The sequence below is a fragment of the Mauremys mutica genome, chromosome 1, assembly GCF_020497125.1.
Source record: "Mauremys mutica isolate MM-2020 ecotype Southern chromosome 1, ASM2049712v1, whole genome shotgun sequence".
Classification (NCBI taxonomy): Eukaryota; Metazoa; Chordata; order Testudines; family Geoemydidae; genus Mauremys; species Mauremys mutica.
In genome coordinates this window covers 309,719,742-309,791,830 of record NC_059072.1, presented here as the reverse complement: position 1 = coordinate 309,791,830, position 72,089 = coordinate 309,719,742, and the positions used below count along the sequence as shown (strand labels likewise).

Below are 72,089 nucleotides of genomic sequence, written 5' to 3'. Positions count from 1 at the left end.
CTGAATAAAGGGAAATTCAAGCCTTAACTTGCCATCTGTTGCTCTAGGAGACAGCAGAACTAATTTCTCTGTTCTTATAGGAATGTTGCTGTACAGGATTGTTTGCAAGGAAGAGAAAAATCTACCACTTTAGGACTGATTCACATCCTTCCCCTTTGCTGTATATATTATTCCTCTTTCTTCTAGTTACCAGGAACAGACCCCACAAGCTCCTTTAACAGTACAAGGTGATGACAAGCCTACCCCATAACCACAACAGGCTGCTAGATCATCCTGAAACTGGATGCAGTCCACAAGGCTCCAGTGGTAGCTGAAGCCAGAACACCATGCCAAAAACTCTATAGAGGTCTCAGAACCTATAGATGTCAACCAAGCTGTCCGAATGCCAGAGGCAGTTAATTCACAAGGTCTATGAATGTGAATTCTACCTCTTCTTTTTCTTTCCATATCCTCCCAGCCAAGCAAATAAGCAACATCACAGTCCACAATTGCTGAATTAGCACCTCCAAAGAAGGACCAGAAAGTGCAAGCATGACTGAGGGGGAAGTTGAAACTGTAATGGGAACTCTCACCCATGAGCAAGGTATGACTTCACTCCATAGCTAGGATTTTTCAGCTCCCCCATGCTTCATAACGTTGGGATCTACCTGCTCCAGGGGCAGTGACACTTGCAGCTATCTTATTTGTTAATTGAGCAATTAAATTTCTTTCCCTGTTGGCTACCTTCAAACAATAACGTGAGGACTGGAGGTTAAAGATGCCATCTTAAAGAACCCAGCATCCAGCCCCTCAAGGAAACGTCCATTCAACAAAATGTAAATTTCATCAGGTTGAATCTGCTCTTGTATTATTGCAAATTAAAAACAGAACTAGGAAGGGCAAAGCACACTCAGCATTGTGGAAAACTAAGTGCATTTGCATGTATAAATGAGTTTTTTTAAGTTGTTCAAGGATTGAAAATGTATGAGCAGAGTTCCTTTCCACATGCTTTGTTAGCATAATAAACCCTCAGTTGGAAGAAGCTCATCCCAAGTATCTGAGAGCCACAGGAGTGAAGTCCCCAACCAGGCCACCATTTTGTAATTTACTCAACAAGTTTTGTCAACAGGATTAGAACCTGGGACTTTCAGATCCAAAAAGCACCGATCTTTATCACTTGAGCTAACAAGTAATCCCTGCTACTGTAAAAACAGGCTGTAATAGTTATTAGGCTCAGCCATTAGAGGGAAACATAATAATACTATTTAGCCAGTAGTTGCATGAGCTAGAAATGTGGGAGGAGAGGACATCTGCACCTGGCAGCCAGTGTAGTGATATGTCTGCTTGCTGTAATATTAGCCAGCCACTGAATATTTGTGCATCCTATGAAGTTCAAGATAAGGAAAGGTCCCTGGTAAAGAGAGGAGATAAAGCTGAAATTGAAGCTGTGTGGAAGCCTGTTTGCATCTGTAGTAGTAGATTTTTGGATTCCACACATCATGACAGAAGATGCTTACACCTTACAAGCTCAGGGCTTACAGTGTTTGTGGGCCACTCTCAGTTGCATCAGTGTCAGAACAGAATTTGGCCTCATTTCTTTAGTGAAATTAGAAGTTTAAAGAGTTGTCCCTTGAAGGAGGAAAAAATTAAGATGGAGGCTGTAAAGTCACATACTCACCACTTGTAGCAGGCTCTGATGTTGCAAGGGGTCCTCATCCCAAGCACCTCTGCTTCTCACCAAGTCTTCCATGGCACAACTCTCCAGATAACTCACAAAATTCAGTCCCCTCCTAGGGTAACAAAAGATCCAAATGAAAGTCCAAATCAGATGCCCCAATTAATAGTTCTTATACCCCTCTTGGGTTTCAATGAAGCCCTCTGCTTCTTGGCCGCTTATCCTGGCCCCTGCAAAGCTTGTCTTATCTTGCTTCTTCCCCAGCAGGATTCCCCTACCTACTGCCTCCCTTCACCAGAGACTCTGGCAGCTTCCCTTAGGGATTTTCCTGATCTACATCTCAGGGCTCCCCCACAGGAGCCTACTTTTCTCCCCATGGGTTTTCCTTCCTGCAGAAGAGTCCTACCTTCTCTACAGTCTCTCCTGCCACTGAGATCAGCTCTGTTTAAACAGTCCTCCACAGCTGGGGTCAGTCACTCTACCTCCATCACACCCAGCTGGGACCACTAATTGCCCCATGTGGCTAGATCATGAACAACACTGAGGGTAACTACTAGGTCATGGAACCAGCTTACCTTAAAGGGTCAGCCAGCCTGTAAAAGAGGAGAAAACACAATATATTAAGTAAAAGTGCCTTCAATGGCTAAATATTTATGGGGAATATGCAAAGACTGAAAAGCAATTATTCTTTTCTATTGATTGTATAAGTATCTGTTCACGTTTTTCTTCAGAAGCCTTGAAAGCAAGGTGGTTTGTTTGTTCACACCACATTGTCTGTTTCAACACTGAGCTTTTTGTTAAATTCTCTCCTCATTTACTAGCAACACACTGACGATGTCTGCATGACACAGTAGCAGACACACCAGTGGTCATTCTACACTAGTGACAATGCTAGTGAAACAATGGAAGAATAAGAAAATCTCCATGTGGACAAGGCCAATTGTGTCTCATCTGCAAACCTCTGATCGATATAATATTCTAAGTGCAACTAAGAATTAAAACTAATAACAAGGCAACATTATTTGTCTTTGGCAATGTCCTCTCTTCCCTTCCCTCCTACTTTGTGATACATCCACTTGTCTTTAATAAGATAGTAAATGGTTTTGGTGGTTTTTTAAAAGGGTGCTCCCACCCAAAGGATCATGTCTTCCTGTGCGTTTCTACAGGCCAAACACAACTGAGGCTCCCAATTCTCACTACGAGGCCCTATCTCAACATTAATAAAATATTTATTATCCCTTTGTCTTGTGTACTTGAATCCCCCTTTCATGCATATGCATAAAAATTATAATCAGGAATAAAATAAAGAATAAAAATAGTACAACCAACCACATATATGCAGTGAGCAAATTCTTTATCTTGTTGTCCCATTCCTCCTACAATTCCTCTTCCCTCATAAAGTTATGTCTTTATTTAGGCCTCAATCCTGCAAACGTTTATGAATGTGCTCTCCACTAAATACAATATGACTATTCAGGCCCAGAAAGTTAAGCACACATATAAGTGATTACAGGCTCTTTGCGGCTATTCATTTTTATTTAACTGGAAAGCACCTAGTACTATACATAATTAACAATCTATTCTGAACATCCTTGAGTCACTCACGATACTTGTCCAAACCAAGAAGCAGGTGGGAGTGAAACCCACAAGGCGTGGGAACTGGGAGTTACTGCAGGGAAGGAAATGCAGAGGGAAGAACAGAGGCAACCCACAAATACCAGGGGAGATGGAGAGAAACAGAAAAATGAGATGGCAAAGGGAAAGAAACAAAGAACAGAATCTGCTTTGCTCCTAAAAGAGAGAAGAGATTTTCCTGCCAAACAATGCTACATGTGATGTAACAAACAGCAACAAAGTTTAGTTTAGTTACTGGTATGAAATTTAATTAATAAAGAATTAAAGGATAGGACCATAATTATTGTCATTCAACATGGTTTTAAGGAGAATAGGTCTTGTCAAACAAACCTGATTGCATTCTTTGAGGAGATTACAAGTTCAGTTGATAAAGGAAACCACATAGCTGTAATATAGTTAGATTTTTCAAGGTGCTTGACTTAGTACAACATGACATTCTCCTTAAAAAAATCATTGTATAATTTCAATAAAGCCCATGGTAAATGGACTTAGACCTGTCTAAGTGACAAATCTCAAAAAGAAATCTTCAATAGGAAATCATAATCCAATGAGGCTGTTCAAGTGGGGTTCTGCAGGGATCGGTACAAGGCCCAAAGTAAATTTAAGATCAAATTTGCAGATGACAGAAACATTGGCAGACTTATAAATGCTGAGAACAGGGCAATCATACAGAACTATCTGGATCCTTTGGTAAACTGGATTCATTCAAACAAAACCCATCTTAATTAGGCTTGGAAGGATTCAATTTTTAATCAGTAAATGTTGGGAAATGTCGATTTCACCATACGCACACACACCAGCAAAAATATTTCCCTTGATAAACAATCAAAATTTACACCTATGCAAAGTAAGAAAGTGCTGCTTGAGAACTAATTCGAGTTTAATTTAAGGATTTTTTATCTGGTAGATTTTGACATGTGATGTTGACAATGTATGTTTTAATGGGTATAAAAACTTTAGCTTTTTATATCTCAACACCTACTGTCATTAAATAATTATCTGATTCTCCCATTGTCTGACCCTCCATAATTTCCCACAATGGTGACAATTTAAATGGACAAAACATAAAAAAATGCTTAAAAAACAAACAATATTACCGGTATTTGTTGAAATTATAAAAAAAAATAGAATTCTGCCAATCTTAGTCTTAATGCAGCCAAATGCAAAGTTATCCATCTAGGAACAAGGAATGGGGAACTGCACCCTGAAAGCAGGGACTCTGAAGGGGATTTAGTGGCCACAGTGGACAAATAACTGAACATGAGCTCCCATTGGGATGCTGTGGCAAGAAAGGGCCAATGTGATCCTTGGATGCATAAGCAGGGGTGTACTGCATGGGAATAGGGAAGTGATCTTACCTCTGTATTTGGCACTGGTCAGACCAATACTGGAATACCGTGTAGTGTACTGTTCTGGTGTCCACATTTAAAAAGGATGTTGAAACATTGGAGAGGGGGGCAGAAAAAAAAAGTCACAAAAATTATTTGAGAGCTGGAGACCATGCCTTATAGTGAGATCTGGTTAGCTTATCAAAAGATCAAGAGATAATTTGATTACAATGTATCAGTACTTCAAGGGGAGAAAATATGGGGTGCTAAAGGATGCTTTAATTGAGCAGAAAAAGTCATAACAAGCAATGGCTGGAAGCTGAAGTCAGAAAAATTCTTAGGCACAAATTTTCAACAGTGAGAGCGGTTAACCATTGGAACAAAATTACCAAGGGAAGTGGTTGCTTCTCCTTCTCTGAGTGTTTTCAGAGCGAGACTGGATGTCTTTCTAGAAGATATGCTTTAGCCAAACAAGTTATTGTGCTCAATCCAGGGATAACTGGGTGAAATTTGATGGCCTGTGGTTTACAGGAAGTCAAACTAGATGATCTAATCTTCTGGCCTTAAACTCTATGAATGAATCGACATCACTGACTTTGCTCTGCCAATGATAGCAGCCTTGATTACCCATTAATGCTTTCTCCCATACCATCTCCCTTTGCATGGGGAAAACTACACATCATTACCATCTAGCATTGGTTAGGCTGGTAGTGAGCAGGGCCTCTGCTTTTCTGCTCAACTCTCTTCACTTTATGGTTACTTCCATCAATCTGTGGAACTCCTTGCCAGAGGATGTTGTGAAGGCCAAGACTATAACAGGGTTAAAAAAAGAACTAGATAAACTCATGGAGGATAGGCCCCTCAATGGCTATTAGCCAGGATGGGCAGGGATGGTGTCCCTAGCCTCTGTTTGCCAGAAGCTGGGAAAGGACAGCAGGGGATGGCCCATTTAGGTTCTTATGTACTTCATCCTCCCTCCTGGCCCTGTTTGTCCATTTCCTCCACCTGTTACATCTTCTCTGGTACCCAGATTGTAAACTATAAGGAGCAGGGACTGTCATCTTTGCTATTTGAAAATAAGAGATGGTCCAGTGGTAAGGGCACTAGTCAGGGACTCAGGAGACCTCAGTTAAAATTCCCTGTTCTGTCATTATTTCCTTTGTGACCCTTGACAATTCACTTGGGCTTGGTCTAGAAAATTAAGTCAGTTTAATGACCCTTGAGCAGCAGAGTTAAACCGACCTAACCGCCATGATAGACAGTGCTAGGCCAATGGAAAAATTCTTCCAGCAACCTAATCGCCTCCTGGGGAGATGGATTACCTACCCCAATGGCAGAACCCCTCCTGTCAGCATACGTGATGCTTACACTGAAGAACTATAGTGGTGAAGCTATGCCGCTCTAGCATTTCAGGTTAGACAAGCCCTAAGTCTCTCCATGCCTCTGTTTTCCAGCTGTAAAATGGGGGTAATAGCACATCCCTACCTCCCCGGGGTGTTGTGAGGATAAATACTGAAAAGTTATTGAGGTACTCAGATATTATGGCAATGGAGGCCATATGAAGACCTAAGAGAGAGACTTTGTCTAACACAACGGCCTCTGACCCTTGACTGAAGTCATAGGCACTACGGTAATGCAAATAAATAACACTGTTGCTATGTTATTTTCTGTTGCAAATTAGAAATACAGTAGAACCTTGTTTATCCAAGCATCATTATTCAGCTCTCCATATTAACTGAGCCCCACTGCACAGGGCTGATGTTCCAAGATAGAAAGTGGATAGAAAGCTCATTTGCCCATTCTCCTGATTATCCAAATTTTTGATTATCCGATATGGCCCCAGTCCCAATTAAATCAGATAAACGAGGTTCCACTGTACTTGAAATAATATTTCTATGGCATTTTGTAAGATAGCAATATGGTAATGATAGCATGGCCACGGAATTTCTGGTTAGTTAGCATATGCTGTTTCATGTGTTTAGTTTTTCACCTTGTATTTGCCTTGTAAACTCCACTTATTTTCTTCTCCAGCACTCTGTCGCAAGCTCTCTGACCCTTTATACATTCTGACAAAAACTATTGCGAAATAACTTCTTTTGCCCTGCATTACTGGCGCACCAAAGTTGTTCATTCGTTAAACAACCCTTAATCTAGTCAGTGCATTAAACTGGTGCTTTTCAGGGCACGTCTTCACTATGGAGCTAAATTGGCACTGCTCAATGTAACGGGTCTGGTGAAGATGTGCTAAATCAACGGGAGAGCGCTCTCCAGTCTATTTCTGTACTCCACTTCCCTGAGAAGCATAAGGTACGTCAGTGGGAGAGCGTCTCCCATCGACACAGGCAGGGGCGGCTCCAGGCCCCAGCATGCCAAGCGCATGCTTGGGGCGGCATGCCGCGGGGGACGCTCTGCCGGTCGCCGGGAGGGCGGCAGGCGGCTCTGGTGGACCTCCCTCAGGCGTGCCTGCGGAGGGTCTGCTGGTCCCGCGGCTCTGGTGGAGCATCCACAGGCATGTCTGCGGGAGGTCCACGGGAGCAGTGGACCCTCCGCAGGCATGTCTGCGGGAGGTCCACCGGAGCCGCGGGACCGGCGACCGGCAGAGTGCCCCCCCCGTGTGCCTCCATGCTTGGGGCGGCGAAATGGCTAGAGCCGCCCCTGGACACACGTTGTGTAGATACCACAGTAAGTGGATCTAGCTAAATTGACTTCAGTTACATTATTCAATTGAAGCAGCATAGCTTAGACTGATTTACCACAGTAGTGTAGACCAGCCCACAGTCTGCACTGGCTTCCAATAGATCTCTGGGTGAAGCTGAAAGATTTGACCTACAAAGTTTACAATGAATGGTTCAGCCCTGGGTACCTTGGAAACTCTCTCTCTCCTCAACTGGTACTGTGGCAATTGCAATTAGCTGGACACTTGAACTAATAGCCACAGGTTTAAAGAGGGGGAAGGGTTTTTTTAGTAAGGATCCCTCAAATCTGGAATTCCCTTTCTCCCCACTTGGTCTGACACAGCCTGGGTTTGTTGACCTCTGAGCACACTGCAGGCCGAATCTATTGTACAATACTTTCCTGGAGGAAGTGCCTTCAATGGACTATGTGAGGAACAAGGAGGGGGAGTTTTATTTGTTTACTTTTTTTCCAGTAAGTCTTTTGTGTAACTTTAGCAGGTGTTTATAAAACATTCACAAGGGTCTAGAGGCACTTTTTAATAGAATCTAAATAAAATGAATGGGGAGGCAGAGCCATATTTTTTGCAGAATGAAAGTTTCATTCACAGTGGATGCCATGGATTTAATTAATTTTTCTCAAACATTTTGCAAAATGTCCGTGACTTTTAGTTTGACGCACAACTCTACATTATCAAACCTTGAAACTACTTGTTGTTTGGGTTAAAAAAATTCAGAACGGTATTTTTTTTTCCTTCTTCTGATATTTTGCACAATCACTGGAAAAACCTCAGATGTGAAACTATTGGCACAATACTGTAAAGTAGTTCCATGTAGATCTTCACATGGAGGATCATTCAGAAACATGTTCATCCTCATTCCCTTATGCCTTACTTTCTTCACCTTGAAGCAGTCATGAGGCCTGACCCTGCAAACACTTACCACACATGGAGTAACTTTACTTACACAAGTACCCATTGGGACCATATAAATAAAGTTATTCACATGCACCAGTGTATGCAGGATCAGGCCATGAGTTTATAAAGCATTAGGCTGCAGGCAGGTATCAAATAACTGGTACACCGTGACAAATGGAATATTATTCTTTAAATCTGCTAGAGTTCTCTCTCCAAGGTGTACTGTGTGCTCAGGTCAAAACTGCAGCTAGGGTCAAAATTTACTGCCCTTCACTTTTTTAAAATGAGAAGTGAGCCCTGGCAGGCAGCTGGTCTTAAATGAAAATAAGTTTTAATGGAATGCTATAATTAGCGTTTTTTTACCAAAGATCTGCCATCTCACAAGAGGCTATTACAGTGGATATTTCAGTCAACCCCATTAGAACTCCTCAACTACTCCCTCATGGTTTCTATTTGAAGGTCAGGAAGCAGTAGACTAACACACTTGTTTTGTTCCAAAATCTAGGCCATGTCTACACTTACCGGGGATTGACACTGCTGCAATAGATGCAGCAGGGGTCGCTTTTAGCCGCAGGGCCACCCAGAGGATTCAGGGGACCTGGGGCAGGGCCGGGTCTTCGGCGGCAATTCGGCGGTGGGTCCCTCTTGGAGGGTAGGACCTGCTGCCAAATTGCCGCCGAGGAATGAAGTGACAGCGGTAGAGCAGCCTAAGTGCCACCGATCGCGGCTTTGTCCCCACCCCCAGCCGCTAGCGGCGCCTGTACTCACCAGGCGGCGCTCTGAGGCTTCGGCAGCAGTTCAGTGGCAGGTCCTTCACTCACTCCGCGTCTTCGGCTGCACTGAAGGACCCGACACTGAAGACCCGGAGCGAGTGAAGGGCCTGCTGCCAAAGTGCCGCTGAAAACCCCACTTGCCCCCCGCCCCGCCCCGGGCGGCCCTGTTTAGCCGCTCTAGTGAAGACCCGTTAAATCAACTGCAGCGTGCTCTCCAGTCGACTCCAGTACTCCAGCTCTCCGAGAGGAGTAAGGTAAGTCGACAGGACGCAGCGCAGTAAATCGACCTAAGGTATGTCAACTCCAGCTGGGTAAGTTGACCTACATTACACTACTCCAGCTACATGAATAATGTAGTTGGAGCAGCATAATGTAGGTCAACTTACCCAGGTAGTGTAAACAACCTAGTTGCCAACTGGAAACAGATAAAAAATGTCAACAGGAATTTCCACTACGATAGTTTAACCTCCCTACAAAACTACCAATAGGTTCAAAGCAAAGTACCTGATATGGACCCTTCGACCGCCAAAAGCTTTGGGAGTAGTTCTGATCTGAGCATCATGGCTTGGGCCTATGTTCATAAGAGACTACCCTGGAACGCTGATCAAATGCCAGCAACCTCAGGTTTTGGAGGAAGTTCAGATTCAGATCCGTGTCATCAGTTTAGTAAGGTACTTGAGCATGTGCATGTGACTGCAGTGGGAATACTCATGTGCTTAAAATTGCACATGTGCTTAAATGCGTTGCTCAATCAGGGCCAATAGCTGAATCAGAAAGCAATGATTTGGGCCCATCTCTAATATGAACTGGGAATCAGAATACTACTTGTTTTCATATCATTGATACTAGATACTGCACATCAGAGCAGGAAGTATTAAAACCGATTGAAGGAAAACTAATATTACACCAGATAATTAGAGAGTATGCATATATAAACATCAGGATACTGCTTGGGTGTGACAACCAATTTATCATATGCAGCCCACAGCTCGACCGGCTACTGCCTGCTGCTCAGCTCAATTCAGTTGTACTCACATTCAACTGTGCATGCTTGAATGCACCATGGAGCTCCCACTGCTCCTAGCCCTGATCTAGCAATTGCAACAACAGTGTTTGGATCAAAATACTGGTGTAGGTTAGAGCATATTCGATTGATGGGCAGCAGTGATGGGTCATAATGCAGTGATTTCTCTAAGGTAGGGAGTGGACACCTACAGTTCTACTATAGGTAGCTTGAAGTACTGTACAAACATCAATATATATATCAACGCAAGGGCACTGCTGACTCATCTATGCTATTTACCATTGAATTAAGGAATTCCTAGGATTTTTTGGACTGGATATTCCCATTGGGTGATGGCAGCAATAGTGAAAAGTATATGGTAGACAACGCTCAGACATTTTACACGACAGTTGCTACTACCTGTGGGGCTGCACCTGTTGGGGATTACAGGCTTGAAAAGTCCTTCTGTAGATTCCCAGGGTACGGTTTGCACTGCAATAAGAAAACCCCACAGCACTGAGGCTCAGAGCCCAGATTAACAGACTTGGGCTGAGCAGGGCTCAGGTGGTGGGGATAAAATAACAGTGTAGATGTTCGGCCTTGGGCTGGGTTCTGAGACTCCCCCCCCCCTTGTGGGATTTCAGAGCCAGGGCTCCAGCCTGAGCCTGAACTCTACATTGCAATTTTGAGCCCTGCAACCCAAACCCCACAAACCTGAGTCAGCTGACCTGGGCCAGCCCCAGCTGTGCTGCAGGTCTTCCATTGCAGCATAGATGTGGGGCAGAAGGAACGATTGTTATCATCCAGTGTCTGACCTACTGTATAACACAGGCCACAGAACTTCCCCAAAATAATTCTTGGAGCCTATCTTTTAGAGGAAACATTCAATCTTGATTTCAAAATCGCCAGTGAGGGAGAATCCATCATGACCGCTGGTCTATTGTTCCAAATGTTATTTGCGCTGTTCAAAATTTACACCTTATTTCCAGTCTGACTTTATCTAGTTTCAGCTTTCAGCCATTGGATTATGTTACACTTTTCTCTACTAGAGTGAAGAGCCCATTATTAGATATTTGTTCACCATGTCGGCACTTATAGACTATAATGAACTCATCCTTTAACCTTATCTTTGTTAAGCGACACAGATTGAGCTCCTTCAGTCTATCACTATAAGGCAGGCATGTTTTCCAATGCTGAGGCTCTTCTCTGAATCATCTCCAATTTTTCAACATCAGTTCTGGGGTCCACGGATCAAGAAGGAAAAGAGTATTTCAGCAGTGGTTGGACCAGTGCCGAATACAGAGGGAAAATAACCTCACTACTCCTATCCTAAATTCCCCTGTTTATGCATCCAAGGATTGCATTAGTCCTTTTGGCCACAGTGTTGCACTCAGAGTTTATGCAGCAAAGAGTCCTGTGGCACCTTATAGACTAACAGACGTATTGGAGCATGAGCTTTCGTGGGTGAATACCCACTTCGTCGGAGTTTATGTTCACTGATTAAAAAATGATTTGGGGGTTGTGATGGATAAAGTCACTGCTACCTGGATAGAGCCTCCCATCCTGGCCTCCATTCTTTGTTCTCAGATGTATACATTTACATTTAGGTATATTAAAGCACATATTGTTTGGTTGCGCTCAGTTTACCAAGCGATCCAGATCGCTCCGTATCAGCGACCTGTCCTCTTCATTATTTGTCGCTCCCCCAATATTTGTGTCACCTACAGACTTTATCAGTGGTGACTTTATGTTTTCTTCCATGTCACTGATAAAGATGTTAAATAGTGTAGGGCCAAGAACAGATCCCTGTAGGGCCCCACCAGAAACACACGTGCTCAGCTGAGACAAAGCCTCCATCTCACATCATAAACCTGTGCTTCATTAAGTATCGTTATTTGTGTAAAAATAGTAAGGCTCCCAGAATTCATCCAAAAATCAGATATATTTCTGGCTCTGCAGTCAATCAGTCAGATTATGCAAAGCCCTCAGCTGCCTAATAGAAAAGTCACAGACAGGACATCACAATTTGCATTGCATTAGTTTCACCTCAAGATAAAAACAAGGCCTATGTAATAAACTGGAACAGCTCTCACATTATGCAGTTAGCAAGTGGAAAATAAGCCAATAGTGGAAAAACTCATTAAATCAAAATTACAAATTCAATAGCTTGCTAGCTGAGCAGACTGACATTATTGAAATGATGATTTTGATCATGGAGATAGAGACAGCAAAACTTTAGCAACACGACTAAACTCTTGTGCTAGCCGATAAGATGAAAATAATGAGCTAGACACAGACCACCCCAGGATTTCCGCAATTGCTCTTCTAAATCCTTCTTGACGAGCAATCTAGGATTCTAAATTCAACACTAATTCAAATTGTAAATAAGCTTCTCTTCCCTCCACAAAAAGATTGTTACTCTCAATCTAGCAGACAGTTTAATAGGAGATTAGCAGGTGTATGACAGTTTTGAAACTGTTTGATTATTATTTTCATCCGGCTCAAGGTATGCTCAAAGCTAAACCCTGTATAGATAAACGTGTGATGAAGGATAGCCTGGGGTTAGGTGCTAACCTGGAATTTGAGAGTTCAGTTTCTTGCTCTGTCACAAACTTCTTGCGTGGCTTTGGACAAGTCACCGAGGCCCAGATTTTTAAAGATAGACAGCGTTGCAAGGCTTAAGTCCCATTTTCAAAAGTGACATAGGCTCTTAGGAACCTAAGGCTATGTCTACACTAGCAACACTACAGCGGCACAGCTGCAGCTGCACTGCTGTAGCACTGCAGTGTACACACTCACTACAGCAATGTAAGGCGTCCTTCCAATGTCTCTATCAGGGTTTAGGTCATCTTAATTACGTCACACAGGGAATGAAATTTTTCACAGCCCTGAATGGAGTAGTTAAGTCCACCTAACTTTGTAGCATAGTCCTGCACAGAGTCTCACTGAAGACAACGACGCTTTGCCAATTTACACCAGCTGACCCATGGTCCTTACCCCACAGAGCTTACTAGCTGAGGCTGCAGTCCTAGTGTGTGTGTGTGTGTGTGTGGACCCATGTGCCCATATGGGTCCCATTGCAGAATAGTGGCCTACATTTCATTATGTCACCACAAATGGTAAGGGGGAGGGGGGCAGAGAAGGAGAATAATGGTTTTTATTACAATCACATGATTGCTTATCTTGTTGTTTCCATTACAAAGGGTTGTGGCAGGGGACGGAGGAGGGGGAGGCAGAAGGATTAATAGCTGATGATTTGGGAATTGATTTTGAATTGCTTCAGGGCCAGGGACTGCACTCATGTGAGCAAATATTACTCACTAGGCCAGATCCTTCGCTACTGTAAATTGGCATAGGCCCATTGAAGTCAAATGGAGCTATGCCAGTTTATACCATCTGAGGATCTGGTTCAGTGTGAATATGTGTTACAGAATCTGGTCTTAAACTGGTGTGGAAGTTATTCCATTTCCGAAGACCCTCCCAAGAGAACCATGACTAGAGGACCTCCAAAAGTGAGTTACAACAGGAATTAAAGGGAAAATTCCTGCCCAGAGAAAATCTTCCCCATCTGTTGTTTACCTTCCTACCTTTAATCCTGATTTTTGGTCTCCTGAGTATTTTGAGGCCATCTTTCTCTTTAAAGGCTCCCCAGATTCTATCTTAGGCTCATTTTTATTGCCCTCTGACGGGAGCCCAAGCTCAAATAGCCCCCAGATGTTATTCCTCAGTCCCAAATGGAATTACAGTGACAGGATCAACAGATTGCCACTGTGAGGAGCATGCAATGAAGGCAAGTAGCCGATATAGGACTTAAGGTGCAGAATTTAGCATAGGCTCCATTTTGATGAAACCAGTGAGGCTAACAGAGGTTTTTTTGGACAACTAGTCACTAAACTGAGCACTTAGTTGAACATCATTGATGTGCTCAGCATATAGAACAGGTCTGAGACATGCTTCTTAGTGGGCGACATCAAGCCATCTCACGGAAAAATGGAGCCTATGCTAAAAGGCAATATATTATATTGGTACAGTGAAATATACAATATAATCACATCACTTCATTCTCTCCAGGGACAGCATCTACACTGAAGCAGAATTTTACACCTGTCAACATAAATTTTATTCGAATCTACTGACAATAGGGTTTTCAAAAGTGGCATCTTTCAAGGAAGACAGAACTGAAGTAATAGCTATGAAGTGCAAGGAAGACAGATAGACTTATTCAAAGGCTATGTCCTCACAGCACTATTTCCACAATGAGCATAGACTGCAAATTAGCTGTGCTCTGTGGGTGGGGGAGAGAAAGATTTCTTGAGGAGACAGGCCCTGAACTAAATAGAATTTCAGATAACCTCAGAAACTCTCCGACTTTCATTTGTCAGAAGACGAAACCAAGGAGACTATTGGAACTGTTTGACTAATCTGTTGCCCATTTTGTCAATGTTCACATCAGATCATTATTCATGAATGACTTCCCGCTACTGTTTGACCTACTTGTGCTATTACGTGGTGAAGCCAAAGCTTAATTTGTTCTGGGACTTGCTGGGACTCAGCCCTGGCACCTCTTCTGTCTGTAGCATGCAAGGCATGACCTCATACACACAGCACATGTGAGGTTACACTGTGCAAACTCCTGTGGCATGACCTCATACACACAACACGTGGGAGCACATGTTTTTAGAGGACACCATCATTATTGTCAGGTTTCAGAGTATTTTATTGTTTGAGCCCTTTCACCTCGTTCTTTAAAAATTAAGCACTGGGTGAAGCCAAACCTCAATGCAACTCTTCACACAATATCGTAGGATCTTATGAGGAATTTCTTGTAGTGATTCTTAGTGCAAAAAGTCACAGGGTTGCTAACAATACTGTTAGCATCTGTGGTGGCAAACTGGTTAGGATTTAGAATCATAGAATCATAGTATATTAGGGTTGGAAAAGACCTCAGGAGGTCATCTAGTCCAATTCCCTGCTCAAAGCAAGACCAACACCAACTAAATCATCCCAGCCAGGACTTTGTCAAGCTGGGCCTTAAAAACCTCTAAGGATGGAGATTCCACCACCTCCCTACATAACCCATTCCAGTGCTTCACCACCCTCTTAGTGAAATAGTGTTTCCTAATATCCAACCAAACCTCCCCCACTGCAACTTGAGACCATTGCTTCTTGTTCTGTCATCTGCCACCACTGAAAACAGCCTAGGTCCATCCTCTTTGGAACCCCCAACCCCCTTTCAGGTAGTTGAAGGCTGCTATCAAATCCCCCCTCACTCTTCTCTTCTACAGACTAAATAACCCCAGTTCCCTTAGCCTCTCCTCGTAAGTCATGTGTCCCAGCCCCCTAATCATTTTCGTTGCCCTCCGCTGGACTCTCTCCAATTTGTCCACATCCCTTCTGTAGTGGGGGGGACCAAAACTAGACACAGTACTCCAGTATGGCCTCACCAGTGCCAAATAGAGGAGAATAATCACTTCCCTTGATCTGCTGGCAATGCTCCTACTAATACCGCCCAATATGCCGTTGGCCTTCTTGGCAACAAGGGCACACTGCTGACTCATATCCAGCTTCTCATCCACTGTAATCCCCAGGTCCTTTTCTGCAGAACTGCTGCTTAGTCAGCTTATGCTGCTTCATAAAAGAAGTCTACCATTTCCCTTTTCAAATGACCAGGGAGCGCCTTTTTAATGGTGCTCAAAGACCATGTGCAAAAGTGTTTACACAATCACAGTGGTGCAGGCAAGTTATTTTTGGTATTATTATTAGTGCCTAAAGACTCGGTTTGTTTGGTTCTATACAGATATACAGTAAAAGTCAATTAAAGAGCTTGTAACCTTGAGTGAGAACACATCAACAGGCATCAGTATAGGAAAAGTTAGGCAGGTATCCAACCATTAGTACCTGCCCCCCACTATGCAAATGAAGTTGTGATACCTATGAGCACAAACAGGTCACCTTGTTTAAAAGCTGGACTTAACAGTAGATGCAGCAAATCTATTCATCCTGGGTTTAGTTACAGAAAGCAGATAGTATGAAGTAATCTCATGTGCCGATAAGATTCACTACTTTGAAATCCAGAAAATGTTTTGATTAATGAAGTCATTTTCGTCTAATCTCAGACATGCAACTGACAAAGTTAATGGATCATAGTTCAAAAAAGTAGGTCTTGAAGTCCATCAGCCAGGTTCTGTTCTTGGTTACACCAGTCACTGGAGTTACTCCAGATTTACAAGGTGTGGCAAAATACCTGCCCCTCTGCTTGTTAGCTCAGTCCGTCCTAGCTTCAGAGGCACAGGCTAGGCACAAGGGAAAAAAAAACCCTTCTCACTCTCACAAGGCCGGGCTGATTCCTTCTCAGCCAGCCTCCTAGTTCTAGTTTCTTTCCCCCCCCCTGGGGAGAATGCCCTCCGTCCTGCAGCGAGTCTCAGAGTTCAGCTGTCCCCCCTTGCTGGCAGCTGCCCTGCTTCTCTCGTCCTCCTTCCCCCCCTGGCTTCCTTGTCAGGGAGGGTTTAAAAAGGTCTCTAGCAACTGGGGCCAGCTGAACCTGATTAGTTCCTTCCCAACCCCTGCCCCAGCTGAACCTTATTTTGCTGGCTAAGCCTTCCTGGCTAATTGTTACCCCTCTCCAGGTAGCTAATTGGCCTGAATTTGCCACATATCCCCCCCCCCTGCTCAACACTACGGGGTTGGGCCACTTGGGTCGGAAAACAATGTACCCTTGACAGGCCATCCGCATTGCCATGTTGAGACCCGGACCGGTGCCGAACCGTGAAGTGGAAGGGCTGAAGCGACAGGAACCATCTCGTCACTCGCGCGTTCTTGTCCTTGTTCTGGTGCATCCATTGCAACGGGGCATGGTCCGTGACTAGGGCAAATCTCCGTCCCAGTAAATAATAGCGGAGGCTTTCTACGGCCCACTTTACCGCCAGACATTCCTTCTCCACGATGGCGTACTTCCGTTCTCTAGGCAGGAGCTTTCTACTGAGGTAGAGGACGGGGTGTTCGTCATCTCCGACCATTTGGGAAAGCACTGCCCCCAGGCCTACTTCCGAGGCGTCCGTCTGTAGGACGAACTCCTGCCCCCAGTCTGGGGCTACTAGGACAGGGTCCGTGCAGAGGGCCGTTCGTAGATCCACAAAAGCGGCTTCGGCCGCAGCAGACCATTTCACTATGTCCGGGCCCCGAGCCCTGGTCAGGTCCGTTAAGGGGCATGCCCTGGTGGCAAAGTGGGGAATGAACCGCCTATAGTACCCCACGAGTCCCAGGAACGCTCGGACCTGCTTCTTCCGCAGTGGCCGGGGCCACTTCAATATGGCGTCTAGCTTGTTGAGCTGGGGCCTCACCACGCCCCGCCCCACTACATACCCCAGGTATTTGGCTTCAGCTAACCCGATCGAACACTTGGAGGGGTTTGCGGTCAGCCCGGCCCTTCTCAGGGTATCTAATACTGCCTCTACCTTTCCAAGATGCGTCTCCCAGTCGGGGCTATATATGATGACATCATCAAGATAGGCAGCAGCGTACTCCCTATGGGTCCGTAACAGCTTATCCATTAGCCGCTGGAAGGTAGCGGGGGCCCCATGTAATCCAAAGGGAAGAACGGTGTATTGATATAGTCCTTCCGGGGTTGCAAAGGCCGTCTTCTCCTTGTCGGTCTTCGCCAGGGGGATCTGCCAATAGCCCTTGGTAAGGTCCAGGGTAGACATGAACCGGGCCTTTCCTAATCTGTCGATCAGTTCGTCGATCCTGGGTAAGGGGTAGGCGTCAAACCGGGATACCTCGTTCAGCTTGCGGAAGTCGTTGCAGAACCTCATACTGCCGTCTGGCTTTGGCACCAGAACCACGGGACTGGACCACTGGCTATGAGACTCTTCAATAACCCCTAGGGCCAGCATCTTCCTGACCTCTTTCCGAATTTCCTCTCTTTTGGCCTCCGGGATCCGGTATGGCTTGACGTGCACCTTCACCCCGGGCTCTGTGAAGATGTGATGGTGCACTTCCGTAGTTCGACCGGGCTTCTCCGAGAACACGTCTTGGTTGCGTTCGACCAGGCTGACCGCCTCGGATCGTTGTTCTGGGGTCAGCTCCCGGGATATTCCCACCTGGTTGGGCCGATCGTCTTTAGGGGGCGGCGCCCCCAACCCCGTTACCAGGGTTTCTCTATCCTGCCAGGGTTTCAGCAGATTTATGTGATAGATCTGCTCCAGCTTCCGGCGACCTGGCTGCCGGACCTTGTAGTTAACTTCCCCTACCGCCTCAATTACCTCATAGGGTCCCTGCCATCTGGCCAGGAGCTTGCTCTCTGCCGTGGGTAGGAGCACCATCACCCGGTCCCCCACCTGGAACTTCCGGGCCTTTGCTTGACGGTTGTAGTAGGTCCATTGTGCCCCTTGGGCCTTCTCCATGTGTTCGCGTACTAGGGGGGTGACCCTGGCGATCCGGTCTCTCATTTGTAGCACATGTTCCACAATGTTTCTCCCCAGGTTTGGCTGCTCTTCCCAGTCTTCCTTAGCCAGGTCCAGTATGCCCCTGGGGTGCCGACCATATAACAGCTCGAAGGGGGAGAATCCCGTGGAGGCCTGAGGTACTTCCCGGACGGCAAACAGCACGTATGGTAGCAGGGTGTCCCAGTCTTTTCCATCGCAGCTGATCACCTTCCGCAACATGTTTTTCAACGTCTTGTTAAAGCGCTCAACGAGGCCATCGGTCTGGGGGTGGTAGACCGACGTTCGGAGGGTCCGTATGTGGAGCAGGTCGCACAAGTCCTTCATCAGCTTGGAAACAAAGGGGGTCCCTTGGTCTGTCAGGATCTCCCTAGGTATCCCTACTCTGGAGAATATCTGGACTAATTCTTTGGCTATGGACTTGGACAAGGTATTCCGCAGGGGGATGGCCTCGGGGTATCGGGTGGCATAATCCAATACTACTAGGATGTACCGATGGCCCCGGGCTGACTTTTCTAGTGGCCCCACTATGTCCATAGCTATACGCTCGAACGGGATCTCAATGATTGGTAGAGGGACCAGAGGGGCCCGCAAGCATGGTCGGGGCCCATGTAGTTGGCACTCCGGACAGGAGGAACAATACTGCCGGACGGCTGCATAAATGCCAGGCCAAAAAAACCTCTGTAGAACCCGGTCGAGGGTCTTATCCATCCCTAGATGGGCCCCGAACAGATGACTGTGGGCGAGGTCCATTACCGCCCTTTGATGCTTCCGGGGGACCAAGAGTTGTTCGATGACTCGCTCTTGGACCCGGACTACTCTATACAGCAAATCCTTTTTAATCATGTAATACGGTCCCGGTCCCTTAGCTCTTCCCTCCACCGGGACCCCGTTCACCTCGACTACTTCTTTAAAAATGTTATGGTATAGGGGATCATTGGCCTGATCCTGACCAAAAGTCCCACGTGCGGCCCCTATGGGCCCCATTTCGGAGGGGTCCTCCTCCCCCTCTCCCTCAGAGATAGCCTTCGGGGAACCCGGCCCAACAAATGGGCTGGAGTCGGCGGGCCTGGCCCCGCTGTCAGCTGCGCCCCTTCTTTCCCCCACCAATGTAGGCGTCAGGTACCGGGTCAGGATCCTCGTCCCCCTCCTTTTGTCGGCCCTCTGTTCCCTCCGAGGTTTCCTGGGCTTCCCCGGTGGGGAGAACACGTCCTGGCCAAACTCGTGGAAAGCGGGGAGAGGGTCCCCCATCTGGGCCGCCCCTGGGCCCCCAGGGTTCTCCCACCCTTCCTCCTCTTTCCCGGGGAGTAGGCCATCAAATCCCGGGAAGTCCCGTCCGATAAGGACAGGGTAAGGGAGTTTCGGAACGACTCCTACCGTCACCTCGGTGGGGTTTCCGAGCACCTCAATGCGTACAGGGACGGTCGGGTAGTAGCCGACATCCCCATGTACACAGGATACTCCCGAGCGCGGGGCCTGGGATAGTTGGCCCGGCTTGACCAGCTTCCCAGAGACCAGCGTAATTGCACTGCCTGAGTCTATTAATGCTGTGGTCCCTATCCCGTTCAGCTTAACGGGCCGAGTGTATCTATGAGGGACCATCGTGTCCCCGACCAGACTGATTAGCCCGCACGGTCCCCCTATTTCCCCTAGTTCGCACTGCATAGGCTCCCCAAGGTTAGGGCATTGGGCAGCAATGTGCCCTAGTTCACCACAGGCATAACATCGGTATCCCCCCTTGGGCAGCCCCCTATTTTTCGGGCTGCCGGGACGCATTCCCGGAGCCCTTCTTCCCCAGTCCTCCAGTCTTTCCGGGCCTGCCGGTGGTTCCTTCACCTCCTGCCTCCCCTCCATTTTCCGGCCCGGGGCTAGGGCGAACGGGGGCCTCGGCGTAGAGGCTGGCCTCTGATATTGGCGCCTCCCTCCCCCGGGGGTCTGAGATAGTTCTTGGGCTGCCAAGTGTCTCTCCACGAGAGCAACCAGATCATCATAAGAGGAGGGGTCGTTTTGGCAGACCCACCCCCGTATGTCCGGCGGCAACCCTCTCATGTATCTGTCCAATACCAGTAGTTCTAATACCTTCTCCGGACCATGGGCCTCGGGGCGGAGCCACTTCCGAGCAAGGTGTATCAGATCGAATAGCTGGGACCTCGGGGGTTTGTCCTCCCGGTACTTCCACTCGTGGAAGCGCTGGGCCCTTATGGCAGGCGTCAGGCCTGCCCTCGCCAGGATCTCCGCCTTCAGCCGAGAGTAATCCATGGCTGCTTCCGCGGGCATGTCAAAGTAGGCTTTCTGGGCCTCCCGCATAGAAATGGAGCCAGCAGACCGGCCCACTGGTCCTGTGGCCAGGCCTCCCGCCCGGCCGTCCTCTCGAACGCGAGGAGATATGCCTCTACATCGTCCTCTGGTATCATCTTCTGCAAGTAGTTGCTTGCCCGTAGCGGTCGGGTCCCCTGGGCCCCCTGCGTCATCGTGGTCAGGGCCTTCAACTGATTCACTACCTCGGTCAGGTTTGCTCGATCTTGGGCTGCCTGGCTCATCAACAGCTGGTTGGTCTCCTGTTGCACCCATACGGACTCCCGCTGGGCAGCCACCTGCACTCGGGTGGCCTCTTGTTGGGCCGCAGTGGCCTGCATCAGTGCCTTCAGCACATCCTCCATTTTAGAAGAAAAAAAAAATTTTTTTTTTTTGTGGTCTTCACCCTGCCCAGTTACGGCTTGCCATGGAGCCTCACTCACTGGGCGATCCCACCCCTGACACCATGTGTGGCAAAATACCTGCCCCTCTGCTTGTTAGCTCAGTCCGTCCTAGCTTCAGAGGCACAGGCTAGGCACAAGGGAAAAAAAAACCCTTCTCACTCTCACAAGGCCGGGCTGATTCCTTCTCAGCCAGCCTCCTAGTTCTAGTTTCTTTCCCCCCCCCTGGGGAGAATGCCCTCCGTCCTGCAGCGAGTCTCAGAGTTCAGCTGTCCCCCCTTGCTGGCAGCTGCCCTGCTTCTCTCGTCCTCCTTCCCCCCTGGCTTCCTTGTCAGGGAGGGTTTAAAAAGGTCTCTAGCAACTGGGGCCAGCTGAACCTGATTAGTTCCTTCCCAACCCCTGCCCCAGCTGAACCTTATTTTGCTGGCTAAGCCTTCCTGGCTAATTGTTACCCCTCTCCAGGTAGCTAATTGGCCTGAATTTGCCACAAAGGGTAAATGAGATCAAAATCGAGCTCCATGTGCAACTGCATACATTCATGTACAATCATTTCTATGTGAGCAAATGTATTTCTTCACAGACCTTGGCTCTCCTTTAACGTGGGCCATATGTTTAAATATAGCCATACATAAAATAGTCTCCTGGATAATCTTTTACATCATGATCTGCTATTGACTTTACTGATTGTATACCTCTGGCCATGGGCAGTTCTCTGAACTCATTTCAAGTGCTGATTTTTATTTGCACTATGGCCCACTCACATTTACACCCACCAGAATGGTGTAAAGTGGCCTTCCCATAAATGAGAATGAAGCCTTCTGCCTATAAAGGCTGAATACTTTTGCCACTGACCTCCTGTATGGACAGAGTTAAACTGTTTCCAAATTAAATTATGGCACTGAACAAATTTTGATGATTGTAGCTCATGTCCACAAAACAAGCAGTAATTGAGATTTACCTATTTACCATTGTGGATAGGGTTGCCAGGAGTCCAGTTTGCAACTGGAATGCTCAGTCAAAAAGGGACCCTGGCAGCTGACCAGGCTGCTAAAATTTCGGTTGGCGGTGCAGAGGGGCTAAGGCAGTCTCCCTGCCTCCCCAAGCTCCACACAGCTCCTGGAAGCAGACAGCGTGTCCGGCTCTTAGGTGCAGGGGTGGCCATGGCAGCTCCACATACTGATGCACCAGCTATGCAGCTCCCATTGGCCGGGAACCATGGCCAATGGGAGCTGCAGGGGCAGTGCCTGCTGGCACAGGCAGCCCAGAGAGTTCTGTGGCCCCTCTGCCTAGGAGCCGGAAATGCCGGCCGCTTCCGGGAGCGGCCTGATGTAACAGCCGCCTGGCCAGAGCATGCATCCCACACCCCCTTCCACACCCCAACCCCCTGCCCCAGCCCTGAGCCCCATCCTGCACCCAAACTCCCTCCCGGAGCCTGCACCCCACACCCCCATCCCCTGCCCCAACCCTTAGCCCCCTCCTACCCCAACCTCCTGCCTCAGCCCTGAGCCCCGTCCTGCACCCAAACTCCCTCCCGGAGCCTGCACCCCACACCCCCATCCCCTGCCCCAACCCTTAGCCCCCCTACCCCAACCTCCTGCCCCAGCCCTGAGCCCCGTCCTGCACCCAAACTCCCTCCCGGAGCCCATATCTGGCCCCCTTCCATCACCCCAACCCCCTACCCCAGCCCTGAGCCTGCTCCTGCAACCAAACTCCCTCCTGGAGCCTGCATCCCACACCCCCTCCCGCACTCCAACCCCCTGCCCCAGCCCAGAGCCCCCTCCTGCACCCCAAACCCTTCATCCACAGCCCCCAGAGCCCACACTCCAAGCCAGATTCTGCACCCCAACGCCCTGTGCCAGTCCTGAGCCACGTCCCGCACTCTGAACTTCTCGGCCCCAGCCTGGAGCCGCCTCCTACGCACCAAACTCCACATCCCCATCCCCAGCCAGAGCCCTCTCCCGCACCCTGAACCCCTCATTTCTGGGCCCACCCCAGAGCCTGCACCCCCGGCCGGCCTCACTCCCTCCCACACCCAAACCTCCTGCCCCAGCCCGGTGAAAGTGAATGAGGGTGGGGGGGGAGAGTGAGCAACAGAAAGAGGGGTGATGGCACGAGCGGGGGCAAGGCCTTGGGGGAGGGGCCAGATAGGGGGCAGGACAAGGGGGTTCAGTTTTGTGCAATTAGAAAGTTGGCAACCCTAATTGTGGGCCATGTATGCCGCTCTCTCTGTGTTATGTGGGCCACAGACACACAATATATATTCTGCCTGTATGGCCCTGAATGTGTCACATGGGCCAGAGCTGTGTGCTGATTGGGCCGCAAGTGGCCCACTTGCCATGGGTTTAGAACCACTGAGATAGAAAATAAGGCCCTGATCCAGCAAAACACTTAAGCTGTGTTTTGATCTAAGGGCAGGTCTATACTTACCTGCCGGGTCGACGCGTAGCTTTCGACTTCTCGGAGTTCGAACTATCACGTCTAATCTAGACGCGATAGTTCGAACTCCGAACGCGCTCCCGTCGACTCCGGAACTCCACCACCGCGAACGTCGGTGGCAGAGTCGACGGGGGAGCCGCGGACTTCGATCCCGCGGCGTCTGGACGGGTGAGTACTTCGAATTAAGGTAGTTTGACTTCAGCTATGCTATTCGCGCGTAGCTGAAGTCGCGTACCTTAGTTCGACCCCCCACCCTAGTGCACAAGGCCTTAGTGAGACTAACTCAGGGGCTTGCAGTTAAGATCCAGCGTCAGGGTTTTGGAGAGTTGGGGGCCAGAGACTGTTCAGCACCTTGCAGGTTCCAGATTCAGATTGTTCATAAATGAGCATTCACAACAGAACTAATCACAGTCCTGGAAATTTTGAGGAAAAGTGGGGGAAATGCTTCACTAAATTGTCACATCATTTTTCCAACTACAGAGCTAGTAGAAATTATTCAAAAGAAAAAGAAAAAACAGGAATTTTTTTTAATGGTCATGTCTTTTGCTGTAGTTCTTGACCAGCTCTAATTCATAATGCAGAAAGTACAGCCTCCTTCTCCATCACATAGTCTTTCCTATTTGTATATTATTTAATGCTCTGGTCTTGAGGCAGCAAGGGCCAAAGCAAAGGGCATGAGCCTGGAAACTAGGACCCCTGAGTTCTATGCCCAGCTCACCTGTTGACATGCTGTATGATCTTGGGCAAATCATTTAGGTCCAAATTTCAAAGCCAGGCGCTTCAATGTTTGAATGTCCAAGTTGAGACAGATACCGAGAAGCTAGGCATTGTCCACTTGACTGTAATGAGAACTGAAGGTTCTCCTCAGGTCTGAAATTCAGGCATTAGGGTAGGCGTGTCTCAAGCTGCCCAACCTAAAATTGAGGTACCCCAAGTGAATGAACACATCCGAAGAAGTGAGCTGCAGCTCACGAAAGCTCATGCTAAAATAAATTTGTTAGTCTTTAAGGTGCCACAAGTACTCCTGTTCTTTTTGCGGATACAGACTAACACGGCTGCTACTCTGAAACTTTGGAAAATGTAGACCTTTACCTGTTTGCCTCAGTTTTCCCTATCTGTAAAATGCAGAAATGAAAAAAACATCTGTGCTAAGTACATTATAATTACAGCATAGCATTAGTGTTCGTATTGGCTTCAGTGAAAGTTTTGTCTACGGGACCAGGTTCAGATTGAAATAATTAAAGATTTTTGGTCAACTAATTCAGAGAGACACCATTCAAATGATGTTCCCTCAAGGACACCCACTGATAAATATATATCCTACAATGCACAGCTGATGCAGTGCATGTGAAGGTAGATGGACAATTATCGTGCCTTCTTATATATTCATTCAGAATCCAGATGTTTAAAAATAAATAGTATTTCAAAATCAAGTGATGGTATTTACAGAAACAAACTCCAGAACAATTTGATTCAGTAAGTGCCACCCAGAGGAATCTTGAGTAAAGAGGCAAAAAATTTTATACCGTTTTATCTTTGCATAATTGTGTCTTTATTTTACACTACATGCTTTATTCTCTGCCCTTTTGACACAGCCAGCTGCCTTTTGGAGCCCTATTAAGAAGCAAACCGGCTTCAGGCTGTAACAGGCACCAGCTTCCAAAGCCCATTCTATTGATGCATCACATTGCTTGTATGTGCCTGCAAGCACATCGTAAAAGTTCCTATATTCTGTTTCCTTTTCAAACTGCTGGGGGAAAGAAGAAAAAAAAAGTGTGTGAGAAGCATAAACTATTAAACAATGTTTGTAGCTAAGTATCCTGCCCCACAATAGAGTTCAATAATTAATGACACAGTGGAATGTCTGGTTCACACTGAGTTCAGGTTCATCCTGTTATCAACTGAGCAGACAGAGGAAGTGACATCGTACACGCAGGCTCTTGTTTGAAGGCAAGGAAGTACAGCAAGAAGTTTCGGCACTAGTACTTGGGCAGGAAGTATCATTTTTAAAGGCTGGGTTGTGTTTACGTCAGTCCTCTAAACTGCCTTTTTCACTCAGCCACGAATAATGAGCTCAGTCCTGCAAGCTGCAGAGTATCCGCGACAACTGACATCAGTGGAGGGTACTCAGTATCTTGCAGGACCACCTCGTTATAAGGAATGCACATGCAGCTGTTTTCAAGGAGATCTTTTGTTTAAAAAATGACTGAGAGGGGTCTTTTCACCGTATCCTGCTAACTCTTCCCTATGCAAGTAAGTGACACACTGGATTCAACAGGCCTTCTTGAGTATGCAAAGATTACTCACACAGATTATGTAGCATCAGGCACAGGAACCTTATTTTACAGTACATGCAATTATAGAACAATGCTGTACATTGCCATCTCCGAGATATCAAAGAGCTAGATCTGCCATACCTTGGTTGACAGATTTTTCCTGCCCACATATGTACTGAAAAATTCTTTCTTGCTGTGCATATTTGCACCATATATATTATAATGTCATTATAAAATGATCATTCTTGGGCACTGGAAAACAGCAGCAAATGTCAAACACTCCTCAAAGCCCTGAAAGGGTTCCTCTTAATATCCCCCAGATACTTATTATGGTGTTTAATGATGTTTTTCCATCCACCCTTCTGAATCCCTGCCTACCATGGTCTGTTGTCTTTTTTTAGAAGTGCTCGTTATCTAATTTAGGGCCAAAGCCTGCAAACACTTACACCTGGGTAACTTTACTCACATGAATAGTCTCACTGAACTCAACACGATGGCTCAGACAAGTATGGTTACTGCATGGACTACTAACGTGATCAAAGATACTCAGATGGGCATTTACAGAATCAACCACTTATGCTGCAAGGGGCAGGGACCTTGTCTTGTTATCTACTTTTTAAAAAAGATAGTGCTCGTAGGTGTGCCGGTCGAGATGTTAATTATAATTCTAGCTGACACATGAAACAGGACATACTAGTTTGTTGATGTGCCCTGCTGAGTCTGTCTGTCTTAGGGTTTTGTATTGCACCCATCATCAGAGTAGCAAAGCACCCTTAAAATATCAACATATGAAAATTTATTTTTGTTACAAACCCAGGAATTTTTTTACAACTTTTCCCATCCTGTTTTCCCTCCTCTCAGCCTTTAGTACAGTAGTGTTACTATACCCTTAGAAATGAGCTGTGCTAAGACCTCTGGCACTGATCCTTTCAAATGGAGCTGAATTTAATAGCTTTGGTTAGACCACCGCAGGCTTTGCGCACTATTATCAATGGTTTCTAACAGCTTTGGACAAGCTGATTTCAATTAAATACTTCATAAAGTCTGGTCCTTGGGTGATGTGGATGGGAAGAAGATTAACTCCAAAAACCTCAATTGGCTGAATAGTTTGAGAAAGAGCAATCTAGGCTATATATACACACTACAGCATATGTCGGTACAAGTTATGTCGCTCAGGGGCGTGAATAAGACCCCCCACCGCACCTGAGCGATGTAAGTTACACTGACCTAAGCACCAATGTGGGACAGCACTATGTCGGTGTGGGACCTTGTCCTGCCAACATAGCTACCGCCACCCGCAGGGGCTGGAGTAATTAAGTGGACAGGAGAGCTCTCTCCTGTCGGCTTAGAGCGTCTGCGCTGCTGTACGCTCTGTAGGGTAACCAGATGTCCCGATTTTATAGAGACAGGCCTGATTTTTGGGTCTTTTTCTTATATAGGCTCCTATTACCCCCCACTCCCATCCCGATTTTTCACATTTGCTGACTGGTCACCCTAACGCTCTGTAGCGTAGCCATAGCCTAGTAATATGCCAGCTCATGGGTTCCCAGTCTAGTGGCCACAAAGAGATATCAGGGAGTCATGAACACTCCCCCATTTTATGGCTAGTAAGGAGGGTCACATGCTTACGGGAGGGGAATCCCGAAAGATTTTTCTGTTGTTACATGGGGTCTTAGTATGAAAAAAAAAAGTTTAGAACTATTATGCTAGTTCATCCTATCTAACTCCACAGAGTGAAAGTGAAGCTGCAGCTCACCCATCAACTGTAACCTTATGGAGCATGCAGTCTTCTGTATTCACAGGAATTGTAATTGCTATTAAAACTGAAGGATATTTGTGTTGTTTGAACTTAGATGTCCATCAAAAACATAATGGAAGAAGTTCTGCACTGATGTACACCACCACCCCGATGCCACCCCATGCATCTGCACTGTGTCCCTGAGGGGCGGGGGTGAATGTCAGAGCAGAATCTGGCCTAATGTTTGGTTAAGTCACTGCCTGGTATCTGTAGGAGCTTCAGTAACCAGGGATGTAGAAAAATACACAGGTAACTCATCAAACAGAGAGGTCTAAGGAAGCTCAATCTCAGAAAATTCCATAGTATGAATAAACGGGGGCATATTCCCGCCACTGTGAGAAAGTGAAAATGCAAATAATTTCTGCACATCTTGTGGCTTGACGATTCTGAAGCAGTTCTGAGATCTACTCCACTGGAGGGAATAGCAAAATAGCCTTACTTTGGATCCAGCAGCAGGTGTTTCTGAGGAAGCCAAGAAGGAGCTGTTGGTGGAAGCAACAGCCACATTTATGTTTTAGAATTTGCTGAAACTTGCGCTGCTTAATGTTTATCCAAGCTGTGCCCTTTCTGCACTACAGGTGACGGTGCAGTCAGCTAGTTGCACATCACGTTATGGGACAGAGTGGTTACCGAGTTAAAATATTGCTTTTCCCCCAACACATAGTACCAAGAGCTGGGATTTAAAATTCCTATTGTATGAACATTAACAGGAAAAGTACGCTGTCTCCTATTATGGAACTGTGTTATACAACTGGAATGCTGTCCCCGCCCAGTCTGGCTCCCTGTCCTCGGGACTTTGCCAAAAATCATTCTGTACTTCAGAGTGTGAGTGTCACAATGGGAACAGCCTCCTGAGGCACAAAGACAAGAGGCGATGAATGTGTAAAGCTGGCAGAGGGTTCTTTCTAATCTGCCAGTAACAATCAAGTGATTTTCTTAATCTTTCTGAATTCTGATACGTACTTTACGTGCAGCCTTACAACTTAGCAAACGGCAGCTGGATGCTACTGATTGTGAACAGCACCCATTGTCTTTTATAGGAGAGAGACAAGAATGCCAGCTGACTTTGCGTGCCTCTACTGCTGGGTTCGGTTTTTAAAATGATGGGCTAAAAACAAAGCCATCCAAAGTTCTCCAGCTGAGCCTAGAGTGAGCTTGATCCTCCTCTTGCTTCCGTCACTTTGCCCCAGCATAACTCCATTGATAGTGTACATTAGAGAAAATTCAGCCTCTGTAAATATCCAACAGGGTTCCTGGGTTGGTAGAGTCTCTAGAATCAGTTTCAGGGCAGCAGTAGCAAGGGGAATTTCAGGCACTACATTTTTTTCTCAGTCATACCAGTGTAAAGCCAGTGGATTTAAATGGAGTTAGTCTGGGGTTACACCCGTGTAATTGCACTGGGGGTTGTTTAACAACACAGGGATTGATTTTCTTTTCCCTGGGGGGGAAAATGCATATTTTTAAAATGTCCCTCTGCATCTCTGCATTGCCATATTGTTTTCTTTTGTCTAACAGTTTGTCAACAGTTTCCCTGTGTACAATGTGCTCTTTTTATACCTTCTCAGCCATTTCCAATTCAAAAAGGTTTTATCAAATTTACTTAGGAAATGCCTTCGGGGGTTACTTCTTCCTTTTCCTGCCCACGATGCTCCATCACATGCTCGTAACATTTGACAAGAGCTATTTAAGGTGGGGTTTTTTTTATATAAAGAGGCTTGTTTAATTACACATAGAACATTTTAAGCCATAAGGCCAAGCCCTCCTCCACACAGCGATGATCTAAGCACATCCAGGAAAGTTTTGGTGCCAAAAATCTCAAAGTCTGGAGGAAATATCTGCAGGGCAACATGGCTGCAAGCGTGTCAGAGTTCACCAGCATAGGCACTGAAGCTTAGATTTAAGCATGTGTGCTGCACAAGAAATCAACACAAACAGAGACAGCTGTTGTATGGGTTGAGTCCCAGTACAGAACCTTACTTGAATGGTCTCAAATATGACTTCTCAGACCAGGGCTTAAAAAATTCCAGTAAGATTTTGCATGGTTCATGTGTCGGACAAGGGCACATGAACAGTTTACTGCAATAAGGGTGAGGGGAAAGAGGGTGAAAATTGTCAGGAGTTTGCACAGATGAAGAATGAAAAAGATCTTTGGATGGCAGCACTGGATACAGATCAGATCCTGCACAGATATAACCTGGACATGTGACAATGGCAGATACCTTATCCAGTCAGTCAGTCAATGGATGCTTTTGAAAGCTCCTTGTCATCCTGAATCCAATGCTATTTCCAATGTACTTCCCAAAAGAATAAGTCTTTGGGGAAAAATTAGGACTGAGCTGCCTTTCTCTGCAGGCTAAAGCAAAGATCAGAATAGGATAGGCAGAGAACTAAAACAGAGGTAGAAAGCTGATCTCACCCCCGCCCCACACACACACACAAAACAGTTCTACAAAAAGAATTCTAGAGTTCACAGAAGGGCCTGTGCTCCAGTGGAATTTGTTAGAGCTAGTTCTGGCAGTTCTGAAAAAAATTAAACATATTTGTTTCATGTAACCCAAAATCAAGCATTTTGTTTCAATTTTGAGCACTGGAACTGTTTCAAAAAATAAAACTGAAAGAAGTGTCTAAAGAAAAAGTCATTTAAAATCAAAATGTTTATTTAAAAAAATATTGAACCAAAAACATTTCTAAGTTTAAAAAAAATAAATGTTGCTTTTTTATTCCCCTCAACCCCGCCCTCCCTGCCCCGAACAATTTGGCAAAACTGACATGAATTTGCTAAACACGTTGGAGTTGCAGAATCTGCATTTGTTGCTGAAAAGAAGTTTGTCAAAAAATTTTACCCAGCTCTAGAATCAATACATTTCCCCTCTCTGGTTCTCTGAACCTCATGGTGGTGACTGTTAAAGTTTACCAATTATATAACTTCTTCATGCTTTTGTGGCCCCTGTGACCTGTGTCACCAGAACATGCAATCAAACCAAATAAGACTACAACAATGAAAGAAACCTACATTAATTAATTACTGTAATAGCCACCCTGTTAGGAATGAGACATCTGATAGGAGAGGGAGAAGCAATCACAGGGCACTATCACCTACATGTATGGGCTTGTACTGTTTTAAAGCTCAGTACCTCTAATACTGCAAAGAGATTAACCCCTTCATTCTTAGGCGATACTAGAGGTTGGTGTTATCCATAGGGTTACAAAGAATTCAGAATGAAGAGGTAAAAGCAGGGATATAGGGGGTTAAAAAGATGAGCGAGAGCCATATCGGGGTTCACTGCCTAACCTCCATGTAAGCAGCTCTCCGTAACACTGGATTGTGAGGCACATGTACTATAGGGCTGTAGAACTGGCCTCACCATTACTCCTGGGGGAATTCTGTGCCACTGCCTGTGCGTAGAATTCATGTCCCCTGCAGATTTCGTTTCCCCACAGAAAAAATGACTTTCTGACAGGGAAGCAAAACGAAGCTGCAAGAACAGTCATGCACCACTCCGTAGCTGCACAGTGGGAATCCTGCACTGGCCAGCTAAACTGGGTTTAAGGCTGCTTAGTATCATTGGAACAGTGCAAAGTAGCCTAAGCAGATGCAGAGAATCTAGCCCATACTGAGAAGCGTTAAGAATTAGTAGCAATAGTACTAAACCAACAGGCCATACCTCTTCTCCAAATGTCCTTAGCTCTACAGTAAATAACATATTGCTACAAAACTCAATTTATTGCCATTTTAGGTGTCCAAAGGAATCCGTAATGTGCAGCAGGTCTCCTTCTCCTGGACGAGTTTACACTGGAGCAATGAATCTGATACTGTGGTCCTTTACATTCACTTGCTTACTTTTCCTCCTTGTCTTTGATCTCTTTCTTGGGAATAATTACACAGAGTCCTCTTCATGGTTTGTATTGTTTTCTGGACAAAAAGTGGGATAAGGATTCTAGAGAGAAAAATGGAGTCCATGCTCAGTCATTGTGAGATTGAAAGCCAAAGGTGTTAAGTTTAAAATGAAACTCGGTTTACATAAAAGTAACCCACCTAAAACAGGACTACATTGCTATCCCCAACTCAGTTTCTTCAAACCAAGCAGTGGTCTGGGGCTTCCCCACAGCAAGACACACAAATGCACCACGCTTTTGAAACTCCTGAACATGCAAGATCCTTCCCTCTCTTCCTGCAGAATTAGCACGTAGTCTGGTTTGCGAGACAGAGAGATGGAGAGCTATTCTGCATCATAGGGACTTTCACAAGCACACTTCACACTGAGGCACAGCACGCAAAAGGCCCTAGAGTCTTTCACTCTGAAAGAAGTGGAACAGTGAAGCCAAACACCTACCTGCTGTTACTGGCAGGAGGCAGAGACATGAGGCCTTCTGCCCCTGAGGGGACGCATCTCTCAGGTGCATACAACAGGCCATTGAAACTGCTGATGACTTTAGTATATTTGGGGAGTAACTCAAATTTCATCCATTACAATCAATGGTCTCCATACCAGCTCATAACAGCTCCATTTCAGAAGTCTTTTCCCAGCTGATGCAGGTGGATAGGACATTAGCTTGTGGACCTCAAGTGGCTGAACAAACACAGATTAGTTATATGCCACAATGTCCTATTTAACTGAGTGAAAGTCAGAGGGGACCTCATCCTCAAACACACAGAACACATCTTGGGAGCAAGGGGAGCGGACAGCCTGAGTCTATCATCATCCTAAGTAGAAGCTGTTTGGTGGGGAGGAGAAAGCACCTAGTCAGTGATGTGAACTGGGTGGGTGAAGGGCCTCTAAAGGTTTGGAGAAGAACCCAAACTTTCTTATGCTTATCCCCAGCAACCTGAGCTTCCCAAACTCCTCCAGGTTCACCTACCTACAACTGACACCAGAAAGCTGTCAATTGCCATCGAGAAGCACTGAGAAATTGGGAGGCCTAGACAAAAAAGCCCAGAATCATCCATCCAAAAGTGAGACTTCCAACAGACTCATCCGTCTCACCTCAGTCTCCCTTTTTCAGGGAGGCTTTTAAACTCTTTCTAGCAGGGGGTGGGTAGGTGTAGGACTGCATGCGCTGAACCCCTCAGATTCCGTCTTCATGTAAGCCAAAGGCCTCCACTTCAGGCTCTGACTTAAACAATACCCCTAGTGGTGGGCAGTTTATTATAAAAATCTTGTGCAAATCATCTAACACCAAAAAATAGCCCCTGTCACTTTTGAGCATGAAGGCCTTGTTCTCATCATCCCCCAGTGTCTTTCATCACAGTTAGGCTCCTTATACATCCTCTTCCATCTCTCTGCCAGGACAGTCACCCTGCCCTTCCTTCTGGGGAGCAGCCCCACTCTTCTCAGCAAGAACTCCCACAAACTCTGCTGGAGCACCCTTGCCCCCACAGCCCTCTCACTTTTCCTCAGGGTCCAACTCTCCAGCAAGGAGACATCAACAGGTAAACCCCTCTGCTGCTGCTGCTGCTCCTGCCTTCACCCCTCTCCAGCCCCAGCTCTCTGGCTTGGGGACACCAGCCAGCAAACGCCGCCCCCTGCCCCTTCTGCTCTCCTCCTTTAACCTTCTTCTAGGGACTACCTTCTGCCTGTGGCAGCTCTCATCTCCTGCCCTTCTCCTGACTGACTCTTTATGGCCCCCCGGTGCTGTCTCACCCTCTTAGTTGGCCCATCTGGGAGCACTTGGCCTGGAACAGGAGCGTTGAGCCCAGTTTCATTTAATGGGCACATGCATCTTCAAGCTGGTCTAGATCAGGGCCAGACTGCAGCAATTCTAAGCTTTAGCTTCACCATGGCATGGGGTACCCCATGGCCCTATTCCCTACATGGAGTGGCAGTAACAGGTTCCCTGCTCTCTTTCCAGAAAGGCAGGAGCAGGGACTAGCACCACAGGGCTCCTTCTCCTCCCAGGAGTGGTGCTCCCCTCCCCTTGGGAGCAGCATGGATCACTCCACCCCTGGAGAGGCCAGAGTAGCAGCAGGGATCCCTCCAGTGCTTATCTCAGGAGCAGAGGTTTATACATTTGAGTCAGTGGGCTAGGCACTCTTCTCCTTCCAAACTCACAGTCCTCCAGGGGGCATTTTCTGAAAACATCTACTCAATGTGCATCAGTCAAAAACAGGTAACAGAATGTTGGGAATCATTAGGAAAGTGATAGATAGAAAATATGTTATTGCCTCTATATAAATCCACAGTACACCCACAACTTGAATACTGAGTGCAGATGTGGTCGCCTCGTCTCCAAAAAGATGTATTAGAATTGGAAAGGGTTCAGAAAAGGGCAACAAAAGTTATTGGGGTATGGAACAGCTGCCATTAATAAAATTGGGTCTTTTCAGCTTGGAAAAGAGATGACTAAGGGGGGTATGACAGAAGTATATAAAATCATGGTGTGGAGAAAGTAAATAAATAAGTAAATAACACAAGAACTAAGGGTCACCAAATGAAATTAATAGGCAGCAGGTTTAAAACAAACAAAAGGAAGTATTTCTTCACACAATGCACAATCAATCTGTGGAATTCCCTGCCAGAAGATGTTGTGAAGGCCAAGACACTAACAGAGTTCAAAAAAGACCTAGATAAATTCATGGAGGATAGGTCCATCAATGGGTAGGGATGATGTCCCTAGCCTCTGTTTGCCAGAAGCTGGGAATGGGCAACAGGGGATGGATCACTTGATGATTACCTGTTCATGCCCTCTGAAGCATCTGGCATTGGCCACTGTCAGAAGACAGGATACTGGGCTAGACAGACCATTGGTCTGACCCAGTATGGCTATTCTTATGGGGTGATGTTGGCGGGACCTCCCCGAGCAGTGGATCTCAGAGTTGTCACTTCCATTGAGATGCAAGGGCAGTTCACCTCTTTCAGAGCTATTGTCTCAGACCGTCTGCAGACTAAGGCAGACCTCTGCACTGGTTACACTCGGGGCACGTTTCCAAGCTTTGCTTTCCAAACCGTGAAGACTAGAAATTTCTTTTATTATTCATTATTAATTCTTCTTATTATTGTTGTTGTTATTAAATGAAAGCTGAGGTTCTGGTGTAACCACACAACTCCCAGAGCTTGGGCTCTGGACATGAAACTATAGCTCCTATGCCTTAATCCACCCAAGGTCTAGATGATTAGGAGTTCTCAAACCTTTTCAGGCCAGAGCACATCTTCAAAAGGACATTGTCTCTCAGACACTCATTCACAAATATGCAGGTCACCTCTCCTCTTCTCCCACGTGAGCACAATGTCCCTGCAGTACGTACAGTCATCATAGATAAGTATTCAACATATCTGCAATGTCTTAATGTCAGTTGGCTGCTGAAAAGAAGAAGCACCTGCACACATGATCATTTAGCTCTCCGCAGACTACCAGAAAGTCCTCAGCAGCCCAAACTGGTTCACAGGACAGAGTCTGAGAATGGCTGCTCTAGATCACATATAGAAATTGCTAGCTTCCTTGCTATTGAGAATTGAGCTATTTGCTTGTCTTGCTGCTCATTTAGGGCCTGAATCCAAGCCCTTGGTGTCAGTGGGAGTCTTTTTATTACCTGCCATTGATGCTATACATGTTTAATTGCTGTTGAGCCACCATACTAGTTAGCACAGAAGCAGGAACATTTCTGCATATGACTCAGGAGTGTGAATTAATAAAGCCATTCAGAGAAAAGGTCAGTCATGGAGAGAATATACATGGAAAGTGCAATTTTACTCCCACCAGACTCAGGCCTTTTCATGCAAAGCCATTATTTCTAATTAGACAAAATATAATCAGTGGGTAAGAAAAAAGGGTCACTTCGAGCATTACTTGTGGTAAAAACAATGGTATAAAAGTACCAATTCCACCCCATCCATTAAAGATTATACATTGGGCCACCTCAAAGCAGGACTTGGCAGCCCAGATTTCCTTCCAATTAAATGACATCAGGGAAGCATTTGAAACAGCGTGGGCCCCTTTTCATTGTTACTTATGACTAACTGATAAACTGATATAACATTGAACTATTTATCACCGTAATACCAACCTACATACCATAACCACTGAGTCAGTATTTAACTGAATCAGTGAAACCAAACCAGTTCTACAGAAAATACTGCCCATGCTTTCCATTCTACATATTCAGAAACCTTGAATTATTATTATTTATTATTTGTATTATCGTAGCACCCGGGAGCCCCCGTCATGACCAGGACCCCATTGTGATAGGCGCTGTACAAACCCAGAACAAAAAGACATTCTCTGCCCCAAAGACGTTACCTTCTAAGTGCAAAAGAAGACACAACAGGTGGATACAGACAGAGACTGACAGGGGAGTACCAGGAAACAATGGGACAATATTGAATTGCATTGCCTCCCCCACACAGCCCTAAAATTTGTAGTATAGGGTTAAATTGGGGAAACAACCCAAAGAACTGAGCTAAGAATTTGCCTTGCTGTTCACTTCATCCCGTACTGCACAAGCTGAACTACTGTTGAACTATCGTGTGAACTAGTCAGCACAAGTCTACTCCACTATCTTTGCCACGTCTCGAGTAAAGCAGTTCACTTTTTTTCCTGGCACCGCTCTGTGAGATTTTTCATTCTTCAGTGAACATGGCCCCAGTGCTGGAAGCCATGATGAGCTGTCTCTCTGCTTGTTTTGAGGTCTGTAGTACAGACATCACTGCTACCAACTGTATTTGTAGATCACAGTTCACACAGGTTTGGGCCTACACCAAACCACAAGGGATTGGTCATGAAACTTTAGCGCTCGCTAACGGCTATTTGGATCATTCATTATTGTTTACATAGCAACACTGGTGTATACGGAACTGCATAGCTTGGTGGACATAACAGGTCCCTGCCCGAAAGAGGTTACAGGCTAACGGAGCGGTAGGTATAACACAACACAGAACAAACATATGGGTAGCATACCCAGGATGTGTCAGAATAAGTGGGCGTTTAGATGGTGCTTGAAGGTGGCCAAAGCATCTGGGCACACGTGGCTGGGGAGGCTGACTCAGGTGCATAGCATGGCATGAGAGATAGCACAAAGTCTGGAATGCTTGTAGATAACAAATGACCAAATTCTGCCCTGGCATAAGCAGGTTCAACTCGTTTTCATGTCAATGGGCGTGGCCTCTGCTGATGTCAAGGTTAAATTTGGCCTCAGAGGGAGCAGGCCAGAGACAATGACAATGAATGTAAGTGAGTAATTCTTGAAACTTGTGGGGAGAACATTCATAACTTTGGCTTCCTGTTCTGCACGTACAAAGACAGATGTTTTTGTCTAAAGGAGTGGAAATAATGTACAACTACTTACACTTCTATGGTGCCATTCATTCAGAATTCCTTTCCAGACTGTATGCAACTACAGTTCACTTGCCTACCACTGAAATGCAGCCTCTCCCCCAGGGTGCAGCCCAGCAGCCATTCTGCACCAATAATGCACACAGTAAAATGAGGGAAAATGGAGATTCCCACTTCTAACATCAGCCACTGGAGTCACTGGACACTCGAGCCCTTCCATGTGGGGCAAATAGCAAGTGTGACAGAGATGTGACCTTTTGTAACTGACTCATGTCAGGTTACTGGGGCCAGGAAATAAAATTTAGTCTCCTACCAGCACTCCTATGCATCACACCTTTATTCATCTCCCCACAGAGCAATGACTTTTAGTGAGGACAAAGCCATGCTCACATTTCTGGGGGACAGCACCGTACCCACACGCAAAATAATTAACGAGAGACGCTGTCAAGATGGTTGAAAAGATATGATTTTGAAACTCCTTAATGGTGTTACTCACTTCTGAGATCAAGACCTGTCAAACCTTTTCCACTTGCAGCCCCCAATCTATCCCCCGAGTCCCAGAATCCTTTTCACCATATACAATGTATGAGTTGGCAAATTCCACTGCCAGACCAATGCTGAAGTTAGGAAGCAGTGTGAGAACACAGTACGTTAAAAAATGTATTTTTGGCATATCTCCAGTTGGCTTGAGATGGACCAGAGTAAGATAGCCCCCAAAACATTTGATTAAATTAAACATAGTGGATTTTTTGTAATGTTTATTGATATGGCCACAAATATGTCTATCTAATTTTTGCATTTCATGCCATACAAGAGCTGTAACAATATCATTATTGCACCAATATGCTGCTGGTTGGGTAGAATCCTCCTAACACAGCATTAGGAAAAGCAGAACACAATACCCCAGGGCCTATTGCTTCTATTAAAAAATATAGTCGATGACATATTTTAATGTAATCAAAAAGGGCAAGGTTACTATTTACCCCATGTGCCCGGGCAGAGGGGACAGGAGGCATAAGGTGCATGGTGGGTCCCAGTGCAGTGGGCCAGTGAGCTCTGTGGGGCTGTAATTCCCCCTCCAGTTCATGTAGGCAGGGAGTAGACAGGCAAGGATGAGGAGTGGGCAAATCTTTGATTCTAACATCTTCAGTACCCAGCCAGCACAACTGAACCAGTGCAGAGAGGAAAGTGAGCTGCACCTGGGAAAGGACTGGTGCTCAGTACTGCCCCCTGGAGCAAGGGGGAACCAGACACCAAACTGGGGCTCTGAGTCACAAATCATTTCCCAGAGTGCTCCTGGGCAGAACAATCACACACTGCCCCTTACTGAGGGCAGATTGTATTGTTACAAGCTAGCCTAGAACTAGTCTTAATAAATCTCTATCTTGCTTAAAATGTCTAATAATATTAGATGTTGTAAAATCTTTCATTGTTTTAATAAAACCTAAATATAAGGCCTAAAGTACTTGACAGTGTTGTTTTTAACTAACATAATATTAAAAAGATGCAACAAATAAAAATGACTTACCATTGAATGTAGCCAAGATATTATTTAAACAGTATTTCTCTCTGTGAAAATAGTCTGTTTTGCACTCATAGGCCCAACAGGTAAAGCAGCAGTATTATTTTTTTACAGTTTAAGTGTTCAGAATCTGTTCCCAGCAACAGAAGCCACTTTAATATGAAATGCATCATTAGTGCGACGGGGCCCTGCTGATGGACTACACTGATAAGTCACCAAAGCAACCCTGATTGGAGATGGTGCTCGGAGAATGCACCACATTAATTTACTAGCCTAACGTTATTGCTCTGAGTTTATTTTTAACTATAATGTCCTGGCCAATGGCAATACATCTCAGAGATACACTGACTCCGCAGAATGCACAGAGCACAGAGTGAGAGCGACAACATGCTTTTGTTTTCAGCAGCCTAAGAAAAAGTTGGACATACTTAGTGTTACAGTATAAGCCTTTTTTTTTTTTTTTTGGTCTCTGATCTAAAGTGTATACCCAGTGGAACATCAATGAGCCTACCTCAAGCATAACACTTTCAGCAGCTGAATGCTTAGGAACACATTAACACTACAGTGCTAAGTGCCTAATAATACAGTAATTCTTTCCTGCAAGCAGTACTCTGATTTTCACTCCCCATAGCATCAGACATCATCCAACATGCCACCTATGGAGGTTAAGTAATCAGTATCATAGAGGGGGACTAAACGATGACAGAGAAGAAAGGGCTGTGGGAGGTGTCTTACAAGTTCCTTGACATAATTTAACAGAACACATAACAAGGCAAAGACAAGAGCTAGACAGGAAAACGGGAAGAATTAATTGCTGCTTTGTCGTGCGTGGCGCTGGGAACAGCACAACGGGCAATCATTCCTGCTGACTTCAAAACACAAAATAATGCCAATGAGGCCAGTTGGGACTAAGAGTTGATGTCTGGGCCATTTAAACAATTTTGAGAAGATGGTACAAACATGCAAATTGCCAAGCAATAGACTTGCAATTTTCCTGTCTTGCAAGGAGCTGACTTTACAGCTGACAGAAAAAAAGCGTTAAAGAGATATTGCAAGCTTCAAACAGGGGGAAAGCATTTTATTGATCAAATTAATCATCATCCATGGTGCATACAGTGTTTAGTATATGCAGAGTGCTTGAGGAAGTGTGATACTTAGGTGTTAAGACTTATATGTGGCCAAAAGACTAGCAGTACTGGGGGCCCACCTTGAGCCATTTTCAAGAGACCTGAATTTTGCAAACTATTGAGCACACCCTCCCTCTGAAAATCAGATCCCTTGAACGTATCTCAAGTTGGGCACCCAAAAACGAAGGCACTCAATGTCACAAGTCACTTTTGAAATCCCTAACCATGTAGGTGGTGAGGTCACTATGTTCCTCAGGGTATTGAAATACTGAACATTTGGCTTCATTCCGCCCTGACTGAAAGGTTTCCACAAGTGTAACCTAGGGCACAGGGCCCTCAGCAGTCTATGCCTGGGGGTTGCAATGATTTAAGACAACCGCAATTCCTGCTCTACTGAGACGATGAAGCCAGACAGACCCATTTCAAAAGTAGGGAGTGGTCATGGCCAGGATAGTTGGGACATGAGCTAATTCAGTGCTATTCTCCAGCTGCCTCAGGTGGAGATGCCAGGAAGCCGCAGCCGGCACCTCTTTAAAGCTGCCTTCACGTGATGGGGCACGGCCATGGTGCAATTTACAACCACCGTGCCAGCAGGTGTGAATCAAGCCCTTAATTGCGGGCCACTCTCCTATTCTGCAGCGTACAGTTTATTTAGCTAATGTCAAATGGAAATAGGGTGACCAGATGTCCCGATTTTATAAAGACAGTCCCGCTTTTTGGGTCTTTTTCTTATATAGGCTCCTATTACCCCCCACCCCCGTCCCGATTTTTTCAGATTTGCTGTCTGGTCACCCTAAACATAAAATCAGGTCATCACAAAATTTCACAATCAAAAAGTGGCTTCTAGGCCTGTGAATGGGCCATGCCAATGTCAAACTTGTTTGGCCAGTGCTCCATTATAAGCTGCTTTGCCTGTGCAGCATGATAGTAATTAGTGTCCATGCTTTCTCTGGCCCTGCTAAGCTCCTGAGGGTAGGGACTGTCTTTTGGCTTTGGGTTTGTATAGTCCCTTGCAAAATGGAGTCCTAGTCAATGGATAAGGTCCCTAGGCACTTCCACAATGCAAATAAATGACAGTGATGCACTATCATATGTCCTGACAGCAACCAGGAATGGAAACAGCTCACTGGGACCAAAATTGTATGGGGAAACCTGGGAACTGCAGCATTGCACACAGAGTTAGATCAATGAGATTGCTGCTGTTACACCTAACCACACTCGGCTAGACTTGCCATTTTGTCTCTAGATAGACAATAAAGCGCATGGCTTGGGCCTTCCAAAGTGGGACTTGATGAAAAATTGAGCCACCTCAGATCGAGATTTCAAAATCAGCCAACCCATGAGAATGGCAGCACTTAGGGACAAATGAGTTTATTTATTTATTGTTAAAAACACCATCAGATGATTTAGTACCGTCAATTCATGCAATAGCCACCCATGTAATCCTGTGCACTTACCTTCATTATCCTTATCGTCCGTCTCCCTTTGTCTCTATGGTTTGTCTCACTCAGATGTCGCAAATTAGACTGTAAGCAGGCCCAGGTTTACCTGTGTGTTTGCACAGTGCCGAGCGCAATGGGTTCCCTATGCTGAGTGGGGGCTACAATAAATAATAAACATATCATATTTTCTGGATAGTGGAGGGAAGAGGAGTGTTAGAAAATATCCTACTAACACTTGATAACAATCATCAGCATGTCCATAGTACTGCAGCTTCATAATGAGTGTGAAGTCACACAATACCATGGGAGACAAAGAGTCACACAACTGTATAGCTGGAATCTTTAGCAACAGGGAAGAACTTTTATTTTAAAAAAATCCTAATAAGGAATATACCGAATGCAAACATATAAGTAAACCTGGGCAATCAATTCACTATGTACAATTGGCTGGCTCAACACATGTGCTAGAGCCACTATAATATACAAAGGCAGTCCAGGATTATGACTTTCAAAAGTGTACTGTGGAAAAAAAAGGCTACATTTTGCATCGTTTATATGGCAACATTTTTAAAGTTCACTTTCCGCAAACATTTGTACAAATAAAAATTGAGAATGTTCCCAGAAAGCAAACACTAAATATGTGCATGCCCAAAGTGAATTTATTTAAGCCATTCAAAAGAATATTTGCAAAACATGTTGGCAGTATTCATCCACTTTTAATATTGTGGCTGAAGATTTATCTATACAATGACTAGATTTCCTATATATGTGTAACACCCACAGACCCCGGGCATCGGCGGGTGGGATCAAACTGAGGACCTCTGGAGCTTAGTGCATGAGCCTCTACTGAATGAGCTAAAAGCCAACTGCTTCTTGGCTAAGGCTGCACAGCAAACTCAGGCCTGGTCTACATTACGCGTTTATACCGAATTTAGCAGAGTTAAACCGATTTAACCCTGCACCCGTCCACACAACGAAGCCCTTTATATCGATATAAAGGGCTCTTAAAACTGATTTCTGTACTCCTCCCCGATGAGAGGAGTAGCGCTGAAATCGGTATTGCCATGTCGAATTAGAGTTAGTGTGGCCGCAATTTGGCGGTATTGGCCTCCGGGAGCTATCCCACAGTCCGCCATTGTGACCACTCTGGACAGCCATCTGAACTTGGATGCACTGGCCAGGTAGACAGGAAAAGCCCCGCGAACTTTTGAATTTCATTTCCTGTTTGGCCAGCGTGGAGAGCTCACCAGCACAGGTGACCACGCAGAGCTCATCAGCACAGGTAACAATGCAATCTCCTGAGAATCGAAAAAGAGCTCCAGCATGGACCGCACGGGAGGTACTGGATCTGATCGCTGTATGGGGAGAGGATTCCATGCTAACAGAACTCCGTTCCAAAAGACGAAATGAAAAAATATTTGAAAAAATTTCCAAGGCCATGATGCAGAGGGGCCACACCATGGATTCAGTCCAGTGCTGTGTGAAAGTTAAGGAGCTCAGACAAGCCTACCAGAAAACCAAAGAAGCAAACAGAAAGTCCGAGGCAGGGCCAAAAACATGCCGCTTCTACGCTGAGCTGCATGCAATTCTAGGGGAGTCCTCCACCACTACCCCACCCCTGTCCGTGGATTCCGAGGTGGGGGTGGTAATCTCAGCCATGGCTGAGGATTCTGCGGACGGGGAAGATGAGGAGGAGGAAGAGGAGGACGAGCGTGCAGAGAGCACACAGCACTCCGTTCTCCCCAACAGCCAGGAGCTTTTTCTCACCCAGATGGAATTACCCTCCCAGCCCTCCCAAGCCACTATCCCACACAATGAAGCCATGGAAGGGACTTCTGGTGAGTGTACCTTTGTAAATATAAAACATGATTTAAAAGCAAGCATTTTTTAATGATTAATTTGCCCTGAGGACTTGGGATGCATTCACGCCCAGTACAGTTACTGGAAAAGTCTGTTAACATGTCTGGGGATGGAGCGGAAATCCTCCAGGGACATCTCCATGAAGCTCTCCTGGAGGTACTCCAAAAGCCTTTGCAGAAGGTTTCTGGGCAGGGCAGTCTTATTCCGTCCTCCATGGTAGGACACTTGACCACGCCATGCATGTAGCAAGTAATCTGGTATCATTGCATGACAAAGCCTAGCTGCGTATGGTCCCGGTGTTTGCTGGCATTCAAGCAACATCCGTTCTTTATCTCACTGTGTTATCCTCAGGAGAGTAATATCATTCCTGGTAACCTGGTTGAAATTCAGGAATTTAATTAAGGGGACAGAGATGGCCATTCCTACTGGGCTGTTTGCCTGTTGCTTAAAAGAAATCCTTCCTTGCAGGTAACCAAGTAGCGGGAAGGCGGGGGGTGATTGGCGCTGAGCTTTTTCGCATTTGGCTAGCAGGGATCTTCCCTGCTACCAGCCACGCGGTGGCGGGAGGAGGGGGGTGTTTAGCAGTGATCTTCCATGATACCAGCCACACGGTGTGGGGAGGGGTAAAGCGATCATCTCAGAGAATTGGATGGGGGGGTGGTTTCTGCTGCTGCATGTTAACAGGAAAGAAGCAGCACTGAACGGGCTTTGCTTGCTATTTGGTAAAGGAGGGCGCTGGATATATGAAGGCTGCAGAAGCGGAAAGACAATGGCTTACCATGGCCGCATGCAAGCCGAATTCTGCTGCCCGGACCTGCATCTGTGAGCTCTCTAACACCAGAGCTGCAGGCACTCAATATTAAGATGCAAAATGCGACCTTGTAGTGAAATCACCTGTGCTATGTAAGGTGAATAGTGTTGTTCACCGTGAAAGAGTATAACCATTGTTCTGTAAAATATATCTTTTTAAATACTTCTCTCCCTTTTTTCCCTCCCTCATGCAGCTGCAAATTTTTCAAGCATCCCTACTCCGTCCCGAAGGCTAGCTCAGATAAGGCGGCGGAAAAAAAAGATGCGAGATGAAATGTTCTCGGAAATCATGGAAGTGACCCACAATGAAAGAGCTCATCTGAATGAGTGGAAGGACATGGTATCAAATTACAGGAAAGATGCCAGTGAACGTGAGGACAGGAGGGACGCTCGAGATGAGAGGTGGCGGCAGGAAGATCAGAGGTGTAGGCAGGAAGATCAGCGGTGGCGAGATGCAACTCTGGGGCTGCTGCGTGATCAAACTGACATGCTCCGGCATCTGCTGGAGCTTCAGGAACGCACCAGGATGTTAGAGTGCCGCTGCAGCCCCTGTATAACCACCCTCACCCCTCACCATGTTCCACATCCTCCTCACCCAGACGTGTAAGAACGCGTGGGGGGAGGCTCCGTGCACCCGCCCACTCCACCCCAGTGGACAGCCCAACCAAAAGGCTGTCATTATTTTGAAATTTTTTTAGTGGCCTTTTCCTTCCCTCCTATCCTCCTCCCAAACCCCACCCGGGCTACCTTGTCAGTTCTCTCCCTCTTTTTATAATGAATTAATAAAGAATACATGATTTTTAAATGATAGTGACTTTATTTCCTTAAGCAAGCTGTAATCAAAGGGGGAGGGTGGGTTGCTTACAGGGAAAGAGTCAATCAAGGAGGGGGGTTCATCAAGGGGAAACAAACACAGCAGTCACACCGTACCCTGGCCCGTGATGAAACTCGTTTTTAAAGCTTCTGTGATGCGCACCGCTTCCTGGTGTGCTCTTCCAATCGTCCTGGTGTCTGGCTGCGAGTAATCAGCAGCCAAGTGATTTGCCTCAGCCTCCCACCCCGCCATAAAGGTCTCCCCCTTACTCTCACAGAGATTGTGGAGAACACAGCAAGCAGCAATAACAAAGGGGACATTGGTTTGGCTGAGGTCTGAGCAAGTCAGTAATGTGCGCCAGCGCGCCTTTAAACGGCCAAATGCACATTCTACCACCGTTCTGCACTTGCTCAGCCTGTAGTTGAACAACTCCTGACTACTGTCCAGGCTGCCTGTGTATGGCTTCATGAGCCATGGCATCAAGGGGTAGGCTGGGTCCCCAAGGATAACTACGGGCATTTCAACATCCCCAACTGTTATTTTCTGGTCTGGGAAGTAATTCCCTTGCTGCAGCCGTTTAAACAGAGCAGTGTTCCTGAAGACATGAGCGTCATGAACCCTTCCCGGCCATCCCACGTGGATGTTGGTGAAACGTCTCTTGTGATCCACCAGTGCTTGCAGCACCATTGAAAAGTACCCCTTGCGGTTTACGTACCGGGTGGCCTGGTGCTCCGGTGCCAAGATAGGGATATGGGTTCCATCTATCGCCCCACCACAGTTAGGGAATCCCATTGCAGCAAAGCCATCCACTATGACCTGCACATTTCCCAGAGTCACAACCTTTTGTAGCAGCAGCTCAGTGATTGCTTTGGCTACTTGCATCACAGCAGCCCCCACAGTAGATTTTCCCACTCCAAATTGATTCCTGACTGACCGGTAACTGTCTGGCGTTGCAAGCTTCCAGAGGGTTATTGCCACTCGCTTCTCAACTGTGAGGGCTGCTCTCATCTTGGTATTCTGGCGTTTCAGGGCAGGAGAAAGCAAGTCACAAAGTTCCATGAAAGTGCCCTTACGCATGCGAAAGTTTCGCAGCCACTAGGAATCGTCCCAAACCTGCAAAACTATGCGGTCCCACCAGTTTGTGCTTGTTTCCCGGGCCCAAAATCGGCGTTCAATGGCTAGAACCTGCCCCATTACCAGCAGGATCTCCAAAGCGCAGGGGCCCATGGTTTGAGAGAATTCTGTGTCCATGTCCTCATCACTGTCATCGCCGCGCTGCTGTAGCCGCCTCCTCCTCGCCTGGTTTTGCAGGTCCTGGTTCAGCATAGACTACACGATAATGCGCGAGGTGTTTACAACGTCCATGATTGCGGTCTTGAGCTCAGCAGGGTCCATGCTTGCTGTGCTATGGTGTTTGCACAGTTCACCCAGGAAAAAAGTCACGAAACGGTTGTCTGCTGCTTTCATGGAGGGAGGGGTGAGGCTGTACCCAGAACCACCCACGACAATGTTTTTTGCCCCATCAGGCACTGGGATGTCAACCCAGAATTCCAAGGGGCGGGGGAGACTGCGGGAACTATGGGATAGCTATGGGATAGCTACCCACAGTGCAACGCTCTGGAAATCGACACCAGCCTCGGTACATGGACGCACACCGCCGAATTAATGTGCTTAGTGTGGCCGCGTGCACTCGACTTTATACAATCTGTTTTTAAAAAACGGTTTCTGTAAAATCAGTATAATCCCGTAATGTAGACATACCCTTAATCTCTCCCTCTCTCTAAGTGGTCTTAGTGCCACTAGATGGGATAGAACCACACCCAGAAAGTGTGTGGGTTACATATATACAGCTTTAATGCCATACCACTTAACATACCAGAAGGCATGATACATATTATGAAACATACAGACAAATATTTTAAATGTGTTCACTATATCATTTTTATTTATAGTGATATAAATGCAGAAAGATTTGTGACCTAAATAAACATTTTTTTCAATATATGGAAGTAGAGATAAATATATAATAGAAAGAATAAAAGGAAAGCATTGGCCAGATCTTGATAAACATAAAGGCAGATTAAAGAGGAACAAGCTATTCTGTTTCTGTCTGGTGGAAGGAAAGGAAATGTATGAAAAACTGGCTTTAGTGACTTTAGAATCATAAAAAGAACAGGAGTACTTGTGGCACATTAAAGACTAACAAATTTATTTTAGCATGAGCTTTTGTGAGCTACAGCTCACTTCTTCAGATGCATCCGAAGAAGTGAGCTGTAGCTCATGAAAGCTCATGCTAAAATAAATTTGTTAGTCTTTAAGGTGCCACAAGTACTCCTGTTCTTTTTACGGATACAGACTAACACGGCTGCTATTTAGAATCATAGATTTTAAGGTCAGAATGGACCATTATGATTATCTAGTCTGACCTCCTGCACAATGCAGGCCATAGAATCTCACCCATCCACTCCTGTATCAAACCTGTGTCTGAGCCATTGAAGTCCTCAAATCATGGTTTAAAGACTTCAAGGTGCAGATAATCTTCCAGCAAGTGGCTCGTGCCCCATGCTGCAGAGGAAGGCGAAAAACCCCCAGGGCTTCTGCCAGTGTGTCCTGGAGAAAAATTCCTTCCCGACTCCAAATATGGTGACCAGCTAAACCCTGACCATGTGGGCAAGACTCACCAGCCAGACATCCAGGAAACAATTCTCTGTAGTAACTCAGATCCTACCCCATCTAACATCCCATCACAAGCCATTGGACATATTTACTACTAGTAGTCAAAGACTAATTAATTGCCAAAATTAGGCCATCCCATTATACCATCCCCTCCATAAACTTTTTAAGCTTAGTCTTGAAGCCAGATAGGTCTTTTGCCCCTACTACTCCCCTTGGAAGGCTGTTCCAGAACTTCACTCCTCTGATGGCTAGAAACCTTCATTTAATTTCAAATCTAAACTTCCTGATAGGCAGTTTATATCCATTTGTTCTTGTGTCCGCATTGGTACTGAGCTTAAATAATTCCTCTCCCTCCCTGGTATTTATTCCTCTGATATATTTATAAAGAGCAATCAACTCTCCCCTCAGCCTTCTTTTGGTTAGACAGAACAAGCCAAGCTCTTTGAGTCTCCTTTCATATGACAGGTTTTCCATTCCTCAGATCATCCTAGTAGCCCTTCTCTGAACCTGTTCCAGTTTGAATTCATCCTTCTTAAACATGGGAGATCAGAACTGCACATAGTATTACAGATGCGGTCTCACCAGGGCCTTGTATAACAGTACTAACACCTCCTTATCTCTACTGGAAATACCTTGCCTGATGCATCACAAGACTGCATTCACTTTTTTCACCGCCATATCACATTGGCGGCTCATAGTCATCCTGTGATCAACCAATACTCCGTGGTCCTTCTCCTCCTCTGTTACTTCCAACTGATGCCTCCCCAGCTTATAACAATAGTTCTTGTTATTAATCCCTAAATGCATGACCTTGCACTTTTCACTATTAAATTTCATCCTATTACTATTATTCCAGTTTACAAGGTCATCCAGATCTTCCTGTATGATATCCCGGTCCTTCTCTGTATTGGCAATACCTCCCAGCTTTGTGCCATCCACAAACTTTATTAGCACATTCCCACTTTTTGTGCCAAGGTCAGTAATAAAAAGATTAAATAAGATTGGTCCCAAAACTGATCCCTGAGGAACTCCACTAGTAACCTCCCTCCAGCCTGACAATTCACCTTTCAATACAACCCGTTGTAGTCTCCCCTTTAACCAGTTCCTTATCCACCTTTCAATTTTCATATTGATCCCCATCTTTTCCAATTTAGCTAATAATTCCTCATGTGGAACCGTATCAAATGCCTTACTGAAATCGAGGTAAATTAGATCCACTGCATTTCCTTTGTCTAAAAAATCTGTTACCTTCTCAAAGAAGGAGACCAGGTTGGTTTGGCATGATCTACCTTTTGTAAAACCATGTTGTATTTTGTCCCAATTACCATTGACATCAATGTCCTTGACTACATTTTCCTTCAAAATTTTTTCCAAGACCTTGCATACTACAGATGTCAAAATGACAGGCCTGTGGTTGCCCGGATCACATTTTTTTCCTTTCTTAAAGATAGGAACTATGTTAGCAATTTTCCAGTCATACAGTACAACCCCTGAGTTTACAGATTCATTAACAATTCTTGCTAATGGGCTTGCAATTTCATGTGCCAGTTCCTTTAATATTCTTGGATGAAGATTATCTGGGCCTCCTGATTTCGTCCCATTAAGCTATTTGAGTTTGGCTTCTACCTCAGATGTGGTAATATCTACCTCCATAGTCTCATTCCAATTTGTCATCCTACCATTATCCCTAAGCTCCTCATTAGCCTCATTAAAGACTGAGGCAAAGTATTTGTTTAGATATTGGGCCATGCCTACAGCATCCTTAACCTCCTCTCCAGCCTCAGTGTTTAGTGGTCCCACTTCTTCTTTCTTTGTTTTCTTCTTATTTATATGGCTATAGAACCTTGGTTTTAATTCCCTTTGCAAGGTCCTACTCTACATGGCTTTTAGCCTTTCTCACTTCATCCCTACATGTTCTGACCTCAATAAGGTAGCTTTCCTTGCTGATCACTCCCATCTTCCATTCCTTGTAGGCTTTCTGCTTTTTCTTAATCACCTCTCTGAGATGCTTGCTCATCCAGCTTGGTCTACAACTCCTGCCTATGAATTTTTCCCCCTTTCTTGGGATGCGGGCTTCTGATAGTTTCTGCAACTTTGACTTGAAGTAATTCCAGGCTTCCTCCACCTTTAGATCCCCAAGTTCTTCAGTCCAATCCACTTCCCTAACTAATTTCCTTAATTGTTTAAAGTTAGCCCTTTTGAAATAAAAAACCCTAGTCACAGATCTATTTTTGTCGATCCTTCCATTTAGTTTAAACTGAATTAGCTCATGATTGTTCGAACCAAGGTTGCCCCTGCAACCATTTCTTCTATGAGGTCCTCACTGCTCACCAAAACCAAATCTAAAATGGCATCCTCTCTTGTTGGTTCAGCAACTACTTGGTGAACTACTTCCCAGTCTATATCTGGGAAGTTAAAATCTCCCATGATCACACAATTCCCATTAGTATTTACTTCATTAAAAACTTTAAAAAGGTCTCTATCCATATCCAAATCAGATCCCAGCAGTCTATAGCACAACCCAAGCACTGTCTCAGGGGAGGCTCTAGTAGCTTTCTTCCCCAATGTGATTTTTGCCCAGACAGACTCTGTCTTATCCATTCCATCCCTTCTTATTTCTTTACAGTCTACCTCATCATTGATATACAATGCTACTCCACCACCTTTGCCTTTATTTCTGTCTCTCCTAAACAGTACATACCCTTCAATACCTGTACTCCAGTCATGACTACTATTCCACCATGTTTCTGTTATCCCTATAATATCCGGTTTCACTTCCTGCACCAGTAACTCTAGTTCCTCCATTTTGTTACCTAGGCTCCTCACCATAAAATCTAAATCAATTTGTTGCTGGATTGTGTCTCTGAACCTGGAATCAGAAGGAGATCAAATGCACTTAGCATGTTTAGTTTCTGGTTCAAAGAGAGCTGTCTAAGTGGGTCACCATAACTCTCAGAATAGCAAAAAGTGAAGCTAAGCAGAAGTCCACCAACTTTCCCTGAAGCAATCAGGAATCCAGCAGCATTGTGTAACAGCTTTGATAATCCAAGATGTACAGTCAGGAATTGCCCAATCACCTGCAGAGAGCCAAATGATATGCTGTGCAATTAAGAGTTGTTTGAAGTGTGCTAGAAGGGATGCAACCCAAATGAAGCTATTAAAGGTCTTAGTCAACTTAGCTCTGACAGAATTGTGGCCAAGCTCATTTATTGCATGAGAATTTGTAAGTGATATGTACCGCAAACACACACACACACACACACACACACACACACACACACCCCTAAAAACATCTTTCAGGTGCTCATATAAAACTGGAGATTGGAGGAAAGGCATGTGAGAAAAGATTAAAAGATTCACCTATCCCATAAATTATGGTCCAAGATTTTTTAGTGTTGAGGAATTTTCTCACGCAAACAACTTTAGCTATAAAAATCCATCCTGTTAACCACAGCTGGGTTTTTTTTAAAATCACCTTCAGAAAAAAATTGGTTGAAGGTTTTTCCTTTGACATTTCTGTTTTTCCTCGGGAAATTTTTAAAAGAAATGAATGATTTTTTTCAAAAAAAAACAAAGGAAAAATGCATTTCAAAACTATACAAAAAGTTTCTTTGTTTTTCAATGGGAAATTTCAAAACGAAACAAAAAAAATTAATTGGAAATGACAGTTTCCTGCCAAAAAAAATTGTTTTTGAGGAAACCCCATAGTTTTTTGGTAGAAATATTTCTACCAACTCTATTGTTAGCTTCCAAAACTCAACACCAGATTCAGAAAGAAGCTGGGAAAAGGTCATAATATGTATTGCTTCCTTTCACAGACTCTGAACTGTCCTCTCCTTAGCAAACAGTATAGGACAATGGGGTGCGGGGGAAGAGGCTAGTAGTGCATTCTTAACTTCAACTTGTTTGAAGAAGGATGCATTTATTCAAAATGCTGAATGAAGATGACAGCATGGAACAAAGAGGCATGAAAAGAATGGTATACGCTTTGATGATCCTGAAAAAAAGATGTGTACATCATTAGCAAAACAAATGATCTGTATAGCGTCTGCACCAAACCTTAGCTAATATAAAAGATGGTAGAATGCTACGTCATGAATGAAAAAACGTAGGCCAAAGATGTTCCAAGTGACACTCCGTGAACCATTAAAAAAAGCTTTTAAGAAAAATTACTGCCTAATTCCTTCTCATTTACACTGATGAAAATCAGCAGATATAAAACAAATAAAAGGAAGTATTTCTCCACACAATGCACCGTCAATCTGTGGAACTCCCTACCAGAAGATGTTGTGAAGGCCAAAACACTAACAGAGTTCAAAAAAGACCTAGATAAGTTCGTGGAGGATAGGTCCATCAATGGTTATTACCCAGGATGGGCAGGAATGGTGTCCCTAGCCTCTGTTTGCCAGAAGCTGGGAATTGGTGACAGGGGATGAATCGCTTGATGATTATCTGTTCTGTTCATTCCCTTTGGGGCACCTGGCATTGGCCAATGTCAGAAGACAGGATACTGGGCTAGATGGACCTTTGGTCTGACCCAGTATGGCTGTTCTGATGTTCTTATGTTCTTAAGAATAATTCCATTAAAGTCAACGACACCAGACCAGTGCAAAAACAATCAAAGTAAAATTACATAATTTATTGAAAAATAGTATCGTATCAAAACTGAATGCTTTTCCAGAAGATATGCTTCAGTCAAACAGAAGTTATTGGGCTCACTGGGGGTAACTGAGTGGAATTCTATGGTTGTGTTATACAGGCAGTCAGACTAGACAACCTAATGGTCTTTCTGGACTTAAAAAAAAATCTATGAATCTATTAATTATCCTAGCTACATACAGAAAAAGGTGGCAGAATACTGTGTGAAAAGATCAGTTTGTCTATGATCAGGGTGACATTATCAAGAAGCTATGATTAATAATACACATATATTGGTTCTCCAAAAATTCGTGTGTTTTACTAGTGGATGCAAACGAAGGCAGTTCCACAAAAACATAGACTCACAATGTTCCAATGAACAGTACTATCTTCTGCAATTTCCATTACACCAATGCTAACCTGATGCCATCAAACATCCTAATGTTGCCTCGATCCATATAAAATTGGCCTTATAAAAGAGGGCATTTGAAGGAAACTGCACTTAGTGTGTCTGCATGTGTGAATAATGCTGGATTTTAGGCCACTTTCTTTGCAAACAGAAAGAGTTTACATTTCTTTTGGTAATAACCTCTTCTGACTTGCCAACGCGTAGATGGCAATTAGTATTGCTTTTTATGGATACAAGTATTTTAATCCTGACACACATCTAGTTCCGCCTCTCACTCAGGCTGTCTTTGACACAACAACAACAAGCAGCAGCTTCCCCGGGCCAGTTTGCAAATGTGCTCTTGATCAGATAGAGCTGGCTTAATAAGTCCAAACAGGATTTTCCAAATACAAAGTATTCTAGAGAATATTTTTTAAATTGTTAACTTATCAATCACTAGAGAAAATAGGGGAGAGGGAATGTGCCTCAGAGTGCATCATTCATGGAAAATACTGCTCAAAACATTTGGGAAATCCTGGCTCCATTAAGTCAATGGGAGTTTTGCTACTGGCTTCAACAGAGCCAGGATTTCATCCACTGACTCCAGTAGACCTATTCATGTATCACTGCTCACTCTGAGCAAAGGGTTCACCACCACGCCCTTAATTAACACATAAAACAGACAGGAAAGCTGGCATGTCTCTGGAGAGGTTCAACAGCCTCAGAGGATACAAGTCTGGTACAGCCCCCATTAAAGAGCTTTAGCTCTGGAGGTCCGTGGTTCAATCCTCAGTGTCTTGTCCAAGATGGCAGATGCCACAGGTGCACACTGGATCCTCAGTAGCTGAATTAAAGGAAATCATTCTTCACTAGAGATATTGAAAGGACTGGGTTTCAAAAAAAAAAAAAAGCTACCTGGTAAACAGGATTCTCTTTAACAAGGTAGCCAACGAAGAGGTCTCCTCTGTGATACATTGGGGAGAGCCAACAGGAACCCCTATAGTAAGTAGATAATCAATCCAACCATCCCATAATGTGCACCGCACAGGGGACAGGAAGAGGAGTATGTTGTACAAAAGAGTATCCATACATTGCAACTCCTGAAATGCTGTGACTTCTCCAGCATGGAAAGTAGGATGGGAGGCTCAATGCACCGTGCATTCGTAACACTTCTAATGGGGGTGTAGCCTCAGGAAAAACTGGTGCCAGAAGAAAAACCCTTATGCTTCCCAGAACACACTTTCTCAAAACAGGTGCAAGGAGAGTGTACATTAAAGCAGCCTTCAGACGTTTCAACATATAGAGCAAGCAGGATGAAACAAATGAATGGGAAAATACATGAGCCAGTCACCCCATCAACCAGAATGATGTCAACATATGGACAAAACTTCTGTCTCCTGCCTCCCAGGCCAAATACCAATGGATATGCCTCTTTGACTGCTGTTCAGTTCACATCAACCCCATAAGCCAACAACATGCTAGTGCCATTCCATGACCATTTCTGGAGGTGGGTGTCAGCAGCCAGCAATCACACTTGCATGACACATCTTGCAAGCTACTTTGCTGTCCTGAGTATTGATATGAATGGAACTTACAATACCAAGCTCACCTTCTCTTCAGCCATATATCTAGACACCCAGCTACATGACACAAGAGTATAAGGATTCTCACAGATGATGCAAGCCAAGTAAGTAAACATTTAATGCAAGAAACCTGTTGGGATCATTCTTTCCTAAGGGCACTGTGATGGGGTATAAAAACCCTATACTGGGATGGAAGGGGTTAAAAGATTATACTGGGCCCTGTTAGTCCCACCCTTCCAACCCTGCAGAGCATGCTCCAGCTGGAGACAGAATTGAAAAGGGAACAACCCAGCTCATAATGGGGAGGCTGGGAAGGAGTGCAAACTGACTCTGCAGGCTCCTGCCAAAGGAGTTAGAAATGCCAACCTGAGACACCAAGGACTGTATGATGAGCCCAGCTGGGGCTCATGATTTGGTTTCCCTTTTATATTTTTTCTCTCTCTTTATCTGGAACTGGAAGTGGAGAGAGCAGTGGTAGGAAGTGACCCAGGGAGGGTAACGCAGAGGGTCCCCACCCTCCCCAGGGGTCAACACTGCTGACCCTCCTAGGGCCCTGGGTCAGAGCCTGTTGGAGTGGGTGGGCCCAGGCCCCGCTACCACCATTCCCACTGAGTGGATGCTAACCACTAGGCCACCCAGCCAACCGGTGGCTACTACAGACAATCCTTGCATGTAGTGTCCTTGTGCTTTTGCTGATCTAGGAATCCATCAGTCCTGGGTATTGCCCATCCCCCTAGTAGCCGATATTCCCCACTGCCCCTTTGCAGCACTTTCACAAACAGCAGTATGCCTATATATAGTCAGACTAGGCACCAGTTAGCCACTCCTTACACTGACTGTGCATGGTACAATTTGCAAACCATCAGATGGGTGGCCAGTGCACACCAACACCCTGATGACAATCCTATCAAGCTGAATCCACAGCCTGTCCCATCAGATAAGCCCTAGGGCCTACAGTTCACACTCTAGGTTTCAACCAGCTCACATCTGCTGTGAGCTACAGCAGAATCTCTAATTGGGTATGTCTTCACTGCTGTCGGAGGTGTGACTACAGCATGTGTAGACATACCCAAACTAGCTTTCATCTAGCTAGCTCAGAAGATACCAATAGCAGGGAAGCTGCAGCAGCACAGGCTTCAGTGTGAGCTATGCAAGTGTGCCAGGACCCAGGTTACTTTCTTGGGTGGCTAGCCTGCACTGCAGCTCATGCTGCTGGGGGGTTCACTAATATCTGTATTCACGCTAGCTCAAGTGAAGCCAGCTTGGGTACCCAAGTTGCAATAACACCTCCAACTGCAGTGCAAACATACCCGTAGTGACACTTGCCCAGAAACACAAGGTTATTAACCAAACAAAATACTTACAATGTAAAAAATGAGGTCACTATGGCATGGCAGCTATCAGTAGATGATGTCCTTTTCATTATCGAAATTACAGACCTCACAACTATGCTACCCATCCATGGACTCTTAGGCTAATTATGAGACATCTTTAACGGTTAGTATCAAAACTCACAAGCTAGTAAATATCTAAATCTGCTCCATTATATAGTTATCAGAGAAGGAGATTAAGCAATATTGGGTTCAGTAGCTATTTAAAATGAGCACAAGGCACTTTAAAACAGCGAAAACTTCTTGGACAAAATCTCATTTGCATCACTGATAGGGAGGAGAAAGGCTTATTTCAAGTACAAAATTAGAAGGAGACAATGAGAGGATGTGGAGTTAAAAGTTAATCACAACAGCTCCTGAATCCCCAGCGTGAGTTCTACACCAGCTGAGGACACACACTGTATGTATTGATCTGCTCAGTTCTTCTTAGTTGTTCAAGAGACAAAGGGATAGAAGGCAAAGGAGACTAATTTAGGATGCAGACAATAGCTGCAAGAAGTAATAAATGTAAAAGACACATGAAGGCATCTCCCCGCTTGCCAACTCAAGATCTTTCCCTACAACATATTTTCTAGTGTTTTTTTGGCCTATTTTTAAATGTCTTAAGTGGCTTCTACCATTTCCCTTGGAACACTACAGATGTCTCACAGCCAAAATTGTTTTCCCCTGATATTCAGCCATTTTCTTCTGTTTTAATTTCATTCAACTACTATTACTTGCTCTTTCTTGTACAGTTACAACCTTAAACAATTCTTCTGTCTCCTGGTTAATTACAGCCTCCAAACAGACAGCGGGGTTGCACTGCAACACAGCATCCAAGAAAGAATCACTGTCTTCTGGGAAGAAGGAATCACTGTCTTCTTGGAACACATGCCAGAGCAGTTGTTTTCTTTCCCTTGAAATGGGAATAGTCTGTGAACGAGCAAAAGACTGGGGAGGCTCCTGATGCCCTGTCTCCTTCTCCCCCTTGCACACCCAATGTAGGTCCAGGCACAATCTGGCCCTCAGCTTAAGTCTCCACAGGCCTGATTCTGCACCCCTTACTCCCATAAGGTAGCACCTTACTCTGTGAATCAACCTATTGAAATAAGGGGACCACTAGCATAGTAAGGGAAAGAATCAGGTCCCCTATGAGTAAAAATAATACCAGTTGAAGTTATGTTACTAGAAAGATCCAAGTCATTTATTGTTATCAAAGATGGATCAAATAGTTCTTTTTAATATACCATGTAGTATTCATGAACTGGAAATAAAATAAATTCAAAATCAGCTTGAAGAATTGGGACACTTCCAAGTCTTACAACATGACTGGTTTCACTTGGGAATGAAAGTTTTAATGGTTCAGGTGGCCCAATGTGCAATATACAAGATACCATCTCATATTTCCCAATCCTTTTGGGGAACTATGTGTACAGGCTGAGAATGCTCTCTGCACTATGATCTTGCAGGTGAAAGGAATACTCCTGAAGGGTATTCTGATATATGGTGTTATCTGCGTACGCTGGTCAACAGAAGACATCTAGGGGATGCAGCAGTCTGTCGCATACATGACTGCCTAGACTAAGCGATGCCTCAAAAACATTCAGTGTCACTGAACAAGACAGAAATCACTGAAATACAAGCAAAAGAGGAGATAAAATAGAAGAAACAAGAAAAGAATATTTACAATGATACTTGTAGACTCTTTTTCTAAACCTGCCACTTAACTGTACCAGAAACACTGGATTAAGTTGATACTTTCCCCTGTCACATAAGACCTATAACGATGCTGCCTTTGGTGGGACACTTTTGGGAGTATCAATTCAGGGCAAATTGCTTAGAGCAGGGCATTTACAGCCCAAGGATGGGGTTTCTCCACCTCGAAGGCACACCAAACTAGCCAGACATAGAAGACTTTGGTTTTACCCCACTGGCTAACCATAAGTCACACAAGCAATTCCCTTAGACACTCCAGTTTCCCAGTATCACCACCAGTGCCACTCAGTATGGGGACAAATGGTTACGAAAACCAGTACCCCAGTAAAAGAAAAAAGGTTCTCTTGATCCCAAAGGACCAAGCCCCAGACCCAGGTCAATATACAAGTTAGATCTTACCCACAAATCACGCTGTTGCCAATCCTTTAGAATCTAAAATCTAAAGGTTTATTCATAAAAAGAAAAATATAAAAAAGAATTAAAATTGGTTCAATGGAATCAATTACATACAGTAATGGCAAAGTTCTTGGTTCAGGCTTGTAGCAGTGATGGAATACAGATGCTCCCCAACTTACGCAAGCATTCTGTTCTGGAACACCTCGCGTAACTCGAATTTTGCTTAAGTCAGAAACATATACCTGACAATTACTCACAAAAAAACAAAACAAAACCAAAAAAAAACCCCTCCTATTTCTAGTTTACGGAACTTTTTCCGTAAGTGCGGATTTGTGTAAATCGGTTTGCGTAACCTGGGGGGCGTTTGTAAACTGCAGATTCAAATCAAGTCTCTGAAGTACATCCACTGCTGGGATGGGTCATTCAGTCCTTTGTTCAGAGCTTCAGTTTGTAGCAAAGTTCCTCCAGAGGCAAGAAGCAGGACTGAAGACAAAATGGAGGGGTTTTTATATTCTCTGCTTTTATATTTAAAAGTGCCTTTTATATTCTCTGCCCTGTGGAAGATCACAGCAGCAAGACAGAGTTTGGAGTCACATAGGCAAATCACATGTTCATGCATGATTCAGTTCTTTACAGGCCAATGCCATTGTTTTCATGTTTGTTTAAACATTCCCAGGAAAACTCAGATTTGGATCAATGTCTCCCAAAGTTCATTGTCAGTTAAGTGTTTCTTGATTGGGCACTCCTTTCTCAAGAAGCTGACCAAATGCTTCCCTGAGGCTACTTAGAATCAAAACACATTGAGATACAAGTACATAGCCAATATTCATAACTTCAACTACAAAAATGATACACACAGATAGCATAATCATAACCATCAAATCATAACCTTTTTATAGATACCTCACACGACAACCTTTGTACAATATTTGCTGCAAATATATAACAATGGTTGCAACCAGGGGCGGCTCTAGGGATTTTGCCGCCCCAAGCACAGCAGGAAGGCTGCATCCGGCGGTTTGTCTGCGGAGGGTCCACTGGTCCCGCGGCTTCGGCGGATGTCCGAAGCCGGGGGACCAGCGGACCCTCTGCAGGCACGCCTATGGGTGGTCCATCGAAGCCGCGGGACCAGCGGATCCTCGGCAGGCAAGCCGCCGAAGGCAGCCTGCCTGCCGCCCTCGCAGCGCCAGCAGAGCACCCCCCGCGGCTTGCCGCCCCAAGCACGCGCTTGGCATGCTGGGGCCTGGAGCCGCCCCTGGTTGCAACAATTATCTATACGGTTACAGTTTATGTCAATAACATCACAACATGTCACAACCATCCCCATTGTCAGTCAATCCCCCAGGAAGAATAGAAGACATTTAAAAAAAAGTGGGTGGGGAGAAACACTGGTTCCTTGTTTCTTTAAGCCACCCAGAATGCCTTTGACCTATGCTGATAGAAGTAATGCATCCACAGTCAGTTACAAAGGAAAACCTAAGGAACAGCAAATACAGACTACGGCAGAAGGAACTGTTTGGAGTGGTGGTTCTCAATCAGTGGTATCCCCTGGAAGTACACAGAGGTCTTTCAGGGGGTATATATAAACTCATGTAGATATTTGCCTAGTTTTACAACCAGGTACATAAAAAGCACTAGTGAAGTCAGTACAAACTAAAATTTCATACAATGACTTGTTTATATTGCTCTATATACTATACACTAAAATGGAAGTACAGTATTTATATTCCAACTGATTTATTTTATTATCAGCAATCAGCAATTTTTCAGTAATAGTGTGCTGTGACCCTTTTGTATTTCTATGTCTCATTTTGTAAGCAAGTAATTTTAAAATAAGGTGCAACTTTTCAGCTGGAGCACTGGGACTGTCTTTTGCTTCCTCCTGTCAGTTTTCTTGATCAGGCTCAATATGGGCTCATCCCTGTGCAGACCTTATACGTCACACACAGTTCTCTGGTCATTTGTAACCATAGAGACCCCAACAGGATCATCCTTCAAGTCCAGAAGAGTGAATTTGAGAAAGACAAGTCAGAGGACATTAAAAAAAATGCAAAACAGGTTGATAAACACCCACAGGGTAAAGATGAATACTTTTCAGGGGGCAGGGACATATTGTTATCAGCAAGGAGCCAAGGAATGAATTGGCTTGTTTGGCCTGGTCCTTTTCCCCTGAGCTGGTTTAGCTAGGGTGTTGTCAAGGGCTCAGAAACAGGAAAGCAATGCCCTCTTCTCCAAAGGACAATGGGCCTTGGATATATGGTCCCAAAGACGTGAACAGCAATCACTAGCCTCTCCAAATGTCCAATCAAGAATGACTACTCATATCTCCATCCATTTTAAGATCATTAGCAATTAACCCACAGCAATCACTATCTTACTTCAGGTAGGGCCTCTAACAAAAGCAATCTCAGTCTCCAACAAAATGTATTACCTGATCTTTCTGATCCTACTCTGTGCTTATTTCAATAGCATCCTACCTGACAATGTTTTTATGGGTCAAAATGACCTTTTGCCATCTCTGACTTATGTTAACCTAGCAAATCCACATGACACACCAGCCCCACTGAAAAGTCTAGGGAGACCTGCAGTACTGACAAAAACCACATGTCCTTGCTCAAGGCAATAAGAAACGTAGTTCAGTGTTGTTTCATGAGACTGACTTATGCTGCACATGGTGGCTGAGGCATAGAAAAGGCAGAAAGGCCTGGTCTCATAACATGTAATGACCCATGAGGTTATCCTTTCAGAACTGCAATCCAGGTCCGCATCCAATGTAAGTAGCACAAGTTTTAGTTCTATTCATGATACCTGGCCACAGCTCCAGAAAGCTTCTTGGTCTTATCTGCTTTGGAACTGGGCTAAGAACAGCTGTGACAAATCAAGATTGTACAGCATGGTTCATCTATTGAACCACTGGGTCACAGATCTCTGTGATGGTGATATTCACTTTGCTTTCCTTTATACTGCTAGGATAACGAATTCCATGTTTCCAGTGACTTCAGTGGGAGTTTGCCTGAGTAAAAACAGAGTAAGGATTCAGCTCATGAGGTCAGATTGTGACGTGGAATACATGCCCATGCCAGGGAGCATGAACCCCTCTTCACACTCCCAGGCAAGCAACCCAGACCGTGGGCCCAGGCATGTAGGAGTAAGCAGGTGCTGCAGTCTCACTTACTACCTCCCTGGTGCAAGGAGGTGGGACATGTCAGGAAATGGTCAGAGCCTTGGCTCCACCCTCCCAGTGGCTAGCCATGGTAGCTGAGTCAGGGCAGAAGGGATATGTTAGAAATGTATTGCTCATATAGGTAGCAAATTACTCCCCACCTGCCCCTGGAGCAAGGGAGAAATTGTGATTCAGATAGATCTTTCTAAGGCACAGTGCCTTCCAGGGCTAGCCCCAGTGAGCAGTTTACACACTACCTCTTGCCCCGGCTAGGCCTAAAGGCAGAATCTTGCCCACAAAAAATAGCCTTGGATGTATTTGCCATATTATGCTGGGGGAGGGGAGAGAGATGGATGACAGGACGCTACATCAGATGGGACTGGTGCCCATATGAGGCTTTTGTTGTTGTATGGTGTAAGTGATGTTTGAGGTAAGCACGCAGCCCACCTTTTCTTTATCTGTTTTTTCAATTCCCCTACCCCCCCTACCATAGGGTCTGCCAACATATTCCTCCTTACTAGGGCTAGCTGAAAAAAATGTCAGCAGAAAACTGGGCTTTCATCTAAATAAAAAAAATGTTTACTTTCTACCTTGGAAAACTGAAAATCACCATGACTAACAGACCATCTTCAGCCAACCTTTCTCCCCCCGCCAAATTTTTTGGCCCTCAAACCAAAAACATTAACGACCAAAAACCATCCCAACGGCCATATTCCAAAACCTGAAGGAAAAAACCCTCCATTTTTAAAATGACTAATCAAAAATGTCATGGGAAAATAAAAAAACCAAACTACTTTCCAGCCAGCTGTAGTGTATGCCCTGCATTCAGAATCTTGGGTGCATTCTCAGAAATCATTCAGGCTAGTACAAAAAGTATAACTTGACCTAAAGGGATGAAACTGAGAAAAGGAATCACTTGCTGCAAACTGGCTCTACAGCATCTTCCCTTGACCCTTAAACAGAGCATTAAAAGGAAGGAAGAGGAAGGGACAGATTGCCATTGGTGGTGGTTAATAGTACAACTGATTTTTCTCAAGTTCATGACCAGCACTGACACTGAGCTGTTTTATGGGAGGCATTCCTTTACTGGGGAGTATCCACTAACAACAAAGCATCCAGAGCAGCAAAAAAAAAACAATAGCTTGCTCCTCACACTAGGTTGGGTTACTAAACTGGAAGAACCTGCAAAGTCTGTGGGAATCCAGCAGGGACCTTGCTAGTTGTTTGTATCCTTTTTTGGAATTTCCCTATTTCCAGCAACAGTGTCAGAACTACTCAAGCGATAGCACTCAGACTCTAGGGCCGAATATTATAGGTTCAAGCCACATATCAAGAGCCAGTCTCATAACTAGTACTAATACTGCAGGGTAAGTTTAGTAACAATTACACACTCAAAAAATCACGTTAAAAGAATATCACTTAGGTTGCAAAGTAGGGTGACCAGATGTCCCGATTTTATAGGGACAGTCCCGATTTTGGGGTCTTTTTCTTATATAGGCTCCTATTACCCCCCACCCATTGTCCTGATTTTTCACATTTGCTGTCTGATCGCCCTATTGCAAAGTAAAGCACTTGAAAGTTAGGAAATGCCCCATTTACAGTTGCCTGTGCAACTGTAATTCTTCTCCCTTGTGCATCCAACTCTGTGCACAGAGCCAGGCAATTGATGAAACATAACTGCACACCTCAGATGAATGGTGATGCTCTGGCAAGCTCCATAGCCAAGAGCCTCTAGTGCCAAAGAAACAAGATTAACTCAAACAATTACACTCTACAGAGTACATTTTTCCATGTGGAAAATGGTATACTAACTGGCTTAATTTAAAAGCACTGATAAAAGCTAAATAGTTCCAGTTCTCAATTATTGTTCCATAATCCTAGGGGCTGGGACCTCCATAAATCAATCCTGTCCAGTTTGAAGTGTTGATAGATGTCATTTTCCTGTAATTCTCCCATACCTGCTTCCCTCCCAGCAGGTGAAACAAAGGCTCAGGCCTAGTCTACATGCAAAGGTTGCACTGGTATAGTTTAAACAAAGAGTCTTTCTCCATGTACAGTACATGTAATGTCACTTTGTTGTAGCTGAAAACAGATCGTAGCATAGGTGTTAAACCATTTAACATTCATTAACAGCTCCCAGAAGAAGCTGCTTTCCTGTTTGCATACAATGTGTATCGTGCCCTCTGCACTCTCCCAGCGCATCACAGCTGCAGTTACGTGGTTCACATTACAGCTACATCACAATATAAGATACCCTTCCACGCGCATATTTGGAAACAAAGTCCCTTCACCCCTTTTAAAACAAAATTTAAAAATAATAAGCTGTTTAAAGTCCAAGTTCTAGGGGTAAAGGTGTTAAAGATCTTGTAAAATGTTTAAAAAATTAACTCAGTACTGCAAACACAGTTTCCTGTCTCACATCCAAAGCCATCTAAATGGAGCAGGAAGTTACTTAACCTAGGCTATGTGTACACTGTAGCGCTTCAATTTAAATTCTTACTACAGCGACAAGAGGGGGTGTCCTGGCACTATCGTAAACCCACGTCCCCACGAGGCAGTAGTTAGGTCAACGGAACAATTTTTCCATCGACCTAGCACTGGCTAGACGGGGACTTAGGTTGGCTTAACTATATCACTCAGGGTGTGGATTTTTCCTGAGCGATGTAGCTGGGTCGATCTAATTTTTTAGCATAGACGAGAGCCTAAACTTCTAGGAGCCCCTTCAGATAAGTAGCACAACCTCATCTGTCAGGAGGAAGTTGGCAGTGCTCATGTAGAAATCCACCCTCTCTGCATGCATTTCAAATCCTGTGTTCACAATAGGGAGGGGCCAGCTGATTCAGCTCAAAGAAGAACCAACCCAAAGCTTGTCCAGTACTTACTCCAAACCCCAAATTGGTTTTTCCTGTTCAAAGATGTTCAGCTAACGTTTTGTTTAATCATTACATCCCATCTTTGGAGGGGGTCTACATCCTGATTCTGTCTGGAACCCCATACTGGGGCCAAACCCACCTTCAGAAGCAGGAGCCCTCCATGGCTTTCCGTCAGTCCCTGTACTGGTATTGGGCCTGCTGCCCCTGGCTTTCATACTAGTCCAGCTCCTTTCAGTTCAGTGATATTACTCCTGGCTTATGCCCATGAAAGTGAGAGGAGAATCAGGCCTGTCGTGTATGCCTAGCAAAACTAAATTGCCTTAGTTCTGAGCCTCTCTGGCATCTTTGGGGGGTGGTGAATGTCATAAGCAGAGTAGGCCTGCAACCAGAAGTTTCACTACTGACTTCAATGGGAGCAACACAGAGCCCCTAGGTCAGTGCTTTGCAGCTGAGGCAGAGAGCGTGCATGAGACACACTTCAAAGTTGCAGCTCAACTGGACCAGAAAGTCCTTTCCCAACCACAATATATCTATTTTTAGCCGTGATAAAAACAGATTTCAATGCATGTCATTGAAAACAGATTGAGTTTCACATCCCTTGTTTGATATTTAACTGGGTTAAAAAGCACCATCCTTAAGTTCTACTTATTATGGGGGCCCTGGGAACTCTGGGGACAGCTGTCAACGGCATGTTGCATAAAAAGATACTAACCTTAAATAAACCTGATGCAGAAACCATAGTATTAACTTAACCATGGGGCCTTTTTTGACACAGCAAGGCACCCAGGACTGTAAAATCCCTGCAGCCTAGGGTTGCCAGGTGGCCGGTTTTCAACTGGAACATCTGGGAAAGGGGACCCTGGCGGCTTCGGTCAGCACTGCTGACCAGACCATTAGAAGTCCGGTTGGCAGTGCTGCAGGGCTAAGGCAGGCTAGTCCCTACCTGTCCCTACCTGTGCTGCGCCCCGGAAGCGTCCAGCAGGTCTGGCTCCTAGGTGGGGGGGCCATGGGGTTCTGTGCATTGTCCCCACCACGAGCACCAACTCTGCACTCCCATTGGCTGGGAACCGTGGCCAATGGGAGCTCAGAGGACGGTGCCTGTGGACAAGAGCAGCTCGCAAAGCCTCCTGTCCCCCCTCACCTAGGAGCTGGACCTGCTGCTGGACGCTTCCAGGGCAGCACGGTGCCAGGACAGGCAGGGAGCCTGCCTTTGCCCCGCTGCACCACTGACTGGGAGCTGCCCAAGATAAACCCATGCCCCAGCCCTGAACCCCAACCCCCTGCCCATCTAGGGTGACCAGATGTCTCGTTTTTTTAGGGACAGTCCTTATATTTGGGGCTTTGTCTTACATAGGCACCAATTACCCCCCACACACACTCCCTGTCCCAATTTTTCACACTTGCTGTCTGGTTATCCTCGCCCCAGTCCTGAGCCCCCCTCAACCTGGAGCCCCCTCCTGCACCCCAAACCCCTCATCCCTGGCCCCACCCCAGAGCCTGCACCCCCAGCTGGAGCCCTCACCCTACCCTGCACCCCAACCTCCTGCCCCCCAGCCCCCTGTCCCAGCCCACACCCGTAGCCCAAAGCCTATACCCCATCTTGCACCCCAACCCACTGCCTCAACCCACCGTCTCCTCCCACACTCCAAATCCCTCAGCCCCATCCCCCAGCCTGGAGTCCCCTCCTGCACCCCAAACCCCTCATCCCCAGCCCCACCCCAGAGCCCTCACCCCTTCCCACATCCCAACTCCCTGCCTCAGCCCAGAGCCCCCTTGCGCACCCTGAACCCCTCATTTCTGGCCCCACTCCAAAATCCGTGCCCCCTCCTGCACCCTAACCCCCTGCCCCAGCCCAGTGAAAGTGAGTGAGGGTGAGGGAGAGCGAGCCACCGAGGGAGGGGGGATGTAGTGAGCGGGGGTGGGGCCGAAGGGAAGGGGCAGGGCTGGGGTGTTCGGTTTTGTGCAATTAGAAAGTTGGCAACTCTACTGCAGCCAGGTTGGCAACCCTACTGCAGAGGGCTCTCAACTTTGTATCTTATTCCTTCTCTATCCCTTAGCCCACTAGAGCCCAGCTTGATTAACTTTCTGGGCAGGCTGAAAAACCTACATTCTCTTTTGATGGGCACTGAGGGAGGAGAAGGGTTGCCAGGATGATGGATGGGATGTAGGTGGTCTGGCCTGGGGATCAATGTTTAAAGTGATCTGAAAAAAGTGGGAGGTAGCTACCATTTTCTACAGAAACTGAAGCAGTATCTCATCTGCCTGTCCTGCTTCCCCTCATCAGTTCTGACCCCATATCTGCCCAACCTCTCCAACCACCCATCAGTTCTGCCCAGCCTCCTCTGCCCCACCATCAGTTCTACCCAGCCTCCCTAGCTACTCATCAGTTCTCCCCCAAACCCCTCCATCTGCCTAGCCTCTCCATCCACCCATCAGTTCTGCCCCCCATCTGCTCAGCCTCCACAGACATCCATCAGTTCTGCCTCCCCAGGCCTTCTTCAGTTCTGCAATATGTGTTCCTCAATGACCCAGTCCAAGTTGTAGAAATTTTACTTGCCAGGTCTGCAATTCCTTGCGACCAAATGGGCTTTCAGCTCTGCTGGGGTCAGTGTCATTATCTGGAGATTTTGAGTGTGCCTCTCAGGGCTACCCCTGGAGTATTGCAGCTGATCCACTATCTCTTGCTTAGGGCAATTCCACTTAAATACAAGCCTTTATAATGTCTTAGCACCTCTGCCAGCCAGCATCAAATAATTGCTGCTGGGACAAATGCTAAGTGCACTCTAGGAGATGTGTACATTGGATAGATAGTAGAATACATTGGATAATAAACAGACATTTTATAAACTAAGAACTGTTGCTAAAATGTGATTCCACATCTGAAAAAAAACATAGCAGGGATATGTCACAATTTTAATATCATTTGCCAGGTGCTGCAGAGAGAGGTGCTAGCAAATCAGGAGGAAGCATTCTTCCTTCTGAATTAGTACTGAACCAGTGATGCACTAAAGTACCCTGTAAAATTGAAGGAGACATCTTTTGAGTGAAACTTAAAAATGTAGGTCACTTTTGATGAGATGCTGACTAACCCTGTTATCCAAGCCAAAATCCAGTTCTGGTAATTACAATCTGTCTACTTAAACTCCTTGTTCAACTGGAGACAGAACTCATCTTCATTTCCCCCACTAGACTGTTGTATATCCTTGCAGTACAGTGTTCAAACAGTGACTATGTTCCATCCTAGAGGCTATTCCATTTGAGAGGTGGATGAATTGTTTCTAATATATCCCTTATCTACCTCACATAGTTGTTGTGTAGTTCAGTTTATTAATTTGTGTATGTAAAGTGCTCACATTCTTAGACGACTGGCACTATTGTAAGGGCTAAGTGTTACTATTGTTATAACATACACCCAAAGTGTAATTTTCAGGCTGAATTTTTACCTTGCAGTTCTCCTGTGACATAGATAACCCATTTATGCTTTACTTCCCTAGTTTATAAATTTGTCAGTCAGCTGGCTGAAAATAGAGCCTTATAGTGTACAGCTGGATATATTTTATTCTGGTAAGAAAAGAATATTTGAAAGGGCCAATATAAACATAGGGGAACATAAATAAACTTTACAGGAAGTAGGAATATTTTCAATGGGCAAAGGAGAACCCAGTGTAGGCAGAACATTCAAGGACTGTCACATTTGAGAAGAAGTTTTACTCCTGCCTGCCATATTTATTATTATAATGACTTCTATAAACTGTGGTCTCAAAGGGCAGAGCTATGAAATATAGGGAGTAGAGCTGGTCAACATTTTGTGATTGAAAAGTGGAATTTTGACACACACGATTTTTTTTCCCCACAGAAACATTCCAGTCTCAACAACTTTATTTTGTTTTTCAACAGAAACATTTTGACCAAAAGAAAAAGAAAAAAATTTCAACTATTTTTGTTTTTAAATTGTGAAGAAAAACCCATTCTCTCGCACTCCCCCTATCCACTGGGAAAAGATGAGGGGGGAGCCAAAGTGGTTTTTTTTATTATTTCCCCCACTTTTCCTCTCACATACTTTTTATTTTCCTTTTCTCCCTAAACAAAAATGTTAATGAAAAATTCCCAATACAATTAAAAATCTTTTTTTCCAATTTTTTCATGAAATAAGCCATTTGTATTGACCAGCTGTAATAAATAAATACTAAATAAAATTAATAATAATGATAATACCTAGTAGTAAGCACTCATTGGCCAGGGTGCTTGGAAAGAAGGCACAGGCTGCACTTGTTTAGCTGAACGAGTGCTGGCTCAGTCCAATTTAGCATAGCCTTCTGGAATATCTAGTTCACACTAGGTAACTTCAGAGACCTTCAAGGTGGCCTACAAAGGAAAAAAAAAGTTGTTTGTACCTTCCCCTTCACCCACCACCCCCATCTATTTAGGTTCCTCTGCCAAATCACGATAACTGAGTACTTTCCCGGAGTTAAAAACATGACAACTTATATCAAGATTAACATCTATCTGTTCCTGCCCTTGAGAAGAAAGCGTATGCGTGTGGTGGTGGTGGGTTTTTTTTCCTGAAATGCCATGAGTTGTTCCTTGGGAATGCAAGGGGAAAAGACGTGTTCTTTACATATCTACCAGAAAGTGGCGAGATTGGTGATAGTTTTTGGATCCTACTAGTTCCACACTCTCAAGACCGCTGCATAAAAAACCCAGTCTCCTATGCAAAAGAGTTTTAGCATTACACTAGGCAATATTCTTGCCCCTGCAAAGCAAAGTCACTGAGGTCTTAGATAGCAAGATGATTCTCTAAGGATTCCAGGCCCAGACCTTTTAGGAATTTGCAAGGGAGAATGAAGACCTTAGATTTGACATAGTATTCTATGGGAAGTCAGTGGAATGAGCAGAGTATATGACTGGTGTGCTCAGGGTCACCCGTGTTAGTGAGGAGATATGTCATTATGTCCTGTACCAGTTGCAGTTTCTTTGCACTGATGCTTTTAAACTCAGATGAACTGCTTTGCTGTAGACCACACAGGAGATAACAAAGGCATGTATTAGTGAGTCTATATCATCATCAGCTAGGCGGGGACATAGCCACCTATACAGTCAGAGAAGGCAGAATAAATTACCATGTGCAAGAATGCCACATCAGCATTTATGGGTACACCTCCTCACCCAGTGGAGGCATCTCCATTTCTGGAAGCTCTTCTAAATGTTGTCCTGCTGCCTTCAACTACTATCTCCATTTTGCTAGGATGGAACTCTTGCTTATCCATGTTCCTCCTCATCCACATGAAGCGCTCCGCCTCATTGCCCCTGCTACGTATATCTCAGTAGCATCTAGGGAAATCAAAGATCAGGGCACCTTTATGCTAGGCAGAGTAAAGACACAGTAAAAAGACAGTCATTGCTCAAAAAAACCTCACAACGTAGGTTAACAAGAGGAGAGACTAGTAAATGGGGGGAGGAGGGGGACAGGAGAGCGAGGGAGCAAACAAAGCAACGGTAACATGTTATGATGTGTAAAGGAGGCCTTTTTTTTTTAATTAAGTTCTTTTCCAACCCTGGGGGCTCCTGGAATAAAGTTATAGAAACATAAAAGCATTTAGTGTTATTATAATTCATTTATAAAGGCTTTGCCCTGTTTTACTTTTTTATTGCATCCTTATAAAATTCTGTGGGATTTTTCTTTAAGAGAAAACAGACTGTTCATTTCATCCTCTGTCTCAGCTTTAAGAATCAAGGAAATTAAAGTACAGGAGCCCAGAGACAAAATGACATTCATAGAAAAGGACACCCTTGCATTTTTGGTCAGGGAAAAAAGGAGACACTAATTATGGAATTACAATGAGACTTTTTACTGCCGCCTGAATCTCTTAGAGGAATAAAAATACCCACCCACCCCAAATCAGAGATATCTAGTAATCGGCTAGCTTTGTTCAGAGACAACAGGTGCAGATGAAAACACATATCCTGAATTCTTGCAAGTAAAGGAAAAAAATAATTCTTTTTCCTAAAGGAAGAAATACAATGGTTATAATTTTTATCTAGCTCCTTCGATGTGCTCATTTACTATTGATCCTATATACACTGCTGTACCTGTGGTGTGACACCCACAAAAAGTTATTCAGAGGTCAAGGAACAGTGTTTCCTAGACTGTACAGAGTTTAAGGCCAGAAGGAACCAATAGGTCATCTGGAGTGACCTCCTGTATATCACAGCCATTACATTTCACCCAGATATCCCTATATTGAGCCCAGTGATTTTAGTTAAACTAAAGTATTCAGTCCTCAGGAGACTAAACTATTGTTTGCACAGGAGAGACCAAGATGCCACCAATGCCCCAGCCCCCTGCAATGGTAGGGAACTAATTAGGTGAGACATGCCCAAATTATCCCAGCAGGCAGTCCATACCCCATGCAGCAAAAGAGGTAGTGGGAACTCTAATGTCCCTGCTGATCTGACATGAGGGAGGAGTCCTTCCCAGCTCCAAATCTGGGGACCAGTTTGACCCTGAGCATATGAGCAAGGCACACCAGTAGGGTTGCCAACTTTCTACTCACACAAAACCGAACACCCTTTCCCCTTCCCCTGCCCCGAGGCCCCGCCCCTGCTCATTCCATCTCCCCTCGCTCTCCTCACCCTCAGTCACTCGCTCATTTTCACCAGGCTGGCTCAAGGGTGCATGAGGGGGTGAAGGCTCCGGATTGGGGGGTGGGCTCTGGGGTGGGGCCAGGGATGAGGGGCTTGGGGTGCAGGAGGGTGCTCCAGGCTGGGACTGAGGGGTTCAGTGGGCGGGAAGGGGATCAGGGCTGGGGCAGGAGGGTGGGGCATGCGGGGGAGGGAGTGAGGGCTCTGGCTGGCGGTGCGGGGCCTGGAGTGGGGAACCTTTTTTCTGTCACGGGCAATTAACCCGCAGAAAAAAATGAATCACGGGCCACTCACCCACCCGTGGGGTGCAGAGGCTCCGGGCACCCCCCTGCAGTGGAGTGAGCTGGTGCTTGTGGCTCCAGCCCCGCGGGGGATGGGGGGAACATGGAGGATCAGGGCTTCCCCATAAGACTGGCACAGGCAACTCCAGCCCCTCGCGGGGGGGTGCTGCAGGCTGGATGAAATTAACCACAGGGCTGGATACAGTCCATGGTCCGTAGGTTCCCCACCCCTGCCCTATGCTTAGGAGCCGGAGGGGGGACATACCGGCATGCTTCCCGGGAGCCGCACCGCCAACCAGACAGTCAACGGCCCGGTCAGCAGTGCTGTCCGGAGCCACCAGGATCCTTTTTCGACTCAGTGTTCCAGTCAAAAACCGGAAAACTGGTCATCCTACACACCAGCCACGTATCTAACCAAAAGGATTAACTGTACGACCTCAAAGTATTAGTCCACCCTCTCTAGTGTCCTGTCTCCAGCTATGGCCAATCCCTGATGCTTCAGAGGAAGGCAAAAGAAAACCCAAAATACATCTGGCCAATTGGGCCTTGTATTTTTAAGACAACTCCATCTTGCTTGTGTAGTTGAATAAATATTCCTTACTAAGGCACTTATTTTTATAATTCACCTCTGGACACCTAAGGGGTAAAATTTCAAAACGGTTTCTTCAAAGCTTCTACTGTGCATGTGCAAAACTGTGCATTCATGTACATGCAGCTACACAGGGCAGATCAAACCCCAGCAGTTGCACTTTAGATAGCATAATGCATGCCCATGCACAGCTGTTACTATTTAAAACCCACAAAACCCCCTTTGAGTCAGTGGGTTTTTGGGGCCCTATACAACTTGCAGCAATGTGCTTGAGAAATAAACCCAAATATCTGTGGAACTACACTAATAGGATACAGAGAAAGATTCAGTAGCTCACCTATTAGTTCTTCTGCATCTGTAGCTTCTATTATTCTAAGAGGTCTATTTAAGCCAATACTTCTCTATACCTGTGCCTGAAGGATTTTGCAGCTGTGCAGGGAAACTAAGAGATTTGTTCATGGGGACTGTGCCATGACAAACCCCACAAGGGAAAAGTAATGGCTTAAAAATTGGCTTATTTTAAAAAAGCACATAGAGATGAGATAAAATCTGGGATCTTATCCAGGTAAAGATCTTAGCTTGGTCTTCCAATTACATTCTTTCTGTTATTAAAATAGTTTATGAAACCAGGCAGCCAGCTACCTCTCCGTATTCAATCATGTTAACCTATGCTGTGTTAGTTTGAATTCCTTCTCCAATGGTAACAGTTGAAAGTCTCATGAGCTAGATCCTCACTTGGTGAAAATCTGCATTGCTCCATTTAAATCAGTGGAGCTATTTCTATTTACACCAACTGAAGATCTGTCCCTCCAATTCTAGGTGAGCTTCTTTCCAGAGAGCAAGCCAATCAGTATTCTGCTTCTGCAGTAAAGAGTACAATTAAAGGGGCCGCTTATACTGTGAAAAGTGATATAACCAGGATGGTAAAATCAAAACAAGTCCAAAATTATTTTCATGTTTCATGTATCTTTCTTTAACAGGATAACTGATGTTTTTAGAACTGAGTCCCCAAAATGTGATAAAGCCCTGGAGGTGACCAAATACAAACTTATAGTCAACATAGAGGATACTGGAGAATATTTGCTTAAAGCAAATTGAAAGTCTCTCCCTATATCAGGCCTTGATCTTGCAAATATTCACGGCCTGACCTATACACTCACACAGAGATCCTTCAACTCCAGTGGGACTGGGCGGGATTTAGACTGCAAACTCTTTTCAACCTGCATGTATATATAACACTTAGCAATGAGGCCCTGACCCTGACTGGGGTCTTCCACCACTACCATAATTAATAATAATTTGC

The 72,089-nt window shown here is 45.2% G+C and overlaps 2 long non-coding RNA genes across 2 annotated transcripts; one reads left to right on the top strand and one right to left on the bottom strand.

Annotated features, from left to right (window-relative positions):
- Nucleotides 1-31,447: 31,447 nt before the first annotated feature.
- On the bottom strand, nucleotides 31,448-68,534 carry LOC123351388. Its single transcript, XR_006574019.1, has 3 exons — nucleotides 68,395-68,534; nucleotides 67,490-67,639; nucleotides 31,448-31,567 (listed from the first exon to the last, which is right to left on the bottom strand). It is a non-coding gene; the product is annotated as an uncharacterized LOC123351388 (long non-coding RNA).
- Nucleotides 55,197-56,116, top strand: LOC123351394. The gene is made up of 3 exons (XR_006574020.1): nucleotides 55,197-55,253; nucleotides 55,422-55,547; nucleotides 55,924-56,116. It is a non-coding gene; the product is annotated as an uncharacterized LOC123351394 (long non-coding RNA).
- Nucleotides 68,535-72,089: the final 3,555 nt, after the last annotated feature.